At 40.8% G+C, this 70,979-nt stretch overlaps 5 protein-coding genes across 11 annotated transcripts; all 5 read right to left on the reverse strand.

Annotated features, from left to right (window-relative positions):
• Positions 1-757: 757 nt before the first annotated feature.
• pfkma (phosphofructokinase, muscle a) lies at positions 758-11,369 on the reverse strand. 2 transcript variants are annotated; one of them, XM_072696453.1, is made up of 22 exons: positions 11,229-11,369; positions 9,875-9,948; positions 9,675-9,752; positions 9,066-9,255; positions 8,538-8,703; positions 7,676-7,720; positions 7,465-7,573; positions 6,661-6,756; positions 6,464-6,556; positions 6,203-6,328; positions 6,038-6,102; positions 5,165-5,222; positions 4,887-5,033; positions 4,475-4,545; positions 4,187-4,274; positions 3,943-4,095; positions 2,908-3,072; positions 2,758-2,819; positions 2,383-2,494; positions 2,156-2,255; positions 1,932-2,037; positions 758-1,079 (listed from the first exon to the last, which is right to left on the reverse strand). In XM_072696453.1, exons 1-22 carry the CDS (start codon positions 11,317-11,319, stop codon positions 926-928), a joined length of 2,349 nt encoding a protein of 782 aa, XP_072552554.1. In that variant the 5' UTR covers positions 11,320-11,369; the 3' UTR covers positions 758-925. The 2 variants fall into 2 exon arrangements, with proteins under 2 accessions (XP_072552554.1, XP_072552553.1); XM_072696452.1 differs by having other exon boundaries at positions 5,159-5,222.
• A 3,704-nt stretch (positions 11,370-15,073) lies between these two features.
• troap (trophinin associated protein) lies at positions 15,074-25,946 on the reverse strand. The gene is made up of 18 exons (XM_072696454.1): positions 25,899-25,946; positions 25,433-25,517; positions 24,655-24,898; positions 23,397-23,895; positions 22,174-22,322; positions 21,395-21,458; positions 21,084-21,223; positions 20,109-20,172; positions 19,777-19,913; positions 19,608-19,671; positions 19,336-19,475; positions 18,626-18,689; positions 17,786-17,853; positions 17,287-17,385; positions 17,077-17,190; positions 16,622-16,967; positions 15,294-15,463; positions 15,074-15,186 (listed from the first exon to the last, which is right to left on the reverse strand). The coding sequence occupies exons 2-18, from the start codon at positions 25,489-25,491 to the stop codon at positions 15,115-15,117; spliced, it is 2,493 nt and encodes an 830-aa protein (XP_072552555.1). The 5' UTR covers positions 25,492-25,517; positions 25,899-25,946; the 3' UTR covers positions 15,074-15,114.
• A 2,487-nt stretch (positions 25,947-28,433) lies between these two features.
• On the reverse strand, positions 28,434-40,084 carry phf8 (PHD finger protein 8). The gene is made up of 22 exons (XM_072696677.1): positions 39,763-40,084; positions 38,136-38,488; positions 37,970-38,055; positions 37,595-37,718; positions 37,321-37,481; positions 37,060-37,201; positions 36,724-36,910; positions 36,458-36,620; positions 36,213-36,300; positions 35,428-35,534; positions 35,127-35,218; positions 34,832-34,921; positions 34,258-34,566; positions 33,956-34,047; positions 33,688-33,860; positions 33,503-33,588; positions 33,275-33,393; positions 32,725-33,074; positions 32,520-32,615; positions 32,319-32,428; positions 31,851-32,226; positions 28,434-31,491 (listed from the first exon to the last, which is right to left on the reverse strand). Exons 2-22 carry the CDS (start codon positions 38,231-38,233, stop codon positions 31,403-31,405), a joined length of 3,138 nt encoding a protein of 1,045 aa, XP_072552778.1. The 5' UTR covers positions 38,234-38,488; positions 39,763-40,084; the 3' UTR covers positions 28,434-31,402.
• Positions 40,085-45,586: 5,502 nt separating this feature from the next.
• Positions 45,587-55,172, reverse strand: arf3a (ADP-ribosylation factor 3a). Of its 6 annotated transcripts, none has more exons than XM_072696367.1 (6): positions 55,048-55,133; positions 52,785-52,875; positions 50,307-50,472; positions 50,048-50,158; positions 49,272-49,396; positions 45,587-48,381 (listed from the first exon to the last, which is right to left on the reverse strand). In XM_072696367.1, exons 3-6 carry the CDS (start codon positions 50,452-50,454, stop codon positions 48,220-48,222), a joined length of 546 nt encoding a protein of 181 aa, XP_072552468.1. In that variant the 5' UTR covers positions 50,455-50,472; positions 52,785-52,875; positions 55,048-55,133; the 3' UTR covers positions 45,587-48,219. The 6 variants fall into 6 exon arrangements, with proteins under 6 accessions (XP_072552468.1, XP_072552469.1, XP_072552463.1 ...); XM_072696368.1 differs by having other exon boundaries at positions 52,785-52,878; positions 55,048-55,110; XM_072696362.1 differs by lacking the exon at positions 52,785-52,875 and adding an exon at positions 54,846-54,954 and having other exon boundaries at positions 55,027-55,052.
• Positions 55,173-59,353: 4,181 nt separating this feature from the next.
• wnt10b (wingless-type MMTV integration site family, member 10b) lies at positions 59,354-66,162 on the reverse strand. Its single transcript, XM_072696506.1, has 4 exons — positions 66,089-66,162; positions 62,363-62,625; positions 60,999-61,450; positions 59,354-59,848 (listed from the first exon to the last, which is right to left on the reverse strand). The coding sequence occupies exons 1-4, from the start codon at positions 66,160-66,162 to the stop codon at positions 59,354-59,356; spliced, it is 1,284 nt and encodes a 427-aa protein (XP_072552607.1).
• Positions 66,163-70,979: the final 4,817 nt, after the last annotated feature.

Here is a 70,979-nt window from a genome sequence, read left to right on the forward strand (position 1 = left end):
GAGAGAGAGACATCTACCCACCTGGAGAGAGCAAGGCCAATTGTGTTCTTTCAGGCTCCGGCTGCTGATGGATTTGAAGCAGGGCACTTTCGGACATAATGGCAGCACCTTAGTCTGCTGGGCCACTCAGAGCCCTTATTTGTGCTTTTCATATATTTGGGACTGTCATTTGGTATAAAGCTGCTGTTATATGAAGCATTAAACTGTGGGGGTGGACACTGGCGGCTGAAAAGTTAGAACACTTGGTTATTGCTCATATGATTGTGGGTTCAATACACCAGTCTATTGATCTTTCACTGAGCAAGACCCCTTACTCTTTCTGTGCTTGTGCACTTCCTAAACCTGGCATATGCAAACTGGGCAACCGAGGACTAATGTTTAGAGAAGCGGGCTTGGGTTATTTGGCTTCATTTATCTAGGAGCCATCTTTGTGAAATACCCCTCTATGTTCTTAATGTATTGGAAACCATAACTACACAACCATAAAAGGCCTGGAATGGCTCGACCAGTCTGCATTATTTTCCATGTAATTACTGAATAATAATAATCTTTACATATATACAGTAATAAGAGTCTCACACAGCTACAAATACTGCAATTCTACCTTTCCCTTCGTCCTGTGTCTCAGCTGAGATCAGCTCACAAACTGAAATAACCAAATAAAACACAAAGATACTTCTGATTTAGGAACTTTAGTTTATTTTAGAACTGATTTCAATATATAGTGGTAACTGCTGATAACAGGTTCAGGGTTTATTATAGAGTCCAATGAGAGAAAACAACCAAATGAAAGGTCAATAAAGGAAAGGAGCAACAGAATGAGGACAATGAACAGGACAGACGATCGACCTGAGAGGGACTGGATGTGCGGTCAGGTTTCCACATTAACCCCTTCACCCTTCTCAGGCCACAATTTACTTTAAATTTAAATTTTTCCAGACGGGGCGACCGGACCTCTCTTGCTGATAATGTGCTCCATCTGAGCATGCTCCGAGGTGTCCAGGTTGATCTTGTACTTGGCCAAGATCTTCAGAATGGGTCTTAACTTCAGCCACCACTGAGTCAATGGAATACGGTGTCTATAGAGGAGAGAGAGCGAGAGCGAGAGCGAGAGAGAGAGAGAGAAATATGAATGGAAAAAAGAATAAAAGAGTAAATATTGTAGATTGTGTAATTTTACAATTCACTATTAAAGCAATTAAAACATGCAATTATCACATCTACAATTTCCCACTTTTTCCACTTATTTTATTCTTTAGGTTTTAACTAGAGCTGTGATGCTAATGTAGTGAACAATCACTAGAATTTCAATTTTCCTCCAAATGTTTTTGTAAGTAAATGCTTACACTCATCTCTCCACACAACTTCACTGAACGCAGGGCCATAGAGCCACCATGTGTCTTTTCATCTTAGCATTAGCATTTTTTGTCGCTTCTATTTACAGTAAATTAAATAAAAGAGTTTTTGAATTGAAAAATGTGATGTAACACATTTATAATGCTTACAAATGCAAACTAATTCAAGAAGTAATCTAGTGACAGTATTCCACGACTTGGATTATGTGTGGAAGTGGGAATCTCACTCAACATGCTACATGAAGTTTCATTTACAGGGCTCTGTAACCTACATGGTCAAGTCCATGCAACCTCATTGAAGGGACAGCTGATTTTCACTGCTGTTTAGTGATGTTAACCTTGCAGCTCATGCACACCAAATATCTTGGCTGATGACCTACATCTGGGGTGTATGGAAAACCGTTGAACCACAGTCCTTGAGCTCATTATTTGGCTTGTATTGTGAGGTAGGGTTATAATATCGCCATTGAGTATAAAGTCAGTTTTTCTAATTATAGCACTTCCATGCAGGTTGCTCTGGATCAGACTTTTAACCGGTACTATATGCGTGACTGGTACTGAAATGCAAATTCTTACTCAAAATCGGTCTGCTCCTTGAGCTCGGCCAAGGGTTGGAACATCAGCCCTCTCTTCCGCATGCCCAACACACACGCAGAGTCTGGACTGTTGGCAAAAATACGCCCTGCACAGATATTGTGATGTTGTAGTCAAAACTAGGGAAAGGGACAGTGTGCACATACCATATATGATGTACAGGATATATAGGATTATCATAGAGATATCAACGCTGTTACTCTCACCATGTCTGTAACACTCCTTCAGCTTCTCAGTTAACCAGAGAACAGACTTCGCCCCCATCTTTGTGGCAAAGTTCCTGTCAAATGGGGTTGGAGTACCACCCTAGTACAAATCAGACGCATAGTGCAAATCAGCGTCTACTAAAAACATAAAAAGCCTTTGTGATAGAATGTACGCTGTGAGTTTAATCTTAATAGTGGTGGTGTATTTGGAGTTCTTGATCACTGACCTGCTGCATGTGTCCTAAGACATTCTTGCGGCAGTCAAAGATGCCCTTTCCTTCCTCTGAGTACAGGTTGAAGATGAAGTCAGTGGTATAGTTGGAATTACAGTTCTCATTCCTACAAAAGAAGAAAGGATTTAAAGGGCATTTAAATGTCTTGCATTCATTTACCAATAATTCATGTTTACACAATAAAACAAAATGCAGATTTACTAACATATTTTAAACTAATATAGATTTTAGCTTCAATATTGACCATTTGTACTACAAGAAGCAAGAACAGCACTTTTTAAAATGTATAATATAATATAAAAAAATACATTAAAAATATATATTTTACTTTATGTTACCCTTTAATGAGTACTTTTGCTAAACACCAACCTAAGAATCAGGCCTCTCTTAACTGTGGTCTTCATTTTCTGTACCAGATGCTCTACATTTGCCTGATGGCAGAAAGGAAATAAAATCAAATTGTGAATCCGCCGGATTACACACAGATAACTCCACACTTATACGTTTGAATATATTCACCTCTAAATCATGAATGCCGAATTTATCCTCAAAGATGTATGCAGCGTCCGCACCTGCAGCGAGGCCAGACATGGTGGCCAGGTATCCACAGTAACCGCCCATAGTCTCAATGATGAACACACGCCGCTTAGTGCCTGCAGCTGACTGCTTGATCCTGTCACAGGTCTACACACACACAAACACACACACCGAAATGAAGGAGAGAGTAGGGACACAAATACCGCCACCAAGTAAAAACCTGGCTTCATAAATATGTGCGAGACATAGGGGTATATGTGTGCGAGTTTGTGCTTGCAGTTACCCAGCCAACATGCTCATGTGGGGCTTACATGGGTGGAACGTGGGTTAGGTGTATTTCAGGTGGCCATGGGTTCAGAGTGAGTTTGTACATGTATTGTTACTAGGCTAGTTGGGCTTCCCAAATAGGCCCCATCACTACAGACCACCCTAATATCACATGGGTCCCATTTAGGCCCAGATGGGGCCCATATTTAACCCCTCCTGGTCTATGGTTTCCATCACTGAACCTGGTGGGCATCCATATTTAGGGCCAACATGGAACCTATGAACAAAACCTTCTGGTTCCTAGTTGGGCTACCCACACAATCCTCACATAGGCATGTTATGTGGGTAAAAACACATTGCCACATGTTGTAACAATGGTGCATCCGTGAGATAAGCTTACATATGGAAAACACAAGTGATATGAGAACTATACTTCTATTAGTGTGTTTGGTTTAACACAACACAACAAAATATTTTGTTGAGTTTTCTGTGTTTATAGATTTTGTTTATTACATATCAGGTAAATGTAGCAACATCAGCAAAAGAAAAGTAATATGAATATGAATAGAGGAAAGCTGCTGCTCCTCAAGCTGATGTCAAAATTGGTGGGGAATGTGGGCACCCCAACACTTTCACTCATTGCACATATAGCACTATATTGTGTATCTATATGTACTTTTTGTGCTCTGTGTGTGTGTGTGTGTGTGTGTGTGTGTGTGTGTGTGTGTGTGTGTGTGTGTGTGCTCCAACCGATGTGATGGTGTTCAGGGCAGTATCAGCTCCAATGCTAAAGTCTGAGCCAGGTACGTTATTGGAGACAGTAGCAGGTATGACCACCATGGGGATACACAATTCCTCATACCTCTGTCTGGCCTGGACAAGCTCCAGGCCACCTGAAAATGCCTGTGGGAGGGCAATTAAAAAAATAATTTAACAAAGTCCTACAAAGAAAACAGTATCCACAGACAGATGCAATCACCAGGAGGGCACATACCTCAAAACCTCCTATAATGACCAGAGCATGAATGTTGTACTTGGCAATGTTCAGACTTATCTCCTCTAGGTGCTTTGCTGGAAGGACCCTACAAACAGAAAGAAGGATATCAGAGAACTCCTCAAACTAGAAACAGTGAAGGATCAATCAATGGTCAGTGATCATGTCAGATGTTGTTGGATATTGTAGGGTATTGTCAGTATTTCTAGAATGCTGCACAACTGCATGTACCACACACTGTAGGGATGTTTGCCATATTGCCCACCCTTACTGAAGAATGCATGATACCTTTTGGTGCCCAAAACGGAACCCCCTTTTCCTGTCCAGCCGCCAACACTGTTCCAAGTGATAGGTTCAATCTAAAGACAGAATCAGATGAACTGTACTGACACATATCTGGTGCAAGTTCTGATACTACACAAACAATAATAATATGCTGAAAAGTAAAAACCTTTGTCAATATATCAAATATTTCACATTAAGAAATTGTTATCTGAATATTTTTATCATTCATTCTGTTTCTAGATGGTTTTCCACTTGTTTTAAGTAGTTTGATCGAGTCAACGTGTCTTATTATATTGGGAGATGATTAAATATACATAATAAAATGTAAAATATTGGATATATTGACTGGATTTAACATCATTTCACATGTCAAAATGCCTGGGAACAGTTTCTTCCCCAAGAGAAGGGTGCTGACCTTTCCCTGGGCTAAACCCTCAAAGCCGTCGTGCACAGCCAGCATGCTGTGGCCCTGGATGATACCGATTCTGACCGCAGCTCGCACAGCTGCATTCATGCCTGCACAAGGAGCCCCCACGTTCAGGACAGCCACATTAATGTTACTCTGAGAGAGAGAGATAGAGAGATATAGAGAGAGATAGACAGACAGACAGACAGACAGACAGTGGGTGGATGTATTGCAGAGCTGATTTAATTGATGAGTGAAATGCTAAAATCTGAGCTTCTTACTTTGACTTCTGAAAGATGTACATGAGCCAGCAGCTTGTATGTGTTCCAGTTGTTCTCAAAGCTCCTGGATAGGGAGACATTGTTGTGTCATTATTTAGAAGGATTTTATTTCATTAACATTGTAAATGACTATATACAAATAATGAATAATAAATTGAGTGGTTCAGTGGTCTCCAACCCTCCTCCTGGAGACCTAACTTCCTGCAGTTTCAGCTCCAAAACACACCCAACACCTCCCATTCAGCCACTCCAGAGCTGCTAGGCTGCAGGCGAGGTAGACTGCAGTCACAGAAGGCTGACCCAAAGTGAGGGACCCTTCATATACAGCTTAGAAATGCAGCCCACGTTCAGAGCAATTTCGAGAATGCCACCAGATGTATCCTTCCCCATCCTTGGTTACCCACAGTTCTCTGCACGTATACAATACAAGGTGAAAAAAAGGCAAAAGGGGCAGGACCTCTCTGTTGACATTAGACTGTTTCATCTGTGCAACCAATTGACTGCCAAGTCTTCATAGGACAGTCCTACCAAGGACCCGCTCTACCACAGCTGCAGCCTAGGCTTAGAAACGTAGCTCATGACTTCTGAAGGCAGTAACTAGTGGGATCAGGTGGGGTCGATCCAAGGTCTGAGAAAAGTTAGCTGTCCAGGAATAGCGTTGGACACCTGGAAGCCATAAAGTGGACCTAAATTCACCACGGCTGCTTCTTACCCCAGGTAGGGAGGCATTTCTTGTGTTATAAAGCCAAAATAAAGCTCAACGTTGTTGTGAAACTTCAATATTTACATTATTTGTCCAAACCATTCCAAAATACAGCAGCCTGGATAGTCCCCTGAAAAAAAAATCAACAAGGTTCAGAGCTGAATTAGAACACATACTTTCCTCGGAGTTTCACCGCATCGTCATATCTGCCCTCTTTCATAGCCACGGTGACATCCTTGGTCTGCAGGAGAGATGAGGAAGGTTGCTATTCATTACAACAGCCCACTGAGGGAGAACAGGTCTGCAGAGTGATGTTGTGAAACACATGCAGAGATACGCACCACTTGCACACATTCCATCAGCGGCAGTCTGACCGCCTGGTTCCCTGACAGACTGACCACACACGCTGGTGTGTCAGGAGAGGCCTCCAGGAGAGCCATCACAGCCTCCACACCCATCCTGCTGCCCTGGTGACAAAGAGAATAAACAAGGAATTTAGGGGGGTTGCAGGATATGTAGTATTGCTTTAAAGTCAGAGATGGCATTCTCCCTATTACAGTCAGTGGAGCATCAACATGATAAATGATAGGAAAGAGACCCACCAGTATCCTGTCGAAGGCTGAAGGGGTTCCCCCCCGCTGCACATGGCCCAGGATTGTGGCACGAGTGTCATACCCCAGTCTCTTACCTACTAACTGTAAATGGAAACAAGGCGAATGCAAACAAAATTCACACACATGACAAGGTATTATATGATATTTAATGAGAACAACAATATATCTTTTATTTAATCACTTACCTCTTTAATCTGATCACAAGTAATGGGTTTGCCATCTCTGCCCATTGCTCCCTCAGCCACGATAATGACATTCAGTCTAGACCCCCTGTTTCTGGTCTGAGAAAAGACACAATGCCGAAAATAGCAACACATGTTACAGGACAGGGAAGATTATGTTGAATGATATGATAAAATATTTTAAGGATACTGAAACAATCCCAAAACACCCAGCCCAGTAATGCCATGTCAACAGAATGTACGCTATATGGACACAATATGTCCATATGTTTGTGGACAAATCTTTTTAATGGATGCATTCTTCTACTTAAACGCTGCACCCAATCCTGATACAGAGCTTATCTAGTCCCTGTAGAGAAGTATTGCACTATGCCTAATTGCAGGTGTGGGCTAGAGGGGATATAAAGCCCCAGCCAGCATTAAGCTGTGTAGCAGTGGAACTGTGTTCTCTGGAATGACGGTGCTCCAGATTTTTTGGGATGAGTTGGGGACATGGGTATGAGTTAGATTTGTGATCTACTAACATCCTGACCTCACATAACCTAACATTCTTGCGCTAAATGCCATCAAATCCTCACGGCAGAGCTCCAAAACCTAGTAGAAAGCCTTCCCTGGACAGTAGAGACAGTTACTCCAACAAAAGCAGGATAATAAACTACTTTTAATACCCTTGATTTAGGAAGAAACAATGAATAAGCAGTTGTCCCAATACTTTTGTCCTGAGGAACGTATTAATTCTTTAGCTACAATAGGTTAACTAGGGCATTCTAAAATCCAATGGTGTGTGTGTGTGCACTGACTAGATACCTCCATCAGCCTCCTGCACAAGTGTTCCTCCCAGCCATCATCAGGGGGCATCTCAGGAATGAACACCCAGTCAGCGCCACACGCCAGTGCAGTGACCAGGGCCAGGTAACTGAAAAACACACATACACACGTGAAGGTATTCAGAATGCATATTTGCACTGTAATTTGAGAAGGATTAACAGTGAGCAATGTGTTGAATCTTTATTCTTACCCACAATGCCTCCCCATGACCTCCAGGATGAAGGCACGCTGGTGGCTGTGAATGAGGCCAAAGAGGAAAAAAACATCAGGAGCTAAAAACTGGCTTTAAGATTTTATTGTTTATTAAGAAGGACAGGTCAGATAAGCACATGCTGCCCACCGAGAGTTTGCTTTGCAGATTTGCAATGATATATTAACCAGAAAGCTGTTTAGATCTGCACTGAACAGTGGCAGTAAACACACACACACACACACAAAATTATGGGCAGCAAGGATACACACCCAGAGAGGTGGGAGCCACCTCAGCACCCGGGGAGCGACTGGGAGTGAGAGGCCTTGCTTCAGGGCACTCCAGCTATGAATGTTGAGGGTGCTTGAACCGGTGACCTTTAATTCCTTAGCCTGCTTCTCAAATCACGCTGCCTAATCTTGCCATCTCGCAAAAACTAAGCTAATGGAAATTAAACCAACCTTGGAAGTCTGGCCTGCAATGTCAGCAATCATCAGTACTCAAACTGATCAGTAAGATTTTCCATATGTCCAGTTTGGAACAGAAAGCAGTCAAATCAAATATGCAAAGCCTGTTCTTTATACCAAGAAGGACACCTGAACTGAAGCGGAGTATCAAAGCTAAACATACCCAACGAATTCGCACACAGTTCTACGTTTATAAAAAACACACATTAAACCCTAAAGGAACTCGAATGTCCCCAAACATTTGATGGGAAGTGTATGCTTCTGCTGTAGTGCTCTTCAAATCATTTCAACACAGCCTTAGGCATACGATTCATATGTTGGTCATACTAAGCTAAAGCAAGAGCAGGACCTGGCCAGTGAAAGTAAATGTAGCTTGCTCTTATGCCACTGCTGACCTCTGGGCTGTGGTGGTGATGCTGTCCACCACCTCCATGATGCGGTGGAGAGCAGAGTCTGTGCCGATGGTCATGTCTGTACCGCAGAAGTCGTTGTCGATGGATCCCACCATGCCGACAATGTTCAGATGTGATGCTGACTTGGCTTCGTCTCCTGTGATCTTGCCTGAAAAACAACAAAACATGTTCTAGATAGCGCTGCTCTGTGCCCACTAACCTAGAGACTCTAGTTCTACAGCTTACTGCCCTCACTACTACCCAAACATCTTTTCTCCTGATCCAGTTCCAGCTATTTCCCTCCCCAATTTCATATAGCCCATTACACAACCCATTCTTTAAAACTCTCCACCCCATCACATGTAATGCTCCTGACCCTGGGAGGGTGAGGAGCTCTGATGTACTGGCTTGCGGAGGCCTGTGCCAGCCAACATCACACTGATGTTGGGGTTACCATGGACAAGAACCTGTAGGAAGGGCAGAAGCTAAAGTTACTCCACAGTGTATGAAGAAGGGGCTCTGATGACTCACCTTTGCTGACCAGATCTCCCAGCAACCCACTCCACTCTGTACGGAACTGGTTAGCACCAGTCAAACTCCCATCTCCACCGATCACACACAGGTTGGTAATGCCCCTTTTGACCAGGTTGTAAGCAGCCTTTATTCTGCCCTCGCGGGTCTGGAAATCCTTGCAGCGGGCGCTGCCTATCACCGTGCCTCCCTAACCCAGATAGCAAGAGATGACAAAGCTTGCTTCTTATAAGGACAATAATCATATGTAAGGATTTTAGAGCAGTATTAAATAAACAGCTTGTTGGTACATCACTGTAGTGAACTCTCCTCACTCTACTCACTCGCTGCACAGCCTGCAGTTAAATGCTCAGGGCATTTACTTTACTTCTTAAATCCGTATATGATTTATATCAACAGCGTTCAGCGGAGTGAAAAAAACATGCTTTATTAGAGCTTCCGACCACGATTAGAGCTTGCGTGGTTGGAACTAACTGTTGTAGAAAATGTCCTACACCATTGTAACGTAACATCTAAAGAAATATTTAACAATAAATTATGCAAAAATACTTCCCTATACGGATAATTACACTGTGCATACTTTTCCCATAGGAGAGAACAAGTACTCACCAGCTGGAGCATCATAGACACACTCTCCCAGGTAGCTGGACGAATATTATCTCCCCCATCAACCAGACCCTGGTAGCCCTGCATGCATCAGTACGACAACAGAGGTCAGAATGACACTGCTAGTTATCTCATGAACACAACACCAACATCACTGCCTGTTCCAGTTACATAATGTCTATAAGGGTGTGTGGTCTCTTGACCTCATGAACGAAGAAGACTTTGGCTCCTGTGTACAGGCCAACTCTGACTGTGGCCCTCACTGCAGCATTCATTCCTGAAACAGACAGAAATACACTATATGGGCAAAAGTATTGGGACACCAGCTAATTTCTTGCACTGCACTGTTTCTTCTGAAATCAAGGGTGTTAATAAAAAACTGACACTGTCTCTACTGTCCAGGGAAGGCTTTCTACTAGAATTTGGAGCAGTGCTGTGAGGATATGATGGCATTCTACATAAGTGCTAGTGAGATCAGAATGTTTGATGATCACGACCCCACCTTACCCCACCTCACCTCCAACTCCCAACTGTCACGATCACTTGAGAATAACAAACTGTAGTGTTTTCTGTGTAGTTACTGAATAGTAGTGATTAATAGTGAATAACAGTAAGAGTGGCGTAGAGGACAGTCTGCATAAACAGATCGCCTGAAGTCTGTATAAAAATAGTCACAATCAACAGCATTTTGTAATCAGTCATACAGAATACGAAAACAACCCATCATGTGATAAACCCGGAGAGACATGCACTTGACATTTGACACAAACACTATATAAGTCTTTAATCAGGGTCCAGAATTTCTGTGGGCAACTCCTGAGGTCACTTAATCCTGCTCTTGCATCTTCTGCAGCTCTTCTGGAAAGGCCAGGATGCATGGCCTCCGTTGTGTTGGAGGCAATGGAGTGTCTCTAATTTCAGAACGGAACAGCTGTGGAGCCGTTGCTGTTCCTATCTACAACTTCATGTCATTCCGAAAAAAGGTCACTGGAGCTAAAATAAGCTCAACATCACAGAGACACTGAGGCACAAGACAAGAGGGGCTAACGGCTAAAGCTAAAGGTTATATGAACATTGGAGTGAAACAGAGACAAGCTGATCAAAAAACAACTCCTGAGAGCATGACCAAGGCCAAGTGTTGCTCAAGACATAGTCCCCTTGCAGGACACAGGGGACGTTCAATAAGCAGTAAAGCAAACCTCTACAGATCTTCTGGGACTGTTTGGAGTCTTCATTATATGTTCCTGATGCAGCATGAAAAGTAGAGATGGATAAATAATATATGCACTGAAATCCAGCCAATTTAATGCCTCATGTTTAGTGTAATTAATGCAAATACAACACCCTGCATGTTACACTGTAAAAACTCTACTGCTAACATCTAAGACAGAAGACCGGGGTCCAAATTTAGCTTGCTTCTTCTGCTTTCCTTGGACGCCCTTTAAGGACCACCACAGTGTCACTCAAGCCGACTACTTAAAGCAAACCATGGCCCTGATTAAACCCACTGATAATAGCGTCTGTAGCCCATTTCAGTACTCCAACCTTTCTGCTTACCTTGAGCATCACCTCCTGATGTCAGGACAGCGATGGCCCGTCCAATCCCCAACTTGGTGGGGTCAACTCCTGCAGTGGCCGTATGCGACATATTCAAAAGTGCCCCAAAACGCCTAGTGGCAAAGGGAAGGTGAAAAGAGGGATGAAGGAGTGCTGTTTCCCCCCCAGAAGTCTCTCAAAACAGGGGGTTACAAGGGGGGAAGGTTTTATAGGAGAGCTGTCCCGCTCCCACCCACCTCCCCCTAAACACACAAACATACACCCTCCCTCCTGTAGGACTAAATATAAGTTGGACATCACCACTTCCAACAGCTTCCACTGTTAACCTCTATTGCTGAATAAATCAACGCATTTAAAGTCAAGTGGTTTGAAGACGTGACCCACCGCTACACACTTCAGTAAAGGTCGGTGCTGTCTACCTTTAGACTGCACTTTAGAGAACATCAGAGTTCTTTACACTATGATACTAGACCAGGGATTGTAAAAATATAGTTATGCTAGCCAAAAGTGAACCTACATGTGTGTTTTTTATGCCATTCTGAACAGCAATAGTGGGAGAATCACAATGAGTCTAAGAAACCACATTCAGACCCATTTAACACAGGTTTTCTATGTTACAGGGTTTAGAAGCATTAAACCTTTCAGTTTTTGGATTCCTGCCACCAGCATTTCACACCAAACCATACTGATTTAATTATGCAGAATGTGAAAAATCCATGCAGTTTGTCTTTAAGGACAGTGTTGATAATGTTGCTAATATTCCCCCAACAGTGAACTACTCATTTTTAAACCCAGCTGAACCAGCTATATAGTGTAGCTCTAGAACAGTAACCCTGGCTATGGAGGCAACCTGCCCTGCACATTTTAGTGCTCCCAACACACCTGATTCAACTAATCAGCTCATTAGCCCTGTCAGAGTTGTTGAAGAGGGTGTGTTTAAGCAGGGGGTCCACTGAAATGCCTCCTGAACCTGAGTGAAGTTAACATTACTAATACTCTGACCGATATATCGTAGAATAAGCTCTACAGATTTAACAGCATTGGTTAAAATCCCGCTAGTAAAACTGAACATGTCTGAAATTTACAATATTGGATTTTTATTCTCATGAAAATAAGTCAAATGTGCATTAACAAATAACTAACATAGGTCAAATATAGGACTTGTTGGGACCCAGTCATTGTAAGGTCATTTGTAAGTGGTTGGTTTTCTGGGAGTGGGAGTGTATTATTTGTAGGTGCCACATTTGCTGAATATTTTAAGTTGCTTTTTGATGTATAAATAGTAAGTATTAGACTTTGGTTGGGGTGAAAATGGCAAATGTGGTTTTACAAACCTATTAACAACCCTGTTATTGTGCCTCAGCATGAAACATGCTGATTTTTCAGAGGACTCCTGAAAAGACTGATGAGCTCTTCTTGGATTGGCTGGTTTACAGCACCGCAACAGCTCATAGGAGCCATATAGCATAGCCTAGCACTGTTTTTAGCACTGTAACAAAAATGTATGTTTTTATGTTTGTAATTATTCCTGAGTCTTGTTGCTGTCATTGCTGTGGTGACAGAAAAATAAAGTACCAGATCAGCTGGGGATCAGCTAGCTTTTAGACAAAACTTGCAGCGCTATGCCCAAGGGGCGTTTTTTCCACGGATGTCGCCTGTGCTCCTCCAAACTGCACATTTTTCATGGCTGTGAGCTGTGGGGCACCCATGGGTTGGCTTTTAGCCTAGCACCCATTAGCTTCTTGGCTCGCCAAATTTATTCTGCACTTCTGCGGACAATGGCACCAGCAAAACCAAAGGCACGACAACTACACTGTATGTCCCAATGTTTGTGGACACCCCTTCTAGTAAATGCATTTGCAAATTAAAGTAGCTAAATGCACACACACAGCTTGTCTAGTCTCTGTAAAGAAGTACTGTCAACAGCTACAACCAGTGACCGTGATCAGTTCAGACCCTAAACCTTGTGCACTATAAATCATTGAAGAACATGTAAAGCCTTAGTACAAGTAATGAGAAAACTTAATCTGTTGAACTGTTGATCTTTTACAGACACACTAACTGTCCGCAGCACAGAGTGTTAGCATACATACAGAATCGCAAAGTGTGAACGTAAACTGGTGAGTTCAGGTAACAGATGAAAAGCTCAGAGCACAGCCTTTATATACATTTATTATTAAGTATAGACAAACAGTAACAATCGGCACTGATCATGAAATTAGTTTTACAACCAAGAAACAGCTAATCCAGCTTACTCAAACTGAATTTCTATCTTCCTCTGCACACATGATGAGTGGCCTTTCAGTCAGACCGTGATCAAACTTTAGTGTTCAGTTATAAATACATATAGAAAGTGATCCTGCAAACATCATTGTGAAAACACAGAGAGTCTCATCTGGAAGACCAATATACAAGTCCAGTGTGTGCAACATTATGGACCAGCATATCTGTAAATAGGTCCTTAGTAATCAATATTTTACAAGCTCCCATAGGAGTAATTCTACATGAACAGGGTTATAGTAAAACACTACTACTGATAATACTGTCTGGTATATGCCGGCATTGAAAAGCTGGTTGAGCGAATCAGAATCATATGGGCACTTCTACGTATCTATGTATTACTTCTACACCACAGATTCAGCCTGGCGTCACTTCAACTGGGGTCTGCTCCTCCCATAATTTTTCTGGCTTTTTGACAACCACAGGGCACACATTTAAGAAACTGTAAAAACAAGGCTGCGCAATATTTTGTTGGTGTTATTGTGATACTTAGCTTTGCTTTTACAGCTTGTAAATGAGCCCTTTAACCAGCAAATAAATACTTTACTGTGTGCAGTTAGCACCCTGAGCCATCTCAGGTTCTCCTGATGGGCTTTTGTGGTGCTTCAAACACATCAACAAACTACAAATGCATTACGGTATAAGTGGAAATTCAGGGACTATTTAAAAACCTTGTGGGCCAACGTTAGGAAACATGTGAATAAGAAAAATACAACCACTACGGGTGATCTGTATACAACAGAGCAGTGTGAGGTTGTCTAGAGCAGCAATTCTCAAACAGGGACACAGGGACACCTCAAACAGCTGCAACCCAACTTGCAATACAAAGGGACAGAGCAAAAATCTAGACTGGGGATCACAGAGCAATGACTTGAGAAATACCGGTCAAGACTATAAATTGTGGATAGACACAACAAAGTTAAAATATTGAATCAAAAGGTTGATAAATTTTTTGGCATACATGAGCATTATACAGCTCTTTAGTCCTTAGACTTAGACGATCACCGATCTTATCGCTGTAAATACGTGCCAGAAATCTGTCAAAACTATGTAAACTTACTGAAATGGTGTGAACAGACCTTATTTAAACATGCAAGCTAAAACTGGACACTTACTCAAAATTGCTGCAGTTTGAGCTGGTTGAGTGATTTTTGTGCATTTAGTTAAAGAGCAGATTGGTAAAAGCCCAAGTTTAGTGTTTGTTAGCAACATCAGCCTAATATCTATCATTCTAAACTTTATTAACACTAAAATATTTTCTCTATTAAATGATCTGTAAGAAATGCTCCCCATACATTATTTACTGCTGTTCACACACAATCCATAGTGGCTGGATTTTTGTTGTGAACACAGTCACACCATATCTCAATATGCTTTTAAATAGCGCCTGAATATTTCACTTAATGACCTGTGTATGATCAGAGTTTGCTGTTGGAGGAACACCAGACTAAATCTATGAAATAGAACAAGGTAAAACCGAGAAAGACTTGAACCTTAAAGGTTGAACTTTAAATTGACATGGGTGAAAGGAAAAAAAAAAAAAAAAAAAAAAAAAAAAGGGGGAAATATTTATATTTTCATTTTTCTGAATCTTGATGTTCAGCCATCATCTTATTGGTGAGGAAAGGAGGGGAACAGGGCTAAGGCTTGGAGACACCATCCCAATTGGCACAAAGCACTGTAGAGAAGAAGAAAGAAAAACACAACAGAAAATGTCCAATAAGTCAACTTGCCATTAGATTTGTTCCCAAATGAGCTGGACAGTAACAGAGAGCGGTCACTCACGATGGAATCCTGATAGAGGAGTATGGAGGCCACAGGGTTGCTACAGCGGGGCTGTGCTGGCCACAACTGCTGGCAGGAAGTGTATGTAGCACACTCATCATCCAGAAACACCTCCTCCAGGGCTGGCAGACGCCGTCTTAGAGCACACACTGCTAGGCTGAGGCTAGAAGCTGCCGTGAGACCCATTAACATATGCACACACAGAAACATACTGATGAACACTGGTACATAGTAGACCACACTTAAATTGTCCACTAGAACAAGATGAGGACTGAAATTAGGAAGCGAAACTGTGGAGTACAACGCGTAAATGCAGCCAAACGTTAATGTAGAAGAAATGGGTTTCTGCTTAAAGGGCAGACATCATGGAAAAGCATTAAAACTGTTCTGCATAAACAGAAGCTAGGCTGCAGAACCCAACACCCATTTTGAACATTTTGAAACAACCACTTTTACACTGATCAACCTTAAGAGAAGCACCACTAACAGGTGAAGTTTGTCAAGGGTTGGATATATTAGGTAGCAAGTGAACAGTCAGTTCTGGAAGGTGATGTGTTAAAAGCAGGAAATGTGGGCAAACATAAGAATCTGAGACAAATGTGACGACTGGGTCAGCATATCTCTAAAATATCAGCCAGGTCTAGTGGGATTTTTCTGGTATGCCGTGGTCAGTACTTAGCAAAAGCAGTCCAAGAAAGATACATCGCAGTTTGAATGATTGACCTCACTGATAGGATCCATGGAGGCCCCACCTCACAACTGACAGAACCTAAAAAGATTTGCTGCTAAAGCCTTGGTGCCAGATACCACAGGACACCTTCAGAGGTCTTGTGGAGTCCACGCCCCAATGGGTCAGAGCTGTTGTGGCTACACACAGGGGATCTACTCAGTATTAGGCTGGTGGTGCTAATGTTATGGCTGATTGGTGTACATAATTCCACCAGAAAGGCACAGTAACAACTTGGGTAGTTGACAAGAGGTTGGAAACAGCAATATTCAAATCAACTGCAACTCTTTGTGTTTTATAAAGCAAATCAAGTATAAGAGAACAAAAAATATCAAACACATAAGAAAACTATAGAATTTTGGCCCTTTTGCTTCAAAATGCCTTGTAATAAAATCTTTTTACAGCAGTTTTTCCCCTTCACCTGTGAATTGACCTTTTTTGAGATATGAGGTTTTTGTAAATAAATAAGCGTAACTTAATAATAATAATAATAATAATAATAATAATAATAATAATAATAATTAATAATTATTAAGCTTTAGCATGTGTCCATTCAGTAACTTTAAAGGGTTAAAGTGAAAAAGAAAGATTTCGGATTTACCTTTTGTCTTACATTGTTTACTGGGGCTCATTCGTTCACTTGTGTCAGAGTTTAGTGCACGCTGTGATCTGCTGAACTGGACCATTTGTACGGGGGCTGTGCTCTGTGCCAGAGTTGGAGCTGAGCTGGATAAACATGGCTGGAGTTGCCCTGCATTCTCAGAGATCTGCGAACTGTCCTGAGTCGGGTCTGGTCCAAACAGCCGCTGACCAGACGAGAAAACTATGACGGACTGCCTGTGTGGAGCCTGGATGAAGGGCTGAACTGCTGGGATCTTGTTTTCGTTATCTAAATGGCAATGGCTTGTGTCCGCGTCTGTGGTCCTTGGCTTCAAATGAGGTTCAGCCTACGAGAAACAAGAGATCAAAAAGTAAGTAAAGTGAATCAGGTTGATCACTGTTAGTATTTAGCACATGGTATTAAACTCATACAGTAATCAACAGAATTAATCTTACAGTTTGGTGATGCTCCAATGACGAACCCAGTGTAGCTTCATCTCCTTCTTCCTCCATCTGCTCATTCTCCTGCTGCTCTGGTTCCTCTTGAAATAACTTCTGAACCACATCCTCCTGCCATGGATTCACATTTCCACGTTAGCTAGTTTTAATGCCCGTTTACTTCCTTAACAGTGTAAATGAAGGTCAAACTTCATAAACGACCCTTACTTCCTGCTGAGCAGAACTGTCCGAGCTGGAGGACTGGGTTTCTCTCAACCCAGGAGATGCATTAAAAAGAGCTGCCTTACGTGCAGAGATAAGCTTCCTCTGAAAACATACACATGTATAAACACATTTTATTAAAACAGTGATTTCAATTTAAGCATTTGCTATTTAACTTGCCTTAAATACAGCCAATCAGCATAGACAAAGAAAAGGATAAATGATAAATGATACACACACACACACACACACACACACACACACACACACACACACACACACACACACACACACACACACACACACACACACACACACACACACACACACACACACACACACACACACACACAAAAATAATCTATTAAACAGAATTTCCCAACAACTTAATATGCTTTGCAGACAATGTTATTAATAAAGCACGCAGTGTGCAGGATTCTAACTTTTTAGGAAACAAAGAGTTTTTGCACACAAAGCTTTATACACCATACAGCAGAGCACTAACCAGAGACTGTGACTGGCTGTAGGGCACTCGCTGTGGTGTCCATTTTGTGTTGGGAGTTCGGCTGGCACCTGAATTGGGTCATAAAGAACACATGGAGAAACAGCGAACAACTTGTTACAGAGGCCTCCAAATCTAAGATACACATTATATATTCCAGTACTGATTTACTGTTGCAGTGGCTTCCTTATGTCCTACAAAAACACAGCCCTTTACGCTACATGTAATCAAGTCTTTGTTATTCATTATTATTCAAGGTACAATGCATTAAAACATGCTGTTCTTAAATGCTATAAAGCGTCACGGAAACTAATCTACTTTCCATTCACCAAATGTAGCAAATCTGCATGTTTGGCCTCAATGTAGTACATCGAGTTTTACATTGGAGCTACAGGGCTAATTTGTGTAATTGTGACGTAGACCTCCTGTCCTCTTTTTTTCAATCATTTTTGGTGATGGATTTGTATTAAATTCAAGGCAAACCTAAAGAAGCAAATATTTATTGTTATTGTTATTATTAATATGGAATCGGTCTCCCTTTGCAGCTCTAACAGCAGGTTTGGAGCTCTGCAGTTATTGAGTCAGCAGAGTGTTGGAGACTTCAGCGATCGGTGACACTTGGTGGAAGAGTTGCCGTGGTTCTTAAACGCTTCCACTATTTAATAATACCACCTACAGTGAAATATCTAGGAGGGAAGAAATTTCACCAGCTGACAACTTTCCTCTGATCAACCAAACCAACCTTTCAATACTCCCATATAAACATCTACTGACAATAGAAGAGTACCTAAAGTACTGCAGTATGAATCAGCCCTTTTTCAACTAGACTACAAACAGACTTACCAGTGTGTGCTGCCTCTGGTGCCGTGCCTTCAGCTTTAGCTTTCTTGAGTGGTACTCTTTGAGCCTAGAGTGGAAAAAGATTTGCTTAGAACTATTCTAATAATACTCTGAAATGTTACAGGAACAGTTGTGTGAAAAATCTAATTTTCACCACATTGAGGTTAATTAATATGCCATGGTTTAGAGGTTTGCCTTTGAGCAGCAGCCAGTAATTGCTTTAAAGTTAACTTTTGTGAATAATTGTTTTCCATTTTCTGACTGGCTATCACGCTCTCAAGCACTATATGGACCTGCCCAGTGAAAAGAGCATTAGTGGGGTCAGAATGTTGGATAACCACCACTTCATCTCATCCCAAAAGTATTGGATAAGAGGACCATCATTCCACAGAGCACTGTCCCACTGCACCACAGCTCAATGCTGGGGGACTTTATACCCCCTCTAGCCCACACCTGACATTAGGTATGGTGCCAATTGGTTCATGTTTATCTGCTCCAGATAGTCCCATTTTACTGGCAATACTTCTCCCTAGGACACGCTCTGTATGTATGTGTGCATGCACATTTGTAGCATGTGTCAGCAATGGGCGTAGCTAATTACAGTCATTGGAGGAGTGTCCACAAACATTTGGACATGTAGCATACTTACATTTTTTTTTTTCAGAACCACATTATTCAGACATGAATGGCAATAAATCCGCTTGCAAACTCACAGAGTAAATGGAAGTCCCTCTTCCTGAGGGGCAGACTGACACTCTGGGTGTTGCTCCAGCAGCACCCCCCGCTTTAATCCCCTCATTCAGCAGTATGCTACGGAGGGCTGATGGGTCAGGGGAAAATGACACAGCACTCCCTAGAACAAACACATTAGTCTAGCAACGTTGTGCAGAGATGACATTATGCTTTTGACTGTTTTCCACAGTGCTGAATCAGGAGTACTGCAGTTACAATAAGAGAACCGTGCACCCAACAAACAAAATCATACCAGCCCGTCCTGGCAATGCTGTCACAGCTTCCGTTTGTGGCTTCTTGACAGGAACTCGTTGTGCCTTTCGGAAATAAACCACTCCGTTAAAAAAAAAATCTCTTTCAAATCTCACAACATTAAACTACCAAGGCTGTAACTCAAATCCCAGAATTTTCAGCGCCCTCACCGAGTAAATGGACGTCTCTCTCCCTGGGCAGATAGACACTCGAGGTGTTGCTCCAACAGGACCTCCTGTTTTAATCCCCTCATTCAGGAGTATGCTACGAAGGGCTGATGGGTCAGGGGAAAAGGGGACGGTACTCCCTAGAACAAACACATTAGAAAAGCAAGGTTATATAAAGATGGTATAAATTAAATACTGATGGTCTATGCCCTTTTTTCCTCTTTCTTTAGAGTCAGACTACATTATTCTTTTGACAGTTTTCCCCCCAATGTTGAATCAGGAGTACCTCTATTTCAAGAAAAGAAACTGCATGCTCAGTAAAGAAGAGGTCATACCAGTCTGTCCTTGCCCAGCTGCAACAGCTTCCACTTGAGGCTTCTTGACAGGAACTCGTTGCGCCTTGCAGAAACAAACCACTCCATTTAAGAAAATTCTTTTTGTTTTTAATCAAAAATAAGAAATAACTAATTTAATATAAATTCTTGACCTGACATTCTAATCCAGATTTAAAAAGGTACAATTTAGGGATAAAAAATACAATTCTTCCAAAATCAAGCAAGAGCCGATCCTGCTTTTGTTGGAGGAACTGTCTCTACTGTCCAGGGAGGAAGGCTTTCTACTAGATTTTGGAGCATTGGTGTGAGGATTTGACTGCATTCAGCAACAAGTGAGGTCAGGATGTTGGAAGATGATCACCACCCCACCTCATTCCCAACACATCCCCAACGCATCCCAAAAAGCACTGGATGGAGCACCATCCATCATTCCAGAAAAAACAGTTCAGGGGATGCTGGGGGCTTTTGTTCTGTTCACATGCTATTAGAATTTGGTAAATATGAGTTCCTGAATTGGAAGTTGCACATAAACACCCCTTTAAGTTGTAATTTCTAGTGGGAAATTTGTGATCATTTTGACACCAGAGTTCCTGAGTTGAAGTGACCTTCAAGCTTTAAACATGGGGGAGAAGACATTTGGACATGGTACATTCAGTTTAACAGTGCAGCTGCTGTTAATGGTACATTTAAACCCACATTATTTTAGTCTGTAATCTGTGTGCATTTAATCTGCTATATAACAATGTTATTTATTATCATATCCATTACAAATTGACTAATCTGTTAGTGTGAAGCAAGTTATTAATGTTAAATCAGCCACCATTTTTCATGTTGCTCCGACAACAAAGCATTTTAACATGGCATGCTCGTAATTCCGTCTTCACAAACAGGTAATAGGATCTTCCACTAACATCTGGACATATAGTGGTATAACTTTCAAGACTGAAACTCAAATAACATAATGTGTGTCCTCACAGAGTAAACAGACGTCTCTCTCCTTGAGGGGCAGGTAGACGCTCGAGGGGTTGCTCCAACAGGACCACCACCCTTCACACCCTCATTTTGAAGAATAGTCTGGAGGGCTGATGGATCAGGGGAAAATGGTGCAGCATTGCCTGGAAAATACAGACACATTACATGATCATTAAACGCTTAAGAAATGGCCAATGGTCATTTTTTTTACGTTATGCTACTCTTTGTGCAAGGTTACAGTCTGTGATATTAATCCATGTTCTGTAGGATTCCCATGGCAAGAACAAACTACATGCAGAATGAAGAAAACATACCAGTGGGTCCGGCCTCTGTTGTTGCAGCGTCTGTTTGGGGCTTCTTAAAAGGCACCCGTCGGGCCTGTTGAAAACAAATGACTCCATTAAAGAGAATTCTCTTATAAATCTCATTTAATCTCTGTCATTTCTAGTGGGTGTCAATCTATTAAAAAGTTTCATCGCATTAATCACAAAAATCTGAGAATACTTCAGATTCATTGCAAGTTAAAATGCTAGCTAGCACATCCTCGAATATTTAGGCGGGGGAACAAATACATTTGTGATATGCCCAAGATTAAGAAAGTGAGAAAATGTATCTGCTGATACAGATTCAATATTTATTGTTTTATCTAAAAACGACAAAGCATTAATATTAGCTATTGTTAAATGAGACTTTATTTTAGGTGAGCTTAAGTGAGAATCAAACCATAGGCCACTGTGCTCAAATTACTCAAACACTTCACAGTGTCCCACAGAAGCAAAAAACACTAATTCAATAATATTATATTACATTACAAAATATATCTCTAACATCCAATCCAGGACTTTCTATTGGCATTCACCAAACTCTGATACCCATGAGGGTAGTGGTTATCCACTACACTATGCATCCAAATGTTTGTGGACGCCCATTCTTATTAATGCATTCAGCTAAAGCAGGATAAACTCTTTTTAATTACCCTTGAATTTGGACGAAGGAGCTGGTGTCTTAATATGTTGTGACCAAATAGTGTATCAACCTATTAAAACATCACACAATGCTGATATCTGCAATAAGATATTTTAAGTGGACTCACAGAGTAAATGGAGGTTCCTCTCCCTGTGGGGCAGGTGGACACTCGTGGTGTCGCTCCAGGACCATCCACTTCAATCCCTTTATTTTGCAAAATACTACAGAGTGCTGATGGATCAGGGGAAAATGATACAGTAGTTCCTGTAGCGTCCCCTGCATTAGCACATGTTACATCAATGTTTACAGGATGAAATTCTCAGGTATGGAAAAGCATACTACCATTATAAACATTATATAGGACAAACTCAGATGTTTTTGTTCTTTCTCTTTAGTATAGTTACTGTCTGTTGCCATTTTTATGCTATTTCCACGCTGTTTCACAAGAAATCAATCAGTACTACTATAGAAATAAGAGAAAATACTGAAACACTACTAGAATATAGATTCAGTATCTAATATTCCATCACTATTATGCATTTCTAGAGTAACTCAATTTCAAAATATCTAGCATTACATAAAATACCCACAATTACTGCAAAATAGCAACTTTACAGGAGGAAAAAAAGCAGCATTTCTATTGGTCCATTCACATTAAAATGTAAAAACATAATGAGCCTGGCATTAACATGCGTTTTTGATGATCGGATCACGTTCAGATTTAACTTTGCATCGTCTGCATTAAAAACCAGGTGTAAACACCCTCAAGACGCACCCTGATTAGACTGTGATCGGCTCGCTCAAACCACATTTAAAGGGGGTCAGCTATGGATCTCGCCCACATTTAATTCAAGCGTAAACTAATCGGGTTTTCTGTGATCGGATTTAGTCAGGCAAACGAAAATATGTCGTTAATACAAGTATTAATTACTGGGTACCTTGTCTTGCTCCATCTTCCCCACGTACTTGTGGTTGTGCTAGTCGGTCACATTTCATGATAGAGCTGCCCCCCCCTTCCTCTAAACCGTTCAGTCTTAGTGTTTACAGGGGGTAAATCAGAAATGAAGTATGTGTCTAAGGGTTTCTTAACGCAGGAAAGTAAAATCAGACCTCTTCTGTACACAGTGGGGACAAATTTAACAAATTTAAGTGTAAACAGAATTCGGTCTGTATCCAGATACTGTGTAGATACAAAACATATGTTAATACCAGCTGTGAATGGACCAAATGTAACGACCAACCTAGGTTCAGATACATAAACATAAAAAATATAAATGCAAAATGCGTGTGTGACAGCTACAATGTGGAAATCACTACACACACCTATACTTCCAATATATAAACACTCACCTGTTGTACATTTAGCAGAAAGAAGAGTCTGAGTACACCCTTTGTTCTTCAGCTGGGAAACTGTACGGTTCTCAACCCCGCCAGATCTAAATGAATGACTTGAGTCCTTGGTGAGTTCTGATTGTGCAAGTGTGATGCTGCCCAGCTGTGAGCTCAAGTCTCTTTGAATAGAGGAGTCATTAACGACCCATATTGCAGACTGTGTGCTATTAGGTTTGGACTTTGGACTTGTCTTACCCTCTAGGTTCAAAGGAATAGTTGCAGCAGTGTTTGTGTGACAGACATGCGTATTCCTTAAAGCAGTATTGTGAGTGGGCGTTTTTGTTCTGTGTTGAGAGACAGTCAGGGTCTTGGATGGTGTCTGGCGAGTAGTCAAAGGTATTCCAGAACTTCCAGTCATTTCAGAAGCAGCTTCAGTACGTTTCTGGCTGTGGCTCCGAGACTGAGATAAACTGAAAGGAACGGGCTTGGTACACGTTTTCCTCTTTTGAGCCTTTCCCTGCAGTGATCAAAAGAAAATCAGAACATGATATGGGTCCATACCTTTCCATTATACTGGCTGCATCATAGGGTCATAAAATGAACAGCAGCCTGATATGTCATTGCCAATCCCTGCCCATTCACACTGACATTAGAATAAGCATTTCAGCCTGGACTGCTTATGTAATGAGAAGCAATACCGTTCAACCATTTAGACCAGATGTCATTTACATATGATTATCGACTAAAAGACATCATAACAAAAAAGCCTGTTTAATCTTAAAGGATTCAAAAATAATAATAATAAATTAGGTTGTTAAATGGGCATGGAAAATAACTTGAATTAAATATGTCCATTTAACAGATTATTTGTAATAAATAATGAAGTGCTGATATTACAAATATTTTATTTTCTATTATTATCACTTGTTGTGATGGCTGCAAGACAAATTAGTAAACATGGCAAAAACAAAGCAGGTTTTGACCAAAGACAATTATTGTTCACCAACAATATCTCCTAAATATACATTATACACAATGAGCTGGTTACTTGTGGCCATTTGTAGCCATTGCTTGAAGTTTTTAAAATTTTTGATTTTTAATTATTCATCCCAATATTTTTTGCAAATACTGTTTCATACATAATACAAGTTTTACACTCCATCAATTAAACTCTTCATAATGAAACATGCAGCTGGCCAGTGTTAAAATATTGTCATCGCTCACTCCTACTAGAGGGGCAATTTGTTGCAAGATTGACATAAACAGAATGACCTACCAGCAGTGGCCTCTCTTCCCATCTCTTAAGCCCAGGACTTTGAGAGATGTCTGTTAGAACTGGCTGTAGGGATTTTGCAAGTACTGGAAGCCTGCTGACAGTCTTCAGTTTATTTACTCCTTTAAGGGACTTGGCCGATTCATTTGGGTCCTGATTCTCAGATCCTCTTTTGGACGAGTGGACAGCGTGGGGATGGGTCCTCAAATTGTCCAAAAGTTTATTCGACTTTTGATGCTTCAACAGCCTGTTGGTTTGAGAGGGAGAGTTTTAATGAAGATCAACTACTAGATCTTATGTCATGAAAACACACAGTACTGTGCAGATGCTTTAGGCACCTGAGCACATCATTCAAAACATCACAACATCACAACATTACTCCAGATATCATTAGAACAGATGAAAGCTGACGAACAAAGCTTGGTTCCAGATTTCTCCTGGATGCCTTGCCCCTCTAGACTAGCCCTCAGACAGCCAGCGCTTGGACTCAATTCCATCACCAGCTCACCTGATTTGACATCATTAAGCCCTGATTTACCAAACCAGGTGTTGGATGATGACTCAGAATAATGGTAGACTCATGAGGAGAACATTAGAGAGGGTAGAACTAATACAGTGATGGTAAACCAATAGGTTTTGTATTTATTCCTAACTAACTTTACTTCCTATTAAACTATTAACAAACACTTAGCTACTGTTCAGGCTCTGTCTATTCTAATTTTTGCACAGTACTGCATGTCATGTAGTCAAGTTAGGAAGTAATGAAAACGAGTCCATTTACCCTGTATTTTCCTTCTGGCTTTTCTTCTGGGGACAGAGAGGAGTGGTTGAAGATGCCATTTGGTTCAGTGTTGGGTTTCAAACGACTATTAAAAAAGAAAAAGACAGTTTAGTCAGCTCATGACTGCACAACCAATGAAGATATGATTAATAAATACATAGTGCTGGATATTACAACGACACACAAACACATCTGAAACCAAAACAAGCAGATTTTCATCAAATTCAAGCACAAGACTTTAGTTTCAAGTAGTTTAAGGTCTTGCAAATGAGCTGAACTCAGTAAACAGGCATATTTCCCCAGTTTTAGTTGGTTTTAACTAAAAGAGGGAACTTTTATCTAGCTAGAATAACGAGCACCAAATTAGCTGGTGCTCAAACTAACGTTAGCATAGCTAGCTAGCTAGTCTGCTGACTATACTAGGCTTGCTATGAAGAATAAAATATACAAATGAAGGGATACTTACTCAGTAAACCCGGGTAGAAGATGGGCTGTTCTCCGGGCTGGCTTTCAGCAGCAAACCGCTACAACACTCCACTCGAGGTTGTTGACTTCCGGGATACACAGTAATTTGTAAAAAGCTCTCCTCTCCATTGGCTGGCGCGCACCTGCCCTCGACCAATCGTTGAGCTCTAACAGCACTTCTATGGAAACCAAGATGCGGCTTTAAACCACGTGATTGTTTTTGGGCCATAACCGCCGCAGCATTAGGCTCGGTCTCGAATGGCTCCCTGCTAACTACTAGTGCACTAGTGTGTGAGTTTTGGCGTTTTGCTTCTACAATTGCATATTACAAATATTGTAAAATATGTCGCGTATAGTACAACTGAATATCAACCTTTGACATATTTCTGCGTTGTTTGAGTACAGTAGCCGTTATTTTAGTCCTACGTAGTGCACTACGTAGGGAGCAGGGAGACATTTGAGACTCAGCCTCGGGCTTTCAGCAGTAGGGATGGGTCAAAGCGCTATCTTTGTTGTGTTTTCTATCCGATACCAACTGTGTGATATCTAAAGTGAAACCCAGCCAATGTTAACACACACACACACACACACACACAAACACACACACACATGTCACATGTCCAAATTCAGTTGCTTTAAGTTACACCCATTGCTGACACAGATGTGCAAATACACACACACACACAACTTAAATTAGTCACTGTAGAAAAGTACTGCCAATAGAATAGGACTCTCTGAAGCAGATGAACATCATCCTATTTGGCACTATGCCTCATAAAAGATGTGGGCTAGAGGGGTATGACGGCCTCCAGCATTGAGCTGTGGAGCCTTGAAACTGTGTTCTCTGGAATGACAGTGCTCTACTTATCTAATACTTTTGTGATGAGTTGGGGAGTTTGGGATGAGTTGGGTGGTGATAATCCGGAACATCCTGATCTCACTAACGCTTTTGTTGCTGAATGCAATCAAATCGCCACAGCAATGCTCCAAAATCGACCCCAACAGAATTGTTAATATCTTTCATTTTAGGAGAAACATTGAGTGTAAAGGCAGGTGTCCCAATACTTTTGTCCATACCATGTATTTAAATCTAGACATCTGAAACAACTTAGATGACACTTTTTTTAAGTCATTTGAAGTAAGTGAAGTAAAAACAACATCAGACTTGCATTTGTGATGCAGCGTCTTGCAGTTAGTTGTGTTATATAGGAATTCTCCAGTCAGTCTCCTCCCCAAGAGGTGAAATGCCTCAGTTAGGTTAAGGTTAGCCTGAAACTTTACACCGTTTCCACAGATGAAGTCCTCTGTTATGTTGACAGTGTGTTTTGGTCATGGCCGTGCTGCATAATGAAGCTCTTTGCATAATGAAGCTCTCTGCAAACCTCTGGTGCTACCATAAAGAGCTCCATCACTAATAAAGCTCAGCAAGACTGTTCCAGAAGCAGCCATGCAACAACAGGCATGATACTACCTCCACTATGGTTTTATACCATGAGCAGATCCTTTGTTTCTCCACATTTTGGTCTTTCCACAATTTTGGTAGAGGATCATTTTGCTCTCTCAACCTCTGTAGCTAATTCCAGTCAGGCTTTCCGATGCTCACTGCTGATTATAGGTTAGCGTCATGTACCATGGCTTCTTTCTCTGAGTCTTTTATGAACAATGAGTTCACCTTCACCTCTGCACTGTGGTGCTTGGTTTATTCTTTTGAAACACAGTCTTTACAGGCAAAACCCAAGGCTCAGTAGAGCAGGCCTTTAAACACTTAAACAATCAATGTAGCTGGAGGAATCTGGACAGCAAGAAACACCTCAGTCACTTTACAGTATTTTTACTTAATACAAATGGGTTCAAGTAAAAGGTACCATGTTTTTGAGTTGTTTGAGTTTATAGCAAAAACCGAAGTATTGGACTTGCTGTTCCAGTTTCTTTTTAGGGGAGACTGTCTTCTTCTGAAATACCTTTAGAATACATGTTTTCCTGTTAGCACTCTACAACTAAAAGTATTTATTGTTTCTTCTGAAATTAAGGGGAAGTTTCTACTGTCCAGGGAAGAAGGAGTTCTACTAGATTTTGCTGTGAGGATTTGACTGTATTCAGTAATAAGAACATTAGTTACATCAGGATAATAGACAATAGTCATCATAAAATGATCCCAACTTTAGCCCATGTCTGACATTAGGCATGGTGCCAATAGAGTCTAATTCTCCAGAGAATCCTATTCTGTAGACAGCACTAGACAAGGATTAGACAAGCTGTTTGTGTATGTGTGTGTGCATTTGCACATCTGTGTCAGCAATTTGTGCAACCTAATGCTTAAAATACATTCTTTGGAAGGTGTGTCCACAAACATTTAGACATGTAGTGTAGATCACACAACTGAAAAGGTGCATGCATGATTTATCATTCAATCATGTAAGTGTTGGCCTGCCTGAAAGCTACCTTATTTACCTGTAATGCATTCCCAGTTTGCCCTGATTTAGAGTTGCAAATAAATTCATAAATTCAATAAAGAACAAAACTACAAGCAATAAAATATGTTAAAAAATATCTTTAATTGAGCTTGTTTGAAAAAATCTGTTCATACCTTTCAAATTATCAAACCAAATAGTGTAGACAATAGCTGGCTAGGACAATGTCAACATGTCTAATTTTCAATATGCAGTGGATCCGTGTTTAGCGTGCGCATGAAGTGGCGACACTACTGTTGATGCTTTCATGTATTCCATCAAAAATGATATTTGAGATACAAAATAAACCCTGAGAGGAACTGTGTGAAGAAACATGAATCATTTTTCAAGACAAACTTAACACACAAGAAAACACTTCGAAATGTAAAACACGTACATAGATCAAACAAAATACAACAGATGTGATGACAGAGAAGCCCAAAACTAAAATTCAAATGGGAAGTTTAATCGGTCTTAAAGGGCAGAAGAAGAATACACCTTATCCTCAGATTGACTCGAATGACCAAACGCACAGTTTCCCCCCCCCCCCTCATTTTGTCAGAAGTATCTTTTTGAACCACGTAAACGTTGATCAGATAATTAACAGTTGGACATTTGGGGAAGCCAATTACACAAAAGAACATGTTTACACTTGCCTACTCATTATTTTTTTGTCATACTAGCCAATGGAGGAGACCTAAAAAATTAAAACAATAATAAAAAATTAATCCAGATTTAGTACAAACATATTCAACCCCTCTAGACAGAATATTAAAAAACAAAAAAAACAAAAACAAAAAAAAAAAACACTAAAATATCTGGAGGGGTAGAGCAGATAGTGAACAGTAATGAACTGGCAAAACTATAGAATACATTAACTTCATTATCACCTTACCAATGTCATAAAACATCAACCAAAAATAACATTTACCCTATACAAATAAAAAGGTCTAAACAGCTCGCTGTTAATCTCTCACACATTTCCCAAAACATTAAGGTATCTTTGTACAAGATGTTAAGAAAGATTCAAATGCAACAAACCTTTCCTTGTAGCTATAACAAAATTACACCGATTATGTACACTAGACTTTAATACCCCCCACCCCCCAAATCTGTCATGACACTACACTAATTCCATTTTAGATGCATTACCGTTTTACTAAAAAGGTACCACACCACTCCTGCTGAAATCAGCTGGCAGAAACTACATTTAAACAAATAAATGGAGGCAAACAGGAAACAAAGAGCAAGACAACATCGAGACATCCTACCGTCCGACCGTGCCGAGTGACTAGAGATGTATATTTACAGAGCTGGAACACGTTAATCAGTAGAAATACATTATATGACTATGATGAAAACAATACATTAAAGCAAACAGTGACAAATGAGCACTCGCTAGAACCTAGAGCAGACCAAGGTGCTGAGGGTACAATCCAATTTCCTGTTTACATTTCTTAAGCTAGCCTTAAATCACCTGCAAACAAGCATCACCATCAGTCCTGGATTACTACCCATTTTTTTGCGATAGGAGCACTGACCACATGGTAAAAGACGACGGCGCTGGCCAAAAGCATTCACAGTGAAATATGTATGTATATGTGAGCGAGTATGATAAAGACCTATGTCAGACATAGATCCTGTTAGCAGGACTGCTTACTCTTTAATTTTGGACCAGAACTGCAAAACAAAAGCAACATAACTTTTTCAAATGGTAAACTTCCACATGTTCTTTTACAACATTACTACTAAAAGTGACAAACTTTTAACGTTTAAAAGTCAGGTGTATTCAGTCTTATACCTAAAGTCACAATCAATTTCAGATGTCTGGTTTTGTTGAACTAGTCAACAACGACAAACAATATATAAAAGGTAAAGGAATGATTCTTAAATAAAACAAATTTACTCCAACTGTAGTGACTGAGGTTTTCTTCTTCAGTGTTGCACGGAAGCTACCAGACTAATATATTGGAGACCAAAATTGATGACTCCCTTCCCACTCCTGCTTTATTTTCTGAAATTGCTGATTGTGGCTTTTAAAAGGTCTTCTCAAGGTTTGTTAAAAGCTTACAAGTTAATTCATCCAATGCATTTTACACATAAACAGACAACTGAGAGCCTTTCAGCCTGACAGAAGCTTCTTTCCCCTGGTAAACAGAATCTATTTGAGCAGCATTCTCTTTCTGAATTTCAAGAAATTATGAAGGTTTCCTTTACGTTACCCTTTCAGGGACAGCATTGCATTATATAATTTGTTAACAGTCCCAATCCAGCTTTAGCCTTCATTACTTTAGTAGCGGTGAACTCAACCACCCATGAGATCCTTTGAGCTATCTGAAGTCAGTACAACTTCCCTGTGGAACTGAGTGGAGCCAGTCAGATTGGTTATTTGTGTTACATGCAAAGGAAAAAGGCTGCAAGTCTTGCTTCATTATATTTCTACCATCACTAGACTTGCTACAGGAAAATGCTGCTCACACGCTTAACACACACTTCTGCTTTCTCCAAATTCCTCTGTACTATGACTTACTGCCCAAGTGATGATCACTTGGTAACTGAACCACTGCTACTCTAGAAATAACAGGGCTTTACAATTAACTGCAACTGCACCTGTAGGGGCCAAATTTAGAAATTGATCATATACCATTAATACATACCAATTATGTAGCCGAAACAGTAACTTTACTGAAGCCATATCCGCACTAACCCCTTAAGTGCTTTGCAGCCTTTAGTTATAGTTTTACACGCAAACAGTATGTAATAACAGATTAACAAAGAGAAACAGATGGCTAAAACGTTAAATAAATGAGTAATAAAAAAAGCATGCTAAAAAGAGGAGGTATTGAGCTTAAATGATAATTAGCACATTTTACATGAAAAAGTCACAATCACAAGAGTAAAAACAGCCATGCCACCCTTTGTTCTCTCACATTCAGTCAGACAGTGTCCTTTTTCTCCCGTCTTTTACAGCCAAGCCATTCTGTCCTAATTTATCGCTTCCATTCTCCTTTGCCCCATTTCTTCCCCACACATCACTCTCTTTTCCAGTGTCCTCTCACAAAAGAAGCTTGCCATTGCGGTGTATTTTCAGAATCTTTCCCAGTCTCTGTTTAGCTGTGGCAAGTCCTTTCTTTGGACGTTTCCCTATAAAAGAAGACAAATAACAATGGGGTACAGTCGATACAGACAAGCCCTTTTGTTCTGGCAATGAATGGAAAACCATCTTATAGTATCTTATATAGTGGTGCAATATGCATGCTAGTTTTGGGTACAATGTTGGTGTGTCCCTATGTTAAATGTAAGTCCTTTAAAAACAATGCAATGTGATTTCCTGTAATATGGAATATAGAATAATGTAGAATAAAACAAGGAAGCACCTGGCCTGCACTGCTGTTTAGACTTGACATGCATCCAAAAATACTACTAACGTCCACAATTCCAAATTATAATATAAATAATTTTTAAAAACTTAGTCTTTTGAAACCGTGCATTTGTTTTTTTACCTTGTCCGGCACCAGCAGACCCAGGACTTGCCAGTCCAGCAGGTGAGGGTGTAGAGGGTGAGTAATTGCTGCTGTTCTGTGGAGAAAGAGAAGGTCGTCTTGAGGTGAGAAACACCCCTGGGGCCATTGCAGCACTTCCTCTGGGACCGCCTGGGCCGAAGGGTCCAGCTGTGTACTCATGGTCCAAAAGGCTGGCGGAGTAGGCCTCCACTCTTCTTTCCTCTGCGATGCAGTCTGCGGGGGGCTCAGGAGGCAGTGAGGGGGACAATGGGCTGGAGTCTGCCGGCAGTTGAAGTTGGGATGCTGCTGTATGGGCCTTCTCTTGAGGGACCTTCTTTTTTGTGTATTTTCTCTTGGTTGTGGTCTTCTGTTGCTCCTAATATCAAAGGAAGAATGTCAAATACCCCACGTTTCACTTAAAAGACTGCATAGTGAAAACCTATCCCTGCATTAAAGCATGGTGCTCACCTGCTGTGCCAGTTTGGCAGCGGCGGCAGCGAGCCCAGTCTCTACTGATGCCACCCTGACACCTTCCCTCACTGGTCGCTCCTGCTTAGGCAGGGTGGGGGTTACTCGAGCTAGAAAGTGTGACAAAGACTGGGTCACTAACGTACTGGCATTCTATTTAAATCACTACTAAAATAAAATACTTTTAGTACAAGCTGGTACCTTTTGGGCTCCATGGTGTATCATCCCAGTTCCTCTTTCTCTTCATCTTGGACTTCATTGTGTGGTCCTCCTCATCTGACTCTAATGATGGGTAGACTACATAAAAGAGAAATATCCAAAAAACGATAGGAGTCAAAGAATAGAGTCAAAGATCTTAGGAGTACCAACAATAAAGGTGTTAGGGAACAACAACTTCTAAACCCACCATACTCAGAGTCTTTGAAACAAGTTCCCAGTGTCTCCTGCTCATCAGGACTCTCTTCTTCACTTAAGTGTCTGGCAGGCCTTTTGATGGGCCGTTTGCCTGGCCTCTGAATAGTGGCTTTCTTCTCACCCTTCTTCTGAGCACCACTCACCCATGCTGCTCTCCTGCCCTTTTCATTCATGACCCTCAGCCCCTCTCCCCCTCCGGACATTGAGATAGGAGAGGAAGAGGAAGAAGATGATGAAGAGGAGGAGGATGAAGAGGAGGAGGATGATGAAGAAGGGGGATTGGCCATGGACAGCATGCCCTGGATGGCGTCACGGGTGCTGGGAGAGGCTGGAGCCTCCTCGCTACATGATGAAAACAGAAAATTTAGAACTGAAGCTCCTAATAAATACAATGTGCTTTTCCCGTGTATATCAACGCTTTCAGCTTATGTACTGGTACATCAATTCAATTCAATGGTTCCGTAAAAACATACACATTTTATCTGTGCATCACTAACCACTAAGATGTTGGAGGCAAGAGAAGGACATGGTATATTCTGTACCTGAGTGCTGGGTCCAGGCCAGCCACCTGCTTGCTGGCCTTGAGTAGGTCCAGAATTCCTCCTGCTCCTCCCTTTACCCCTTGAACAGTGAGCATCTCTTCATCTGTGGTGTAGTCCTCCTAAGGGACGCATATAAACATAAGGTCATGCCTAACTATAATTGGACACATAGCAATTGTAGCACTATAATTATGGAAATGGAAATACTACATGGTCTAACAGGTTTACCTCAATATCAAAGTCCACCTCCCCCGGTTCTCTGACTCTGTGTGGGTCTGTGCATGGTTTTGCCCGAGGTAGTTTCCTAGGAAGACCTGTTGCATAAAAGTACTGAGTTATATCTCCTATCTAATCCACTGAAATGTCTTCTGAATTATATAAAAAGTGAAACCAAAAAATAGGCCGGATCCTACCAGCTAGTTTCTTTTTGCTGGATACAGCTGGCCTCCGTCGAGGGGGAGGACTTTCATCAATCTGAAGCTCATCTTCTGAATCGAAGTCTGAAAGAGCTGAGCTGCTTGTAAGAGGCTGAAACTGAGCAGTGCGTCCAGCTCCATTAGCACTGCTGGAGCGGCCCGCCTTCTTCCTGAAAAGACAGCGAGCATGAGAGAGTTACATTAGAAAAGTCACAACAAAAGACATCTACATTACTATAGCAGAGCTGAAAGAAACCACTCATACCCTTGTATCTTGCCATTGGTCAGGACCAGCTTGAGCTTGCTTTTGTTTATTTTCCCTTCAAAGTCATCTAGACAGGCACCATGTAGGTCCATCTTTTGTAAAAACAAACACAATCAAGAACAAACTACAATACATCAAATCATTTTCCAAAACAATATTCCTGTTTTTGCTAAATAATAATAAAAGAAAATGGACTGCAGAGAGTACTTTTCCTCAAGCGCTGAACATATGAGCAATACAAAAACAAAAAATGAAAAAGCACTGATTTAAAGAAGGCCAGCTTAAATTACAATATAACTCACCTTGCTCTTGTTCTTAGTTTTATTTCCTGGCTGGAATTTCTTGAGGGTGTGTTTAGTGTGAATCTCAAGCATATCCAACTCCCCTGCCTCTGTCTTCATCTCCTTGACTTTCTGGCCCTTTTTCTTGGGTCCTGGAGGGCCTAAACCCCCTCCTCCAGCCACATCCTTAGGTTTTGGGCCCCTCTTTTTACCTGGGGGTCTGCCAGAGTTCAGAGGAGTAGTTAATGGGACTTTGGGATGAGGAGAAGGAAGGCCCTGTGAACCACCGAATGGAGCCCCACTTCTGCCAATATTCTGCTGGAAGATATCCTGACAGGAAACAAACATGCAAATAATTGAGTAAAAGCTGGATTTGGATTTGCATTTTTACCTCAAACACCCTAGGGGCAGGTTTCTCAAACAGAGATTAAACCTCATTGTGATCTACATTACAATCTTAATGGTATTTCAACATTTTAAAAGTTCTGTCTAGCCCATAGATAGGCTTCTGGGTCTGGAAAACTGGCCACAGATGTTAAAACTCTGGAAAAGCAAATTGCTTCCAGATAAACAAATAAAACAGAGTGACATTCACCTCCACAAGTCTTATCTCTTTAGCCAGATCCTTCACCAGCTGCTGTGTCTTTATAGTTTCTGGGATCTCATCCTCATGTTCAGCCAAGGACTGAAAAGCAAATAATCACCAAATGTTCCAGTAAATTCTGTGTTGAATCTGAATGTATGCCTTTAAATAATATATGTGAACATCATCATGGACTGGAATTTGCTTCGAAGTTATACTTATGTTGCATGCAGAATGACTTCATGTCACCCCAAAATGTAAATTATGTTTAGACTGACGGTATGATTGTCAAAGATCTTTAGATTACCTCTTTGCGGGTCCAACTTCGGAAGGCATTGTTCAGAGCCTTGGCTCCATTAACCAGGTAAGAAGCAGGATGCCGACGATTTTCCCTTAGACCTACAACAAACACAAAGAAACTAGGTTTGACTTCATTAATTAACCTGTAACGCTATCAGCAGTAAAATAAAGCCTCACTGGAGGTTAATAACACACTCCTATTGTGATAGCGTGTTCATACAGATTGAATAACAGGTAGCAATTGAAATAGATTTTTATGTTTCATGACTTCTGAATACATATTAAAAGAAACAGTTGTGAAGCATTACCTCTGAACGTGTCAAGCAGGTGCTTGCCAACATACCAGCACACTGTCTCAAAGTTAGGAAACTTAAACAAGTCTGCTGTGCTGAGTCTCTTCTCTATTTCGTAAGCCCTGACAAAGACAAAAGAAAAGAAACAAATGTTAGCAAAAAAAAAAAAAGTTCATGTTTTCCATACAAACAATAGTAGTAAGATGTTGTATTAATTTTACAATTTCAAGGTCACTTTACAGCACAAAGGAAATAAGTAAAAAAAAAAACAACAAAAAAAACAAAAAAACAACAACATCAAAAAAAACAAAACAAACAAACTACAAGACAGAGGAAGGACAGAAGTATTAATCAGGTGTGATTTGAAAGAGGAGACAGAAGTACAGTCCTGGAGAGATTGGGGTAAGGAATTCCAGAGTTTAAAGGATCTGCTGACAATAGTGGCAAGTGTAGTGTAAGGGACAGTGAGTAAGCTGCTGTCTGAGGACCTGAGGGTATGAGAGAAACAGTAAGGGTGGAGGAGCTCTCCGCCAGATCATGAAGGGCTTTAAAGGGAGTGGAGAGAATGTTAAACTTAATGCGTGATGAGATTGAGAGTGACGTGTGCAGATTTTCTATTGTAAGTGAGAAGTCTGGTCACTGAGTTTGGAATGTATGGAAGCTTGCTAATGTAGGAGAACAGCAAATATAGTTGGGAGACCAGTAAAAATTGAGCTAATGTAATCCATATAGGATAAGCACATACATCATAGTATTCCTAACATTCAAACAAAACAAACAGGTGAGCAGAAACATCTTACCTAAGCTGCATGTCTATGTTGAGGCTGTGAAGGAAATTTCCACCAAATGCCAAGCAGTCAACAGGGGTGAGAACTGCATGGATCCAACCTGGAAAAAACAGCATTACAAAACAGTAAGATGTATGTTTTGGATTAAAACATGTTCAGATCTTCATACTCAACTGTACGTCTGGACTGCATACCGAACAATCACTGCAATAACTAATTAATTACCAACAACGATACTGTAAAGGACAACTGCATACCAGTAGGGATAAAGAGAGTGTTTCCTTGCTTGACTGAACATTTGTAGCACATGTCCACTTGGTCCCCAAAGAAGAGCTCATTCTGATTGGAGGAGGAGCTCCAGCGCTCAAACAGGGCCAGATTGGCGGGTGTTGGGCGGATCAGGTAAAAGATCTTCTCACCCTGACATAAGAAAATCCAAGATTCCAAAATTGTCACCAATACCAGTAAACAAGCTAAAACTTTCTTTTTTACCACGTACTGCCATTAAATGAATGTGCCTCACCCGCAGCACATGGTACCACACAGAAGTCCCGCCAAAATCAATGTGGAAGTCTGTGTAGCTGTCCTTCACCCCCATTAGGCAGTACTTTTGCACATTTGGCCTTTCGAACACAGATTCCTCTGGCCAGAGGTTTTCCACCCATGACAATTTCCTTACAATCTTTGGTGTCTCTACCAGGTTAGACAACCTACAGGCATACAGAGAGAATATACAGCATACTGAGTTAGTGGACAACAGAACACAACACAACTTGAAGGTATGCATGTTCAGTTAATGATCAATTCACATATTCACGGTAAAAATACACCAATTAGTTAAACATGCAACAAATCTTACCTAGTATCTGAAAACTCCAGGCTTATTACATTGAGCACTCTGTCTCGGTTTGGGCTGTTATAGTATGTGACAAAATCCCCAAGTTTCATCTTCAGGTCTGCCTGACGGATCACGTCGATTACGTCAATTTCCTTGTCAGTTCCTAGTAGACAAAGCATTTTTTCAGCATATGATGAAGTGTACATTGGCTGATAGCAACTTTCAACAAATGAAACAATACACATCATGCACATCATTTGAAAAGCAAGTAAGTGTGTTTACCAATATAGTGCTCAACATCAGACACAGAGAAGGATGAAGGGGGCAGACTCATGCCCAATCCATCCCGCCTCAAGACCAAGACTGGGACACTGAAAGAGCGCTCCTCGAGAAAGTCAACTGTGAGTTGGGCTCCTGTTGGCTTTAACAGGACTTCATCGGCACTAAAACGAAGATCAAAATCACATATGACGAATGAGCCTCTCATCACACATACACACACACACACAACACTTTCAATGTTATATATCGATTTTATCTAAATGGCAAAAATTACCTTGGGAAGGTCCGGCTGCGTAACTCTCGAACAAACTGAGGACTCCCAGTCTTCACGGGCCGCCCCGACTCTCGTCCACTGGCTGCAGCATCAGTCTGTTTAGAGCTCCCACGTCGTTTACGCACTGTGTCAAGTGAAACAATGCATACCTTTACATGACAGAACAAATTAATTTCTTAAATAGTGACTATGTAAGCCTAAATACTGGGGACAGACCTTAAAATAACAACAACAAAGTAACTAACATGTTTCACAACAGCCCCAGCTGTACCCTAGAGACCCAACTTACTATTTTTACTATTTTAAAGTCCTTTTAAAAAGCATTTAAAGATCACTAAGACAAATAAACAGACTTGGACAAAAGGAGATACTTACTGACAGAAGGTCCATGTGTCACTTGACAGTTAGGGCAGTGATACAGGTCAATGTCTGCTGACTTGTCTTCTTCCACTCCAACACAACTATAACAAACCATACGTACTGTAAGACTTGTGAAAATCAGTACAGAGTGAGGTATGAGATTTAAACTCATCACACTTACCTTCCATGAAACCAGTCCTGACAAACATCACACTCTATCATGAACCTTGTGACATCGTAAGGGAGTCGGCACAAGCAGTACACAGGAACAGATGCCATACTGGACTTGTGGGAGGACTACTTGAGCAGTGGAAGATAATAAGTCTTAAATTTTGATCTCTTTTCAGCCACCACAGTGTACAGAGTGGTCCAGCTCGCTGGTCAGCAGTAAAACTTCAGTCAGCTTTGGTCTCAGTCACATTTACTGCAATATGTCAGACTGTGGAAGATGATGGCAAGGCCGACAACACAAATAAAGGCTTCCGTCACCTCTACAGTCAAACTCGGCAGCCAGCGCAGGCCATAATCTGACACCTGTTGAAACAGTGATGAAACTATTCAGGGACAAATCATCCTTGTACTGTTAGTTTTATATAACAAGCACACTTTAATTAATTCATGCCTACTTTAAACACTGATACTACAAGCCCAGATTGCAAGTGACCACATGCCTTGATTAGATTAAATGACTAAACTGTGAAAGTAGATTAATCCGATCCAAGAGGAGAGTTTTTGCAAGCTCAATGTAGTTATGATTACCGTACAATTCAAGCATATGTAAGAAGATGCTCAAAAGTTGCTATATATATATATATATATATATATATATATATATATATATATATACACATATACAAGTAAGTACAAGCCATGCCTTGGTCACATCCTGTGCAGTTTAATGACAGCTAGCCATCACTTAATTGCTTGTTTGATTGAAGCCCAATTGCTTAAGTGCTCAAACTATGGAAGTGATGATAATACTATAATGTATTGCAGAATATATTGTAAAATTCAGCTATTTTATAAATATTTGTAAATAATAAACACAGACATGTAGCACATCTTGACATAGCAAAACATATGCATAACATATCCACAAATGCAGAAACACAGTAAAGATGCAGTTTAAATATATTTAACAGACCCATTTTTGGCCATTTTCATAAACTGCAGTTGGATATTTCATGAATACATGTTTAATATGCATTTGTTCCATATAAGGAACCCAAGCTACATTAGCTAGTCTATGTTCAATAGTGGCAAATCCAAGGATAGGTATAAATCCACTCCGGGAATTCGTTCCTGCCGCCGGGGCAGCTCAGCTGCAGCTGAACCGCCTACGCAGTAGCCACAAAATCCTGGGGTGGATTCTCACTTCCTGGACCTGGACCTGCCACCCCTGCCTATGTTTAGCCAAACACTCGCAATGGCTTTTTGCTCAACTGTATCCATAAAACGTTCATTATTCGCCCACAATGCGACTAGACGTGCTGCAATAGTTACAAAAAAGGTAAAAACGCCCTGGGAGCGGTGCTTTTTTGTAAGCCGTCCATCTGAGCAGCTTATAACACAGTTAGCCAACATGCTAACGTGTTTACAGCGCTGCGCACTAACGTTAGCGGATCTATTTATCAGCTAACTTTAAGTTTAACGTCCAAGTTAGCCGTACAGCTGCTATATCCCAGCTACCAGTGCTAATTCTGATTAACAGCTATGTAATAAACATCGACACGTTGCACTCAGCGCCATCGCCCGCTTCCAACCAAAGCAGACAAAAGACTTCGCGCAAAGCCGCTGTCAAGTCTTACCGGGTTTAGAGTGCCGCTTCTTGACCGCGGGCCAGGCGAGTCATACCGGTTGGGGTCCTTGGGAAAATCCGAGGCGGCGTAAGGCCTAGTTTAGGAATACTAAGCTGCTTTCCGACTGTGGTGTTTGCATTGTTTTTGTTGTTTTCGCTCATTCAGAAACGTGAGTTAGTGACTAATAAGCGCAAAGATACGACATAAGGCGTATCAGAAGAAGTGCAAAGCTACAGCTCTGTTCAATTCCCTACATAAACATTGGCGGTGGAGAGTATCCATGTCAACACACCCGAGCAGCGACCACTGTCTGCAGCAGGGGGAACAAGATCAGCCCAGCTACATTTCGGATTAACGGGCCTGGGCTCCCAACTAGCCCTCTGTCCACACTGCAGTCAGATTTCCCTCTGAGAAAACTCAACCATTTGATTTAAAACATTTTTGCAAACCAGTAGTTGGTTAATTAAGACCACAGGGCTGATGTTGGGGGGATATTGGAAAGCTGGGGCAACTTTAAGTGATCAATAATCCTGAGTTCAGAGATTTCTCCCTGTCTGTGATTCCTCCCAGTGCTAAAACATTGACTACAGGCCAATGTGGGGTGAATATATCAAACAAGTGGGACAAGTAAACTTTAGGTTTCCTTATGTTATGTGTGTGTGTGTATATATATTATTTACTTAAATGATCAAAATCATTACTTTTTGTGATCAATATTTTATAAACAAGTTAACACATTGATCACAAGCTCTCTGTTGAGACGCCCAAGATATGCATACATTAGATACCAATAATAGTGATGAATAATATAATGAGAATAGTAGTGAAGAAAAGACATGCATATTAAAGCAAAAAAAAAAAAAGTAAATAAATAAATAAATGAACTCGCTGTACAGGATCATGTATACCAAGGATCATTTAACAAACTCATATAAGTTAACAAACTGCTCTCATTATTTTAACAGTTTCTCAGTATTTAACCAGGACAGTTGTTCTTTTCGCCCATTTTTGTCCTGGCCATTATACATCACAGAAGAGTAATGTCCCGAAAAGAAGTAGTCCAAAGAAGAAGTGCAGGAATGGAGGGATCAAAAAACATCACTGAATTCAGAGACGTCTCTGTGTGATAACTCACAGTGCTAAAACAGTGATAAACACAATTATCAAGACTACAGGCTGATGTTGAGTGAATATTGATTAGGTAGGAAACTTTAACTTGCAGATCAATCATTTCTGGGAGATTGGAAGACTCCATTAGTAAACCTGGGGCAAGATTCACTAAATTGTTCCTTAAAAAAACAAAAATAAAAACAAAACAAAAAACAATACAGATAAACACAAAAAAGGTAAACACTAAGTATACTGTGGAAGAAAAGATTTGAATACATTTCTTAGTGTTGACCTTTTTTGTGTTTATCTGTTTTTGTTTTTTTTGTTTCTCATTTTAAGGAATTATTTAGTGAATCTGGCCCCAGGTTTACTAATGTTACTAATTAGTCCAATCCCCCAGAAATGATTTTTATTTTTATATTCAAATATATATATATATATATATATATATATATATATATATATATATATATATATATATATATAAAATTAAGTATGTTTTTAATACTTGAATATAAAAATAATGTTTACATTCTGCAGATTCCTGCAAAATTATCATTTTGTGGGTCCAATCAAACCCTATATTGCTCAAAGCCTTCATTATATATACAAGATGAAGTTACATACTCTTGAAAATAGAATGACACAAACCTAAAGAAAATAAAAAGAAATACCATAATATTGTGAAACTGACAGAATCTTTTAAAAAAAAACTTTTGCTTTGCCCAGAACTAGTCACTACTTAGGGGCTTGAGTTTAAAATAAATAACTTTTCTGAAACACCACAATGGAAGCTATATGAAAGTATACTATATACGTGAATACAGAAATGACTTATTACATAAAGTATCACCTACACCTAAGACAAATACACATACAGTGTATCGTAATTATTCTTTAAAACGTACAGCAGTGTGTCCTCAGTAGTGGATTTATTTATTTATTTATTTATTTATAATTAAACAGTCAACAACATGTTATTTGACCAGATGTGCCAGAATTGTTGCATACAGATGTGTGTACAGTGCATAAATGTGACCTCATTGTAAATATCAGGCTGATGTAACAGACTGTCACACAGCTTTCTGTGACAACAGATGAGCAGCTAGTTTACTCAAATAGTAAAGAGGTGAACAAAATACACTCAACCTATTGCCAATAGAATAGGACTCTCTGGAGCAGACAAACATGAACCTACTGGCCCCAGGCCTAATGCCAGGTGTGGGCTAGAAGGGTAGCCCACAGTGGAACAGTGATTTCTGGAATGATGGTTGGTGCTCCATCCAATACCTTTAGGATGAGCTGAAGAGTTGGAGATGAGATGGGGTGGGGATGGTCTACCATGGACAGTAAAAACAGTTAGTCCAACAAAAGCTAAACTTATATTTTGAATAGTGCTGATTTTAAAAGAAACCAAGAATGAGCAAGTGTCCCAATACTTTTGTCCATATAGAGTATGTGTAGAAGATTTGCTTCATGGAATCTTGCTCCACTGTTGTCCAGTAGAGGGCGTTATTAGCAAAGCAGTACCAGTAAGATGCACCCAAACTGAAAATGTAGCTTTCAATAGCAGCATGGTGTTAAATCCTGCTCAGAGTGCCTACCAACATTAACACAGGCATGTTGAGTATGTCATCCTTTATATCAGTTACACACAGTGTTCTGTGATTCAGGGCTGAAGTGCTGTTCATTGTGGTTTAGCTGAAGTGTAGTATGTTATCATTAACTCAGTCAAACCTTTAGTTTCAGCAACTGTCTTGTGTGAAGTGTGTGAAGTACAACATCCTATAAACTACAACAGACTGGTAGAACAGACTCGGTAGTACATCATTAAACCACAGAAACCAGAGAACCATTGATCCATTTGCTAAATATCACAGAATGAAAATAAGAGTTTTTTAATAAAAATTGGTTACATGATATATTACAGAGGCTCTTGCTTTTGTCTGTCACTGTTGGCTAACCTTCTTCACACTGAATGGAAGTGTGATTTTTCCTCTCTGAGTCACTGTGCTGTGAAAGAAGCAGAATTAGAAATGCAACACATGCTGGTAAATGGCTCTACTAATGGCTGCATATGACCACCATTAAATGAAGCATTAAAATTGTACATGTAGCTTTAAATTGTACATGGATCTTGTAATTAGTCACAGATTTCAGCACATACGTTTGGCCCATGTCTGGCTATTACTCCTACATCCTTAATCATAGCCTTTTTCCCAGTGTAGTATTTTGTACAATTGTACAATTTCAATTGACTGTTCGGTTTTATGCAAGATCATTTTTGTGTTGGGCTGTGGGGTGGTTTATGTCTGCATTACTGAGGTAAACTGTGCAGAAAGCTGCAGATTAAGAAGCATGAATCAGTCACAGACTATGTAAAAATGCCTTTACCAAATAAAATTGAATCTCTATATTGAATATTCACCTTAAAATACAATATATTATTTCTGTTAATATTTACTTGTTGTGTTTTACTGTTGACATGTTAAACATTAGATATTGAGAGTATGGTAATCCTTCATCACCTAGTTTTATGTATAAACTTCAGTATGAGTCCCACCTACAGAACAAACTACCCTAGAAAAAAACCCAGCTGGCCACCAACGTCAATGGACATTATCTTATCTGTCAGCTGATCAAAATTCAGTGTTGTGATGTTAAGTAACCAAAATCCAACGTCTACGAAATGTTCAATTGCCCAATGTCCTGTTGAGGTAAAATATCATCATTTAGTTGTGGGGTATAGTGGCCCAGTGTCAAAACCCAGTGTCTCCTAAACTCCATAATGTTAATGTCCACACGACATGAAATTCTGTGAAATTGCCGGTTTTAAGTCATGGTGTTAAGTAACCAAAATTGTTGGAAAAAAAAAATGTTAGTTTTTGACTTTGACGTTTCCCAACACATTTACTCAGGTTCTTAATTGGGTTCAAATCTAGTAATCCTGATGTTGTCATGATGTCTCCAACCAAGTCTATCAGTTGATGAGTGCAGGTGCCATCTTCCATCACTGGCAGATCAAGTCACTGTGTGTGGTTCTCCACCAAAAAAAGAAGAAATAGCTCCTTTAAACACAACCAATCAAATGGGAACATCAATGTATGACACATGTAGATGTCTTCTTTTAATGACTTTCAGGGAGAGCCTATTGATTTGGATAGCATTGCCATTGAAGTGGGCTCTATAGCAAGTTCCTCTACTTTAATGGGCTGTATAGCAATGCTATAGAGTTCCTCTAACTGCAATGCTATTGAGCCCATTAGAGTGAACTCTATAGAATTGCAATTAGAGTAACACGCTATCCTAGAAGTAAGCAGTATGATGATATTACTGTTGATTTAATAAATTAACTGATTAACCAGTGTATAGTAACTGCAACATCATAGTAACAAGCAGGTGATTGGATTGAATTATTTGATTAATTTATCTCTTTAAGCAGCATTATGTAGCATTTTACCTTAAAACAACAGCTTCAGTATAATTGTGATGCAATCTGCAAAAATTGTGTGTAATAAGGGAAATCTTATATGGCATCTCTATAGTTGCTACAGCTGGCTTTTCTTGCTGCTAATTACAATATGTAACTTTGGAGAAATGTGCAGGATATTGCTTGTGGGGATCTGCGTGGCGCACTGTAACCCAAATCATATTCATATAAAAACTTTACTATGTCAGTCCACATGCTTCGTTTACTTTCCATGATGGTTCTGTACATCTCAGCTTGTCCAGAAATGCATTTGTAAAGCGTATCTTTTAATGCGAGGCTCAAAGTGTGAATAGGCCTTCCAGACTGTAGGGGGAGCCCAGGATCAAGATATACCAATTCTTGCATAAATCTGCATTAAAACTTCCAAACCTCAGCTAAATATCGTGATTGTATTGTGAAAATACTACAACCCTACAAAAGCAGACCCCTCCGACCTGGTATCCCAGACTCAGCGCTGGTGGCCGAGGGCTGGCTACGGGGGTGGGCTGGCTGGGCTTCAGCAGTCCGCGCCTCCATCACAGATTGATGAATTGATTGCGGTGCTGCTGCCAGTGTGTCTGTGCCCTGGGCGAGGGCGCCCCGGTTACGAGAGGGAATCCCAGCAATGGCACCCGCTGTGGTGCCGCAATTGTGCACGGCCTGCAGGGGGCCTTGGGGGCTGGCAGCCCCGGGAGCAGCCCTGACCCACATACTGCTGTCACACCCCTGGAGACACACACTGTGAGGGCAGGCAGGGAGGTGTGCAAGTGAGTGTGTGTGTGTTTGAGTGTCTGTGTGTCTGTGTCTGTGTGTGGGTGGGATAAGCCGGGGAAAAGTGGGGGTGAGGTGGTGGGCATCTTATTGAGAGGATTTTCACAATTCCCACTGCTTGAATTTTCCAAGTTAGTGATTAATGTTGACAGAGGGCAGTTAGGGACATTTATAAAAAAAAAAAACAGAGACACTGCATGAGCTGTTAAAAGCTCAGGTATTGGGCTTCTAACAACAATGAGCTTCTTCTGTATCCGTAGCGCCATGCTCGGAGAAGAGATTTATAACACTCTGTGGTATTGCGTAATGTTACCAGCATAATGACACACGTTCTATAATTACGTACCAAACCACAAAAAGGCTTCAGGATATGGCAACACAGCCCCACATCCCACAATGCTTAAACTGAATACCGAAAATAGCCAAATACACAATAAACCCAGCATATAGTGAACAGTTTTCTGCAGAGTCACACACTTGCTCTTTTATCTTGGTCATAGAGAGTTTATTTGGGCAGTTTTGTTCAATAAATGACTGTGTATATTCATACAGGCAGACACATTGTAGTAATGGAGACCAAGCATCAACATGTTAGTAACTGATTTTAAGTTAGTTTAGACAAGTGGAAAGACTTCCTTGCTGATCATGTATATTGTAGCTCTAACACAAAATCAAATCAGCAATGATTCAATAAAGTCACTTTGCTTTTCACTCTAAACAACAGTTTGTGGTGAGAAAATTGAGAACATAAAGAGTCTTGAGAAACTGTAGGCTTAGCTATTGATATTTTGCTACTTTACCTGTAAAGTAAATACAGTAAAATTACGCTACTTTAACACACTGCACCCTAGGTTTATTATTAATAATGAAAAAACCATTATGAGTCCCACAAGATTCTGTTTTAGGGTTTGTGAAATTGATGCTTATTGTGGCAGTAATGTAGTTAAGTAGTGAAGAACTGAAATTTGGGAATGTAAGTGTACATACTGTGTAGCAAATTGAATTAGCTGAGGTAACAAAGTGATGCTGTCATGCAGCAGCGAGAGATAGACGACATCCGATGCATTGCCGAGTTCTTCACAAGGCATGTCATTGCTTGAGCATTTACTGAATGTTTGATTAATCGAATTGATCCTTAGCACAAGAAGCATTAGCACAAACTAGAGGCGGGCAATATGACAATATGTTACCGTTATCATGATAAAAGTTAGTGTTTATATGTCTTTCTGAGCATATCGTAGATATCGTCAGTACCAACTACAAGGGAATAATTAGTCGTGTTTAATTGGATGTTGAGCATTTTTGAATACAATCTGGCACTACTGGTGCATTTCGTTTGTGTGCCAAATTATCACGATACACAATGAAAATGTCTTTCACTATGGTGACATCATAATTTTGCCACATCACTCACCCCTAGTGCAAAGCATAAATAATATAGACAAAGCATCTACCAAAAAAAATTACAATGCTTTTAAAGAAAGAAAAGATTTTTATAACTTATTTTATTTGATTACTTTGTAACTTATAAACTGATATAAATATTTTTCTTTTTAAATCTTAACATTCATATTCATTCACAGGAACCAACACACACTCACAGACGCAGTTCTGATTTGAATACAGTGTGAAATGTGAATAGTAGGGCTGCACAATATATTGTTTGTTCGATACTGATACCAATATGCAAATAAATCCCTCTAGCCAATCACAAAGACTTTTACTGTGTGTGTGCTGTGATCAGGTTGACCAATCACATTTCTAGACGAGTGCTTATATAAGTGACTGATGAACAGCAAAATAGTTCAGGCCAATTGTACCCCTGTCAATTAATCATTCAGTTATTCAGTGTGATTGGAATATACGTCAAAGCGTATCTGCTTCTTATCCATATCGTGCAGCCCTAAAAACTACAGTGCCTTAGAATCAACCTCTGTGATACTATAAGGATGGAAAACCCTAAGAACCACAAACACCTATATATCAGTCACACAGCTACAGAGAGCTACTCCTGCCCCGCTGTTAAGGCCTACGCACAGTATCTAATACAACACATGCAACAAATACAGCGAGACTGCAGAACACGCTACCACAACAGACAGGCATCATGCAAAAGCAGCGAATTCCTTTCACTGAGGTGTACTAATGCGGCTGTCTTGTCATAGAATTGTTAGGACCACACCAGGCATGTTCTTCAGGTAGTGCACCACAACAACGAATATGCAACCACCATAAACAGTGCATGAAGAATTCTGTCAAGGCAATGTGTACGTGCAAAGACGAGAGAGCAGTGATCTCGTCATCTGTCTGTTCACAAACAGAGGACTTACTGAGGCCTGCTCAAGGACCTGGGCTATATATACAAGCAGCAAAAGTACTACTACCACTCTCTACAAGTTTCACCACTGACTTTAATGCTAATAAAACACAGTGTGTTACTGTAAAATCTCCACAGCATTACTCTAGCAAAGACATAGAAAATCCAAGCACATTGGAACACACTAGAGTCTAGCATTCCTCCACTCGCCAGCACGCCTCCGCTGTACCCCAATAATCAGAACCCAGTCTATGGAATCGATCAAGAACGTTTGGTTTCATTTCGTTTCGTTTATTTCCCCACACTTAAAACCTTTTGGAGGTCTAAGCCACTAGGGCAGTGTGTTAAGATTGTTTAAATGACCTGCATTTAACACTAATGACTATATGCCACAGTAATAATAAAAGTCAGGGCATTTTGGTCACCCCCTATGAGTGTTTTATACATTTACAGGGTGGATGTTTAAGAAGCTCAGATTTTGCTAACTGAATCACGTCAATTCACACGAGAGCCAAGCACCTTTCTTCACTAACAGAACATGAAAGTAAGTCATGGCGATGTGCTACCTATCTTTTGTCATAACTGTCAAAGTATATTTACTAAAATGGGAGAGGGGGTTAAAGTGACATTTTTACAAAGTGAGAAAGCACTGAGGAGTGGAGTACCGGCTGCACAGTAAAACTCTGAGCTGGCCTGGTGTCTCCACTCTCGTCTTGTAAACAGAATAAAAGAAACTCCAACCCTCTGGCGCTCCCTGATGAGCTGCAGCTCAGATGCTTTTCTTTTTTTCCAGTCTGCCTCACTTCTTGTTCTTGAGCTGGTTGGCCAGCCAGTCCAGCCCCTCGTACAGGCCGTCGCCACTGGTGGCGCAGGTGGCTTGGATGTACCAGTTACGATGGCGGAGCGAGTGAAGGCCAAGCTTATCCGTGATCTCTGCTGCGTTCATTGCGTTTGGAAGGTCCTACAAAGCAAGATGAAAACAAGGGTATGGTTACAGGTTTGTTTACATAACTTTACATAGTACATAACGAAAGTCTGCAATATACAGCTGAATAACTAAATAATGACATAAGTATATAAAGTAGAATTACTTACTATAAACGTATAAATAAGTAATTAATAAGTATCACCATGAAATGAAATATGTTCAGAACGATAATCACAAATACAGCTGTGCTTCTGGTAGCAATAATCTGTGAGCAATATGAAAAATGGCTTGCCTGTGACAGCCCCCCACCCCAATAATCCTCACAACGGTTTTGATTAGGTAGTTAAACCTCAGAAGTCGAGAGATACGACTTTGCTTTTTCTACACTATCCAACTGTAATTATACACTATATAGACAAAAGTATTGGGACACATGCTAATTTATTGTTTCTTTTGAAATCAAGGGTATTAAAAAGAGTTTACCCAGCTTTTGTTGGAGTTAGTAGCGAAATGCATTCATGTGTCCACAAATATTTGGACAAATTTAACAACACTATAACTTAGCCAGTAAAGTCTTTATGACATTTCTGATTTCTGTTTTTGTCAACAAAAGAGAAATAATTGAAAATAAAATAACACTATCCATTCCAGATATATAACAGAATAAATAATAATAATAATAATAATAATAATAAAACTCAATATACTAATAAGTACAAATTCACAAAGTTTTATAGCTTATTTTACTTTGTTCCTTGGCTTGATGCCTGTTTTGTAGATCCCATGCTGCTTCTTGGACACCTCTGTGACACTCTGCCACAGTGCTAGTGCAGGCAGAGGTAGTATGTGTGAAACAGAATTAGAGGTTTGAATGCCCAGAGTGCCTGTTTTGTGCAGCAGGTGAGGGTTGAGAGGTATCTTGCCTGTTTGTTGGCGAAGACCAGCAGCACAGCATCTCTCAGTTCATCTTCAGCAAGCATCCTCATCAGCTCTTCTCTGGCCTCGTTCACTCTCTCTCGGTCATTACTGTCCACCACAAATATAAGACCTGACCAAACACAGAGACCACACAGCAAAGTAAGGTACAAGGAATGGAGCTAATCTGATAGAAGACAAACATAAATATGTATGTATTTATTTATATATTTACAGGGTAAATACAAATACAAATGTAACCAGGCATACAAACACAGTTACAACAATGCAAGAACAATTGAACTATGCCATACATTTATATGTTTTCAAAAAAGTACATAAATTCATATGTATTTGTATATTCATTTATTGCACATTTAATGTTAACATCTCATTTGTTGTATCACTTCTTAGGAAATACAGATCAAATGTTGAATTTTGTATGCATGTACACTATATGTCCTAATGTTTGTGGACACCCCTTCTAATAAATGCATTCAGCAACTTTAGGTTGTCCCCATTGCTGACAATGCACACACACAGCTTATCTAGTCCCTATAGTAGAATACTGCCAATAGAATAGGACTCTCTGGAGCAGATAAACATGAACCCATAACCATGCCTAATGCCAGGCGCAGGTTAGATTGAACTGTGGAACAGTGGAACTGTGTTCTCTAATGCTTTGGTCACTGAATGCAATCAAATCCTTCCCTAGACAGCAGAGATAGTTACTCAGGTGTCCCAATACTTTTGTCCATATAGTGTATTTAAACAACCAGCTTACCCTGTGTGTTCTGAAAGTAGTGTCTCCATAAAGGCCTGATCTTGTCCTGACCACCCACATCCCACACTGTGAAACTGATGTTCTTGTACTCCACCGTCTCCACATTAAAACCTGACAAATAAACACAAGCTTCACTGTTTCAGATATCAAGATTTAAACATCATGCTTTTTTCAGATTTCTAGTAAATCATGTATTTATGAGATACATTTCTAAGATGGAAAGTAATTAATGGCACAGTGTATGTCTGGGAAATGGTACCAATTGTGGGAATCGTTGTCACTATCTCTCCCAGCTTTAGTTTATACAGGATTGTGGTCTTCCCAGCTGCGTCCAGGCCGACCATCAAAATCCGCATTTCCTTTTTTCCTATAAGACTCTTTAGGAGGTTGCCAAATATGTTCCCCATGGCTGCAGGCTGGTCTTTCTGTCAAAGAGATGTTAAACAGAAAGATACTAAAAAGCAAGTAAGTGCTAAAATTATCAATGTTCATCTGCACAGTCATAGTCCTAGACACTTAATAAGACATCATCCACAGATACACAGACTAACATACACTACATATGAAGCAGCATAGCTACCACTCCTCACCTTTACAGAGATCTGCCTTTGGCAAAAAAAAAAAACCTTCTGGCTATTTGGATGATAATAATCATAAAAATGCTTTTGCATACTAATGCTAATGGTAATCTCTCTTTCAAATCTCTCAGTGCATTACTAAAATTCTACTGTATCAGTTGAGCAGTGCATAATCATTATACATTTTCAGTGAATTACCCTAATTACCACAATCCTTACGCTGCTGTGGACATTTATGCAACAATGCTCTAAGGAAAATATTATTTTGACCACAAGGGTTTCGAAAATCAGCAAATCATGAAAACTGCCCGATAATACTTGCAATTTACATTGCAAGTCTTTTCCCATTCAGTTCCAAACCCAGAAGCAACTAAAATCATCTGATACATTTACTGCATGTAGTGTCCATATTCCTGAACTACGACCATGGCACGTCAGAATCACAAAATGCAGAAGACCTCATATTTGCTGAACATTTAATCCACTGAGCAGAACAAATCACAGCTTAGAAAGCACCAATGATCCTCATCACGGCTGTCGCTGCTATCAAATCTCCCTTTTCCTTCCAGTTACAGAGATTTAATGGCAATGTGAAGAGCAGCCATCCGATTGCACGGCCATGAATACAAGCAGGGGATGCATCAGCGCATTTAGTTACCTCCATTAACACCCTGCTGCACTCCCACTGCATCTAAGAGGCAAACTAATAAAGCCCACTTTACACTCTATGCGACTCCAATGTGATGCAACAGAAATAAACATGGAGCAACCTGCTGAAGGTAGGTAGGAACAGACAGTACGTTCTACGAACACTACATATCCAAATATCTGTGCACCTCCATTCTAATGAATGCATTCATCTACTTTAAGTCCAGCTTGTCTAGTCCCTGTAGAGGAATACTGAATTCAGCTGTTGACACAGACTTGCAACCCAGGCATAGGCTAGAGGAGTATAAAGCCCCCCAGCACTGAGTTGTGGAGCTGTGTTCTCTGGAATGAGTTGGAGAGTTAGAGAAGGGGTCTGGTGGTTATCCTCCAACATCCTGACCTCACTAACGCTCTAGTCGCTGAATGCAATCAAATCCTCACAGCAATGCTCCAAAATCCAGTGAAAGCCTATCCTTGACAGTAGAGACAGTTCCTCCAACAAAAGCAGGATAAACTCTTTTTTGTAATACCCTTGATTTCTGTAAAACAACAATGAAAAAGCAGGTGTCCCAATACTTATGTCCATATAGCGTATGATGATACAAAATATATACATAAAAAAAACCACCAATGTCTGATAATGGTAAACAGAATGATGTTGGATGATGGCTGGAAAAATACAAAAGCAGTCATAAAGTAAAGCCACAATTAATTTCAAGTCTCAACCCTTTCAAGCAGCACATATTACCATAGCAACAGACCAGCACGAATACAGCAGTGAGCTCATATGTAATGATTTAGTGTGGCATTATTGTTAGCTCATCTTAACCTTTACAGTAAGAAATGACCACCGATACAAACCTCGCATGACTCAAGGGAGTGTCATCACGATGACACTGAGTAAAACAACGGCAGACTGCATGCAGAGACAGTTTGTAACTGTCATTAGTTAGCCTGTGTCGAATTATGCGCTGACAAAGCGGAATTGCTGTGGTGTTAGCTAAAACTGTAGCTAGCTAGGTTAACATGACGTACTGTTGATGGCAGCAGATGGGAAATGCAGATGTGGACAAATCATTAGGTGGCTGTTTGGACAGGAGAGAGGTTGATGTGAAGTGTTTGTAAGATTTAGACAGAAAAAATATAAATTTTAAATAATTAATTTAGCTTGTATATAACTCATTATACTGATTGTTAGTTGTATACTGGTTGTAGTTGGGGTGGACAATACAGCACAAATACAATATTTTATTTATAATATTATAATAATATCTATTTATCTAATTTGCTACACTGAACCAGATATGTAAGCTCACACAGGTGTTTGGCCTATTAAACAGCCTTAACTGTGCTCTCTTTGTAATAAAAATATGCTCAGCAGATGGTCAGCGTTCTTTCAGTACTCATGAAAGAAGTGGGCGATATTCAATGTTTTCACACACAAACAAAATGCACTTGTAGTGTCATTTAACGGTTTGCTATCAGAAACCTTTAGTATAGAGGATACGCACATGATGTCAAATGTGGTGGGAGTCACAGCAATCACACCCACTGAGTGGCAAAAAGACTGACTGAGCGGCGGCGGTAGCTTCAGTCTGAATGCTGCTAAAACACAAAAACATAAAAAATGGGAAAGAGCTGTTATGCGATTGACTGTACAAGCAGATTCAGCAAGAATTCAGAGCCATCCTTTTACAGACTGCCGAAAGCTCAAGAGAAGGAAACAAACGGTTTGCTTTAAGTCACAACTGGAATCCAGGCTCTGAAACGTGTGACAGCCCAGTTTGGTGAAGTCACGCTTTTAAAACAGGTGGGGAAAAAACCCAAGCCTATCGCAGTTGTGAGTTTAGTGATGTTCTCCATTTGATTGAAAGGGAAAGCAAGCAAACCTGGATGAACCAGTCTCCCCAATGTGCCTGAAAACAGTGGAAAACACTCCTAAGATCACTCACTCATATCTATGCTCTCAGATATGAGGTTTTATCCTCTAAAGGGGTGGGATTTGAGCCTTAATTAGCTGGACGTTTCTGGCTACACACTGATGTTCACTGTCCATTGGTTCTTTGGTAATTTGGATGGGTCGCTGTTGAGTCCAAGTGCCTTTAACTTGCGCACATAATCACTTGTTTCATTCTTGGTTTGGCCATTTCCCTTATAAAAGCAGCCATATTGCAGAACATTTTGCCACTTAGTCCGTCTAAAGAGGGTGTGCTTCTGCGGGAACGTGACCTCAGTGCATTTCCTCTATACTGATTTTTATTCCAGTTTTGCTGAACTACATCTAGTTAAACAGGACTAAGTAGGTTCACTGTAATGAGTCACACAGTTGGTCAGCATTTTATTTTAAACTGACAATATCCATATATATTTCTGATTTACTCAGAATATTATACAAAACTGTGCTCTATACAACTATTATACAACACTAGTGCTCGTCAATAATTTCCTAATGTATGACCACACCGCGACAGCAGATGACATTTAGGTTTGCATCAAAAAAATGAATGAACCCATGCTTCCTGACTGCTGGCACTCTATGTCCTACGAAGTCCTACGCTGTTTTCACACTGAACACAGTATGCACTGCACAAGCTGCTGTCCACATCACCTGCGGTATGATGATGGACGTTTTTTGATGGTTGGGTGCAGAAGTGGAGGCCCACTCCGTATTGAAGGAGGGTCTGCAAATGAGTGGCTACTGGCTAGTAGGACACTTGCAGGTTTCTTTCAGAGGTTACCTATTCAACACTGGTAACTACAAACTTGGAAGACCAGCTTGGGCCGACATCTGCTTCCATGATTCCAACCTCTTATGATGGGTCACGATTCACGGTTTTCAGACTGTTTTTGTACACACCCACTGCTCTCCTATTGGCCGGGCACAATTTGGCTCGTAATATTAGTAACTAATATCAGTTTTAAATGTATTTGTAGTTTTAAATGCACAATTTAAGCACTCAGTAAATGCTGTATCACAGTGGAAACATGTGTAAAGCACACAAACCAAACTGTTCAATAATATGATGTTATTATGGATATATGCTTGTTGTCTATCAGTCCCTTTAACGCTGAAATATCGGACGCTGTTCCAGAATTTAGCTCTGTAACCATACACCCTTCAGAAAGGGTGTTCTTTAAGGGTTCTCCAAGGAAGACGGCTTAAAACACATTTAAGTGTGTAAATGAAACGTGTTATTGCCTGATTATACCTTTCTTAAGAGACAAGTAGAGGGAATAACCCATTTTCAGTACTGGACCGAACGCTTCAGGGTGTGTGAAGCCTTTTTTTTTTAGGTTGAACTGACCAGACTACATTTAACAGTGTATGAGCAGATGCATTTCCTCTAGGACAGGTTTTTTAGACAGTTACATGAACTTCAACACTCAGGAACAGCACTGAAACCCTAAAAATGGACCAAAATATGAACTCATGGAGTCTTAAGCTACGACAGCGTCTGTTGATGTTCACCATGTCGACATATTACCACACATATTCAGAGCCCAGTGCAGTGAATGACCCCCACAGAGCTCCAAAAAACAATCAAAGCTAAACATCGACAAACATTTCTCACCTCTCCTAAGACGTGCTCTGCCAGCCAGCTGGGCTGCTGGGGTGGCCTCACTAGCCAACCGGCAACGGTTAAAAACCCCTCTGCCTCCTTCGTCAGCTGCCTATTATCACTGTTTGAGTTATATAATGTCGTAAATAACCGCTGTGTTTAATTAATGTCCATTTTGTTTGTCATTTCTCACCTTTGCTGCATCCTTACTCACCTTACACCACACAGCGCCAACAGACAAATCGCCCCGCTCTAAGTCTCGCGAGAATACAATCGCCGGGCCATGGTGCAGAATACAATGTAGCCTCATGCTCTCGCGAGAACTTCCCCATCCATGGACCACGATGCTGCGCTTGCATCCCTGGCGTGAAATGCTCGTTTGTGATCTGCTGTACGCAAAATACGGCACATTTGGGCTCTTTCTCACATACATGGTAAGAAAAGGAGAAAATATATGTGGGAAAGTGTTTTATCTGAAAGTTAAACGTGATATATTACATATGTCTATGTAACACATTCCTGTTTTAGCCTCTTTGGAGAAAGTTAGGCATCAGACTTTCTCAAAAAACAGATTTCTGTCATTTATGCACATGCAGCAAGGCACAGAGTTTCAGACACATCCAAAGTTGTTTAATTATTCAGCCAAAGACCCGCCTGAATTAATAAATAACCTGCCAGACGCTGCCAAAGGACAGGATTTGGCAGCCTGAAGTGTGTTGAGATATCAGAAGCTGGAGCAAAAGAGCCAAAAGACCTCTTAAAGTAGGTCTTTTAAACCTTATTAATTGATGCAGTATGCTGTGTTGAGTTTCATGCACCATATCAAGGTCCAAACCCCCTATTACAGATCACTATTCAATACAAAAGAATGCTTAAATGACACATTTGGAGTGCATGAGCATGCTCATTCAGTAATTTCTTACCTTACGTCATTTTCCCCAAATTTCGTATTTCTACTGTAACCCAGTATGCTTAATCTGACAGTGGCATTTTAGTCAATGAGAATCATCAGTGCTTGCACAAACATTGCTCTGGTGAAATCATGAGTGTCTTTTTCTGTGTCGCTTTGCATGCCCCACCGTCTGTCAGTGGCTTTGTGATGGATGTGTTTATCAATTCGGTGGTTTTCGGAGAGGAGAGAGGGACTGGAGCAGATGTTTGCAGCTGCACACCAGATTACGGGGTGGAGTGGTGAGTGGGGGAGCACGCCGTGATTCTGTGTGCTGGGAGTTTTTTTGGGGGGGAGGTGGGTGGGTTATGGCAGCAGGGCTGGGGAGGGGGGGGGTTACGTACAGTGGTGGTAGTAGAAGCAGGGTGGGGGTTGGAGTTATAATTTAAAGGAACCTTTCCTCTGAAGTGTTTGCCAAAGCGCACCCCAGCAAACACAATCACAAGTCGGGTTGGTTAGGCTTGCAGAACTAATGAGGGCTTGCACGTCGAGGCGAGGCCTTTGATGTTCTGGGTAGCTGGCTCCTTGTTTTTTTCCTCTGCCTTTTTTCCTCTCTTTCTCCTTGTCCCACATCAAAAATGGAAAGGGTAGGCTGGACACAGAGCCCAGAAGCAGATGTTTGCAGCTGCTTTGCCCGTGTCCCTCTCGCTTTTGATGTGCGTATCGTGTAGGCGAAATCTATCCACGCCTCTACCTGTGTGGTGGTCCGTCCGTCCGTACGTCTGTATATCATTGCTCTGCCTCAGTGGAGGCAAACTGAACGATGTTCTTATCCAGCATCGGATCACTGCGCTTCAACCCCCCACCACTTCGCCCCCAACCTAAATTTTTGGAGAGTCTGGTTGTCATTATTCTAGATGCTGTCAGTGTGTTGCTTGGATGTGTAAGTGGCCGTATTGCATTGATGGGAGGAGAGGCGAGCTCCAAAGCTATTCAGCCTCTCTGTCTCACACATGGGGAGAAACAGCGACAGGAAATTCCCTTTCGCAGCAGCTCCAGGGTGAAATGATAAAGGAATGAAGAAATGCAAACCAGAGATCCAGCCCTTTATCATTCCACACCACTCTCCTTCTCCCCCATCTCCTTTACTGTTACACTAAATAACCGTGCATGGCTAACTCAAGTTGTCGGGACGTTGGAACAGTTTACCTTCACCCTGACCAGCGTACGCCACAGTAGAACAGCACACATTTTAAGCCCATTTTAAATAAGTATTACATAGAAATGCATGTTTTATTATCCTCTTTTTGCAGATTGTGAGGCTCACATGTCCCAAAATCCCATTATGCCATCAATTTTCAGTTTTGGGTATTAGTAGACTAATGAAATCCAAATTCTGTATCATATTATATATTATTTATATTATATTCCATTTTGATAAAGACGATGATCTGAAAAAAGTCAAGTACCTTGAGAGTGTGTAATCAGATTACAGTTACTGATTATAGACTTTTTTGTTTACTATTTAAGGAGTTTATTAGGCAGCATCAAGGGTGAACATTTGTTTTACTTTGTTACTGTAGTTAAGCATTTATTTGAAATATTGGTATGTTGGTTAAAATTACATTTCCAAGAGACTTTATAAAGATCTCACTCCTTAGATTTTTAAGGACAAAATACTTTTAGGACAGGACACTTTCCATGCCTTTGTTCCAAATCCATTCAATTTGACTTATTTTTAAAAATAATCAAAAAATAAGTTTTGTTAAAAAAATACGTTTTTTTTAAAATAACAAAACCTGTGTAAAAATTCATAGCAATATTAATCTCATAAGTCATAACTGAAGTAATTCATCTTTTGTCTTTTTGTGCAATGACCATTTTTCTGCTTTAAGTACCTGTACCACCCATTTGTCACCACATCACACACCAGCCAAAAGAGAAACCTAATTGTTCTGTTAAAACTGTTTATTTTTTGACTGTTATATTCATTAGTATAGTTAAGTGTCTTTTAGGTAAGATTGTAAAACAGCACTCACACTTACACCTAAATGCGGTTCCTCATTTTACATCTTTAGGCAATGCTAATAAATCAGTGTATTATGCCCTAATTTGCTGAATGTGTCCATTATTGTGTACACAATAGCTGTGAGGAATGATGGAGTGAGGAATGATGACTATTAGGCATATTAGGACTTTATCTTCAGAGAGTTTGAACATCAGTAATTTTACACTTTTTAAGTGATTTAGAAGATGGCTTCACTCACTGCATTTTTAGTCGTGTAATTTTTCATCAGTAACAGATCACATTCAGTATTCAGTAATCTACCCGGCACGGTCAACATTAGCTGGGTCTGTGTCGAGTTAGCACACAGCAGTCGAGCCTTCTTCAGTGGCAGATGCGCAGACAAGGACAAACTGTCCTCGGCAGCACGCAGGGTCGTCTCAAACTGGCTGTCAACTTTGTACAGCTGATCCCACTAAGGCTGGTATCACTCCTCTCCGCAGTTCATCCCCTCTTGTAAAAGTCAGTCTCGAAGGAAACCACATTCAGGCTGGCCAGCTTCGAGCCACTTTCCGCAGGGTACTTACATTCATTCTGGAAGTTACCCTTCATCTCAGCTCTGCAGACACTCTCTTTGTTCTAAAGCCACTGTAAATAGACTTGCAAAGCTTCTGGAAATGGTCCGGCACAAAATGTCTCGACAAGATAATTCGTTTAACATTATAATTCATCTGTTTCGCTAAACAACATTTACACAAATAAACGTGAAAAAATACATATGTCTCAGTGTCACTGTAAATTGATTAGCATTACTTCAATTTACTAAATACAGTTTCATTCAGATTTTTAGAAAGAGTCCATGTCCTTCCTTCATTGCAGTATCTGACGTTTGGTCTTAGACACAGTACAGAGGATTCCAGGATGAATGTTTCTAATCAGATTGCTGAAAAAACCTTATGAGAGGTATTCTCCAGTCTTTTTTTTTCACAGCCTCTGCTGTGGTCCTCGCCTGTACAGGTTCGAAAAGCCAGCGCAGTATTTTCACATTTGCAGTGTTCTGGTTTACATTAACTCCAACCAACAGGCAAAGGCACATCCTCTGTCCTCTGTTTCAGTTCCCTACAAAATGGCTTGGCTTATGGCATCGGTTTTGACATCTAAAAGGAGTTGAGAAAAACTCGCAAAATATTTGCCACGGCTTCACTAAGCTCACATTTTCAAATGTACACACAAAACTGTATGTGGTGGCAGTGCCTTTGCTTTTTCGGCAATAATGCGTTCCTGCTGTTGCGCCTTGTTATTGTGAAGAACACAGATGGCGTTCGGGGCATTTTCATGGCTGAAGAGTCCAAACAGGGGAAACAAAGACAAATGACATGAGTCACTCCTCTCCTCAATCTCTGACTTGGCATTGGGAGAATAACAACCGCCACACAAAGCAAATGCGTCCCAGATGAGAGGGCCGAGTGGAGAAGTGGCTAAGCCGAAGTTGCGGAAGAGTAAGACTGGAAGCCTAACACTCGCACGCTTGGCGTGAAAGGGTAGGGCTAACGTCTTCTGCCCCCTCCCGCTTATCCCCTGAAGAGTTTCTGGCCCTCTCGCAGGGCAAGAAAAGTGTGTGGCCGCTCACTTGCACACGTTGACCCACTCAGTGACCCTGCACTCGTCGCACAGCACGTAGCAGCACCAGTGGAAGCGGCAGTGGCAGCGCTCGCTGCGCGTCTGCTTTAGGATGTTGTGGCCACGGCCGCAGCACAGCGAGCCGCAGCCGTCCATGGCTGGGCTGCTCTTGTTGCAAGTGCGGCCCTGCGTGCCAGGTGAGTCCACGGACGGCTCGCGCTCGCAGAAGTCCGGCGACTTCTCGAAGTACACCAGCTCCCGGGAGAGGCTGCGGCGCCGGGCCCTGGCAGGCTCTGCCCCATCTGGCCCGGAAGCCACCCGCGGGTTAAAGACGCCGCTATTCTTGTTCTGGGAGTTGATAAAGACGGCGGAAAGAAACTTCTGGCGCAGCAGGGAGCCCACCAGCCGGAACTCAGGGGACACGTACCAGCACGTCTTGAACTGGCAGCTGCCGGAGGTGCCGTGGCATTTGCACTTTCGTTTCATGTTGTCAGTCACTATCTGTTCAAAAAAAAGTGATATGTGTGTCAGTATTTACAACTGAAACATTCAAATGACATCTCTCACAGGCAAGACTAGACATGCAAGACGGTGTTACACTTGACACAGAAAGTCTTTAGTGAAAAGCAACTGAACAGTCCAATACACAGTGCATTCATCAGTGTACCATAAAGTGTACAACTTTACACAGACGTGTACGTTACGCTAAATGTTACATTTGAATGTTACACTACAAATGTGGGCTAAGGTGTCCATGACACTAGTCTTAGTTCACAATGCTACACTTAAACTAATGTATAATAAAAGTAAAGTAATATATAATGCATACAGCATTACACTAAAGTGCAGTGTTACACCAAAACACAAAAAGTGTACCTTAAAGTGTCCAACGTTACACAGAAGTGTACATGTTATGCTAAGTGTTACATTACATTTACATTACAAGGGTTACATTTTAGTGTTACAATAAAAGGGTGCTCTAAAGTGTTCACAATGCTACACTTAAAGTAATGTATAATAAAAGTGAAGTAATAATAATAATATAATACTATATGTACAGTGTTACACTAAAGTGTAGTGTTGCATTAGACAAAATGGACAAAAATATTAGGACACCCTCTTTCAATCATTATTTCTATCAAAATCAAAAGTATTAATAATAGTGTATTCTGCTTTTGTTGGAGTAACTGTCTCTAATATCTGCTAGATTTTGAAACATTGCTGTGAGGGTTTGATTGCATGCAGCAACACAAACGAGGTCAGGATGTTGGATGATCACCACCTCACCCCATGTCCAATTCCTGAAATCATCCTAAAAGTATGGATGGAGCACCAGCCTTCATTCCATAGAAGACTGTGTTCCACTGGTTCATGTTTATCTGCTCCAGAGAGTCCTATTCTATTGGCAGTGCTTCTCTCCAGCAACTAGACAAGCTGTGTGTGTGTGTCAGCAATAGGTGCAAGTTAAAGTAGCTGAATGCATCCATTAGAAGAGGTGTCCACAAACATTTGGACATACAGTATAAATACAGTGCTACACAAAAAGTGTGACAGTACAAAGTTATACTGGTGTTACCTTAGACGTACAGTGCTGTTTATACACATGTAAAATATATGATGAGCCACGGCTATATGGTTCATAACACCCTACCTGCCTGCCAACTCTGTTGTTGTGCATCTTCATTCGGGCGTGTATATCCCGGGATGATCCTCTGGAGTCCAGCCAGTCTCTGGAGAAGCGGACACCAAAACGGGCATCATGACTGCAGCCTCCCCACTCCCACGTCTCCTGTAGGGAGGTGACGCCCTCAGGCAAGGGTTTGAGAAGGGTACCAGGGTGAGCAGAACGTAGGTAAGCAGGCAGCCCACTGTGGTTCGGGCTAAATTCAGGCGTGCGCCCACCAGCTCCCACAATGCTCACCCCACTCCTCTGCAGAGTCTGCAGCTGCAGCTGGGAGAGCTTCACGCGGATTTTGTCGTCATCCAAGCGGCGTTTCGCTTCACAGCCACAGCCCCGCAGTTTGCCCATGCTGCAGGCGGAGGCCACTGAGTGAGCCACACCAGCGGCCAGCAGAGCCAGGGAGAAGGCGCTTTCTCTGAAACCTGCAGGCGAGCGGGCCAAACACCTGTGTGTCAAACACTTTCTTGAAGGTATTTATTACTTTTCAATTACGTAAAAATTATCTTCGGTCCTGCAACGGTTTTGTTAACATTAAGCCTATTTTGCCAATACCCAAAATCGTTAGTAAGGTCAGGATGCTGGGTGATCACCAACCCCACCTCATCCCCAACTCATCCCAAAAGTATTGTATGGAGCATCATCCATAATTCCAGAAAAGTTCCACTGCTCCACAGCTCAATACTGGGGATTTATACCTATCTAGTCCACACCTGCAATTCGGCATGGTGCCAATAGGTTTATTGGCAGTACTGCTTTACAGGAACTAGACAAGCTATGTGTGTGCATTTGCACATCTGTGTCAGCAATGAGAGATATAGTGTATGCAAATGTCCTCTGTGACATTGTTCAGGCTGAAATAAATTGTAACAAACTGATACATTTTCAAGGATGTTGGAAAACATGTGGATGTGGATTCTTTGGAAGGCTGCTATGTCCCATTTACTCCTTGACAGCCAAGAACAGCATGTTTTCTCCACTAGTATATCTAAAATAGACTGGCTAACAGGGTTCTTTGTGTCGAAACAATGGAGAACCCTTTTTAGTGTGACATATATCCATTTTTACAACACTCTAAAATAACATACAAGAAGCTTTCCATCATATAGAAGAATTATTTAACCACTCAAAGAACCATTCTCTTTTAAGGACATGCAGTAACAACACTTCTTATCACTTCATGGTTGTGACATCATGACCATGATGTTTAATGTAGTCCCTTAATGGTCTGAATGAACTGATGAGTGAATGGTACATTTTAGAACTTTAACAGTGTTTACATATCAAATAGTGCCGGTTCCCCATCATTCTCTAACTTCTCTTATTTTCTCACTCACCCCGGTTAAGTATGGCGCTCTGGTGCGGCACTTTGCCATGGTTCTCCAGTGTTGAGCAGTTCCAGCGCTGATCTCTGAGCTGTTGCTGGCATTCATGAATGGCGACCTGAATGCCCTGTAGGGCCGACGCAGTGACATCGGGACTACGTACACACAGCCGCATCTGCCTCTTACTCAGGCCCGCCAGCTTTAAACACACCGCATTGGGGGTCAGAACTGGCTCTCCTGCCACCTTTAGACCGAGGATGTCATTACACAACACCCTATGGGAGAGACAGAGAGAGCAAATTGTTAGTTGCTCGCTTTGTGATTATTACCCCTGTATTGTAATGATCTCTTAAGCACGCTTCCAGACACCCAGACACTTTATCCATATTGGGAAACCAGGAGTTCTATATGAAACACTATCATGTGGAGCAGGAGTAGTGATTCAAGTAAATGGTTTCAGACACTCGTACACAGGTTTGCTCATCACTCTCTAAGAGTGATCTCAGTCGGTCACATATAACATATTTGGTGTCTACTGGTGTACATTACTTGGGCACTCTGACTTTTGTACATTATGGGACAGCACGATTGCATTAGCCTAGAGGCATTATAATAGGAGATAATTGGTTAATTGGTGGAAAAATGAATGGGATAGTTTGTAACTCAACATCCTGCAATAAAAAGAGCCAATCAGCAGGAAGAGCTCCCTTGCTATGAAGATGCACTATATGGACAAAAGTATTGGTACACCTGCTTATTCATTGTTTTTGAAATCAAGCATGTTAAAAAAGAGAGATCCTCTCGCTTTTGTTGGAGGAACTCTCTCTACTGTCCAGCATTGCTGTGAGGATTTGATTACATTTAGCAGCAAGATCGTTAGTAAAGTCAGGATGTTGGACGATCATCACCCCACCTCATCCCAAACTCCCTGACTCATCTCAAAAGTATTGGATGGAGCACCAGCCATCATTCCAGAGGACACAGTTCTCCCACTGCTCCACAGCTGAATGCTGGGGGGCTTTACACTCCTCTAACCCATCCCAGGCATTAAGCAGCATGGTGCCAATAGGTTCATGTTTATCTGTTCCATAGAGTCCTATTCTATTGGCAGTACTTCTCTACGGGCACTAGACAAGCGGTGTGTGTGCATTTGCACACCTGTATCAGCAACTGCTACAAATTAAATTAGCTGAATGCATTCATTAGAAGCAGTGTCCACAAACATGTTGGATAATGGATATTTTTGTCTTTTAAAACTACTACACTTATAAAAATAATGGCTCTTCAAAGGGTTTCTTGAGCTGTTCTCCAAACCTCCAAACTTACACACAAACATGATTATTTATGGCTAGAAAAGTACTTAGACGGCATAGGTTGAAGAACCGCCTGAAGCACCTTCATTTTTAAGAGCACAGGCTTTATAATGACCACTTCAATTAAAAACAGCCTTCAAAACTAAAAATCCCATCAGGCCACCTCAACAGCATGCTGAACAGACTTTCCTATAAAGACTCTGAAAGAGTGTTCTTTGCTATGCTTTTGGACACCACCACACAATGGCATAGTGCCCAGAAATAGTGCACTAAATAGTGAATAGGGCCTAGTTTCGGACACTAATATTCCGCTGTAAAATCTAGCATAGCTGCACAATGGATTCACAATCAGTTTCAAGAGTATCACCAGATGAGGTGTGATGTTTTCCTCATGAACGTCTTGTACCATTTATACCATCATCAGATTGTCTAATCACACCAGCCCCATTCAGGTGGACCAGACCCCACAAAAGCCTCATACTTCCTGTTGCTGAACTGGTAGCACTTTTATTCGATTTGGCTCATTTGGAGGATAAAAGCTCGAGTAAGCGCTTAAGACAAGCATGCACTGGTGTGATGTCATCTGCGATGTGATGTCATCTGATTATGTGACCCAAAATAGCTCCTTTTCTAATTTCAAGCTGCGGAGGAGACAACATTCTGCACATGTCCAGGGAAAGGTAGTGATAATTGAACTCTGCAGCGTTCCTCCTCCAGTTTTCAATAATGTTTTTTTTTTTTTTTTACTGATCACCACTTTTAAAGTACATGAGGGCTGGAAATGAACAGCAGTGCTGAGATGACATGTTTCTCACCATGTTCTTGGTGATACTGTGCTGTCTGTAGGCTAATGTGTTAAATATGGTATATTACGGCCCAGGAAAGGAAACCGTCGTGTCCCATCACAAACAGAGCTACATCTACTGTAATAATGAGTATATCTGATTGAACTATTGCATCATAAGTATTTGATTCAGTTTTGTAATGCAAATGTTTTAGAATGCATTAAAGGGGTGGAATTTAAAATGAAATTATAGTACATTGGTTACACTACTGTGCTTTGCATAGTGAGATTCATTTTGTGCAGAATTGGAAACATTCAAAAGCAATTATTAATGACCTTCAACTTCTGTGTGGTTGCTGTTGACTCAGGTTCTCCAGAGCGAAGCTGCAGTACAATGCATGGAGAGCAAAACTCGTTCCCGACGGTTTAGTAATAGTTATGCAGAGAAAAGCCTTTGTGTATGCCAGCTAAGATCAGTGTTTGTAAAGAAAGCTACCTAGTGGCCACCGGATGACGAATTTGATGTCAGAAAGACGTTGGGACTTTGCAAAACCCAACATTGTCGAGATGTTGACTTTTGGTTAGAAATTAAAGTCACATCTTTAATAAAAAACAACATTGCGTGGACATCAGGCTCCAACGTTAGACAGAAGTTGAATTTTGGTAGGAAATCAAAGTCACATATCTGTCAAAAAATAACATTGGGTTAATGTCAAACCCAACATTGTACAGATGTTGAATTTTGGTTGGAAACTGAAGTCACATATCCGTCAAAAAACAACACTGGGAGGACATCAAGCTCCAACGTTGGACAGATGTTGAATTTTGGTTGGAAACTGAAGTCACATATCACATATTCAACAGATGTTGAATTTTGGTTGCTGAGCACTGTGACCAACAAAATTTTAATGCTGCTGAATTTTGCATTGTTTTGCATTACAAAGTTTAGCATATAAAGCTAAATATAGGAATTTAACATCAATAGGATGTTGGAATGTGATGTTTGGAAAATGTTGGATCTTGGTTACTTAACATCACAACTTAACAACCAACAAAATGACAGTGCAGCTATCGTCACTCTTCTTCTATCTTTGTGTCAAACTGATGTTGACATTTAGCTGACACTGAATTTTGGTCGCCCTACATCACAACCTACGTTCACTCAGATAATAACATCTATCAACGTTGGTGGCCAGCTGGGTAACGTCCGCTGATAGGAAAATCGAGGAGGGACACAGGACATTCATAAGCTTGCAGTTTTCCCTGGCACATGGATAACTGGTTTTGATTAGTGTGTGTGCCTGTGTGGGACTGTGTGTGTGTGTGTGTGTCTGTGTGTGTGTGTAATTGGAAATATGGCTCGTGTGTCTGAAACAATGCTCAGTACAAAAAACTAACTGTCAGACATCTAGACGTTGGTGCAAAGAGCAGCCTTTTCAAGCCATAAGCAGGACTTAGTTGCAGCCTGGTGTTTACTGCAGGCCCATGTCTGTAATTCCCACAAGTCAGAATGGGAAAACCTGTTTTGTCAGCTGTCAATCATCTAAGAAGGCTCGTGACCTCACACACGCAAGTACACAGCCTACCTTTAATCCACAGAAATGAAAGAAGTCTTTGCAGCCCTTGCATATCTGTACTCACGTGAAGGCAGGTGACAGAAGTGCTGCTGCTAAAATCAGGACTCGTCCCGGACCACGTTTGCGCGACGTTTCCATCCCGACAAGCGTTTTTCACGACTCGACATTAAAACTGGGTGTTTTTTTCACGCGCGCTGGATGAGGAAAACCGAGTGCACGGCGCTCGCGGCGAGGAGGCGAAAGGGGAGTAAGGGGAACGCTCCGAAGAGGCTGGGGGCGAGAGGAGAAGGAGGAGGAGGGTGAGGAGGAGGAGAAGAAGGACGAGGAGGAGGGCCAAGCGCAGCCCGGGCTCCTGTTTTCTAACTATTACGCAGGGCTGTGGAAAGGTGCGCGCGTAAAGCAGGTACATCCACATGCGTTAATGATCGCGAGCCCTAATGATGACTGATTGGTGATTGGAATGAGGGGAACACAGCTGATGCTGCACTGACTGCAGGGGGGAGGTGGGGCGGTGGGGGGCGGTGGGGGGGTTATTCGTATTGTGGTCGTTAGGCCACGCTGGGTGAGGTGGCCGCAGCTCTGAGCTGCAGGGAGAAGTGAGGGGCAACAAGCGGGGCAGGAACAGCAGGCAGGCGCGCGGTGCTGGGGGCAACGTCACGCGCTCAGCAGCCCAACCACCCACAGACAGACAGACAAACAGATAGGGCTCCCACTGAGACCGCTTTAAGCATATTCAGCATTTATTATTATTATTATTATTATTATTATTATTTTTATTATAATTGTTGTTGTTGACGATGACGTTGTTTTGTGGACTGCTATAGCCGTGCTAAAATAAGGGAGAATTAAAAATGATAATGATGACAGTCATTGCCCCTTCAGACAAGTTAGAGCTATAATAATAATAATGATAATAATAATAATAATAATAACAACAATAATAATAATAACAAATTGATTATTATTTATATATTTAGTTATTTTTGTTGTTGTTAATGATGATGATGATGATTGCAGTCAGACTAGAGCTTCTTCTTCTTTCTCTACTAATTATTATTTATTATTATTATTATTATTATTATTATTAATAATAACAATAACAATAACATTACTGACGTAGATGTATATGATGGTGGTAATTGTGATGAGGGCCATTTCGTGCCATACGCAACAGAGTCGGGTAGAGCCCCCGAGCCACAAGGGGTCTCACAAGCATTTCGTTTTGATATCGAAAGAAAAACATCCTTCATCTCTAAAATATAACAATAATCTTTTATTTCGCTTCCAAAAAAAACCAAAACAGAATTTATAAGTCACTACAAATGATTTATATTAGTATATTATTTGTGTATGCTAATATAATGGGAATTATTTAGTTCGATCTGTTATTAAAATGAATAAAAATAAACTTAATTTAAAACAGAAAATGAAGGAAATATGAACTACTTTCATATCAGTCTTTCATACAGAACGATGTGACTGAGGTGATGAAGGAGGGCAGGGGTCATTTCGCTTTGAGCTGAAACTCACAGTGATGCTGTTTATGATGGTGACTCGGTAGACCAGTTGTCTGCGTGACAATTAATCCGGAATTAATTAAACTGCTCATTAAAGACTTTTGCTGTCTTTTGTATCGTTTCTTTTTGAGGACACGTGCTTAAGCGATATCAGATACGAGTATTTCTTCTTTATAATAAAATACTTCCTTTCAAGTATCGATCCCTCCAGTCTCTGTTTCACAACAGGTTAGAACCACGTTTTTCACACACATACACACACACACACACACACACACACACACACACATCATCCTCATTATCGCTGTCTACACTCCCTCAGCTCGACGGCGGCTCTTTTACGTTTTGTGCGTCAGGGTCGGAACACAGAATCGGCTTATTTTCTTAATGTGAACGCAGTCTAAAAGTAGTCGGATTAATTTAATAAAATTGAGTTAAAACCCACCCATAACTACTATCAACAAGAGATAGTGACAATTCTTCATTTAATCTCCTCTATTCCGTCTCCTAATCTCTGCCAATGAAAAGTGCATTAGCATTTTGCCACGGCGTGTAAGTCTAAGTGGCTTAAAAAGTGATTTGAAGTTGATTTGTGTATAAAAAGAGCCTGCCTTTAACCGGATTGCCACTTAATCTGCTCCGAGTCGCCTGAGTGCCTCAGAGACGCGCTCTAAGCACCTTGGAGAAGTGAGAGTGAGAGAGTGAAGGGGCAAGAGAGCGGCTATCATTAAACACCACCAACAAAAGCACTTCCTTCAGTTAGCCATTTGCTGCAGACCTTCAGAGAAAACGAGGGCTTAGGCCAGTCTCTCTCTCTCTTGTGTGTGTGTGTGTGTGTGTGTGTGTGTGTGTGTGTGTGTGTGCTCAGTGGTCAAAAAAAATGTTGGGAAACATCAGCCTGATACCCTCCTAAAAAATGTGTCCTAGATGGTTCGTCTTTGAGCGATGGCATAAAATAACCACAGAAGTTATGTGAGTGTGAAGAACCTTTGGGAAAATTGGGATCTCCTACAGAAATGGTTCTTCATGGAGCCAAAAAAAAAAAGGTTCTTCTATGGCACCTGCATTTTTAAGGGTGTAAAGAACCATGTTTGTAGAAGAGATCTGTGAGTGTGAGGAACCATTTGGAGATTTCAAGAGCCGTCCCTTGATGTAAAGCCAGATCTCTTCTACAAAATGGTTCTTTATGTGGCATGGCTCAAAGAACCCTTTGATGCACCTTTATTATTTCGAGTGTAGAAATAGAAATTGTGCTCCTTTAAAACCCTTAATAAATGTAGACCCTGTGTGGGATCGGATCTGGATCTTAAAAGTCAGAGATGTGACCAGTTTCCACCAACCAAAAACACAAAAACTGAATCCGCCTGAAACACAATAAAGTGGATTAGTGTCCAGAGCTGAGATTGAACTAGTTCTATTCACTCAGGAACATTCAAGACTGTAATGAATACAGATGGATCTGCACTTCCTTCTGGGTTTTTGCATGATGAAGTATTTACGAGGAATCTAGGACGATTGAATTTCACTCTAGAGGATGTTTCTAGTTCAAAAAAGGGTTTCTAGTTCATTTGGAGTTTATTAGCATTATGATCTGAGACCAAAATGATCCAAAAAGTGGAAATAGGGTCTAACACACCTCAGTTCCTATGCTGACAGATGCTGGATGTTGTCTCTGGATGATTCCTAAGCTGTATATGAGCTGTATCAGTGCTTAGGTGTCCTAGTTTGTTAGTTAGTAAAGGTGCTACAAAGGGTTCCTTGAGCGATGCCATAGAGGAACCACCTTTGCATCCCCAAAGAACCACTGTACTTTTGTTTGACTTCTCAGGTGACTCCTCATCTCTAGTAACTATATTACCATACTTTAGAGTAACGGTACCTGGTTCTCTGTGGTCAGATCAGCTGAAGTAGGCGCTGACTTTGTTAACTCACTACTGGAGCTCCACTGAACCCAGCGTTTTAAGCCACCGCGGTTTTTGAAGTTGGTGAACAACACGTCTTTTTACAGTGTAGATACGGAGTGGAGTGTGTACTGTACTCTGTGCCACAGCTCTGGCCACATGCGCCTCCAAGAAGGTCTGCAGTCCAGATGTTGGAAGCTATATCTCGACTTAGTTCCCTTCCCTATGTGGTGTCACCCCTTAAACCTCTCATCCAAAGAGTTATTCATCTACTAAAATAACTTCCCTTTCATCCGTGCTCTGGAATCGACCAGAAAGTGGGGAAAACGTTCTCCCAGACTCTTCGATTAATGTTTCGAATACAGAACTCTGGAGCTGATAAAGTGAGACTGGTTAGATCTTTTTTTCTCAGATATTGGACACCCTTAAATAAGGGTTCCTCAAGGGTTGTTTAGTAAAGTAATGGTTCTACAGGGGAGAACTATTAGGAGGTACAGTTAAATGGCTGTTGGCACATGGCTATGTGGAGGTTCTCCTCATAGCTGTCAAAGACATTCAAAGAACCTCTTTAAAGAACCATTTCTTTCACTTTAGTAAAAGCAGTGGATCTATACAGAACCACAACAACTAAAGAACCATTTAAAAGGGATGTTTTATATAAAGAAAAAATTCAATTGAGAAAAAGTTCTAAACCAAAACATTATGAGTCAAGGAACCTCTTTTTAGTACGATATAGAACCCTTTTTGCCTAAACTCTTATAAAAGGGAGATTCTCTAAAGGTTCTTTAGTAAAAGCAGTAGTTAAATAGAACCATGCAGGCCAACTTAAAGAACCATTTGAATACTAGTTCTTGTCTGCACTCTATGATGGGAAAAGATGGTTCTCTGTGATTTAAAATGGTTCTATATGACTCTGAAAGGGGTTTCACCTATGTGTTCACTGCTCTCACGTGTCAAAGAACCCCTTCTCATATATAGACCCTTTTTAATTTGATTTATTAAAAATGAAACGTAAAAGCAGTGGTTCCTTACAGAACCGTGACCAAATTAAAAGAACCATTGGTCTGGTTTCTTTTTTAATGGTTCTATATAGAACTAAAAAGGGTTCCACTATTTTTTACATTCTAACAAACCCTATTTTCAATATTACATAGAACCAAGTTTGAGCTTTTTTTTATTAATTTTTTTATTTTAGTTTTTTTTTTTTTAAATGCCACTCATAACAATTCTCAAATAATCAAATAACCTCTTTTCAGTATTATAGAGGCCCTTTTTTGCTTGAACTAAAGAATCTACAAAAGGAAGGGGTCTTCAAAGGTTCTCTAGCAAACGTTTTAGGTTCTAAACAGAACTGTGACCAATTTTTGACCACTAGACAATTTGTCACGATTATTCTGTCTGGTCAACGAACCCAATTTCCAATATAATATAGAACCATTTTCCTATAGAACCCATTTTGAGCTTAAAAACAATCTCCACTCAACTATTCTCATGTGTCCAAGAACCTTATTCTAGAACCCTTTTTGCTTCCATTCTT

The sequence above is a fragment of the Salminus brasiliensis genome, chromosome 14 (assembly GCF_030463535.1).
Source record: "Salminus brasiliensis chromosome 14, fSalBra1.hap2, whole genome shotgun sequence".
Classification (NCBI taxonomy): Eukaryota; Metazoa; Chordata; class Actinopteri; order Characiformes; family Bryconidae; genus Salminus; species Salminus brasiliensis.

Excerpts from the sequence above, each read along its gene's own strand:
- pfkma (XM_072696452.1), bottom strand. The coding sequence starts at position 11,319 with ATGTCGCATACGGCCACTGCAGGAGTTGACCCCACCAAGTTGGGGATT. Across the intron at positions 8,704-9,065 it reads GGGAGATCTGGTCAGCAAAG|GCAAGATCACAGGAGACGAA; the intron begins GTGAGTCATCAG and ends GTTGTTTTTCAG. Across the intron at positions 4,275-4,474 it reads TCCGTTTTGGGCACCAAAAG|GGTCCTTCCAGCAAAGCACC; the intron begins GTATCATGCATT and ends TTCTGTTTGTAG.
- wnt10b (XM_072696506.1), bottom strand. The coding sequence starts at position 66,162 with ATGGAAACGTCGCGCAAACGTGGTCCGGGACGAGTCCTGATTTTAGCA. Across the intron at positions 62,626-66,088 it reads CTTCTGTCACCTGCCTTCAC|GGTGTTGTGTAATGACATCC; the intron begins GTGAGTACAGAT and ends TCTCTCCCATAG. Across the intron at positions 59,849-60,998 it reads ACAACAGAGTTGGCAGGCAG|ATAGTGACTGACAACATGAA; the intron begins GTAGGGTGTTAT and ends TTTTTTGAACAG.
- troap (XM_072696454.1), bottom strand. The coding sequence starts at position 25,491 with ATGGCATCTTCAACCACTCCTCTCTGTCCCCAGAAGAAAAGCCAGAAG. Across the intron at positions 22,323-23,396 it reads TTCTGCTAAATGTACAACAG|GGGACGCTACAGGAACTACT; the intron begins GTGAGTGTTTAT and ends GTGCTAATGCAG. Across the intron at positions 15,187-15,293 it reads TCCTCTATCAGGATTCCATC|TGCTTTGTGCCAATTGGGAT; the intron begins GTGAGTGACCGC and ends TCTTCTCTACAG.
- arf3a (XM_072696362.1), bottom strand. Across the intron at positions 49,397-50,047 it reads CTACTTTCAGAACACACAGG|GTCTTATATTTGTGGTGGAC; the intron begins GTAAGCTGGTTG and ends GTGTTTGGTCAG. Across the intron at positions 48,382-49,271 it reads TGGTCTTCGCCAACAAACAG|GACCTTCCAAACGCAATGAA; the intron begins GCAAGATACCTC and ends CTTGCTTTGTAG.
- phf8 (XM_072696677.1), bottom strand. The coding sequence starts at position 38,233 with ATGGCATCTGTTCCTGTGTACTGCTTGTGCCGACTCCCTTACGATGTC. Across the intron at positions 36,621-36,723 it reads TGTGGTACCATGTGCTGCGG|GGTGAGAAGATCTTTTACCT; the intron begins GTGAGGCACATT and ends TTCTTATGTCAG. Across the intron at positions 33,075-33,274 it reads GGCCTGGACCCAGCACTCAG|CGAGGAGGCTCCAGCCTCTC; the intron begins GTACAGAATATA and ends TTCATCATGTAG.